The sequence below is a fragment of the Halichoerus grypus genome, unplaced genomic scaffold (genome assembly GCF_964656455.1).
Source record: "Halichoerus grypus unplaced genomic scaffold, mHalGry1.hap1.1 HAP1_SCAFFOLD_132, whole genome shotgun sequence".
Taxonomy (NCBI): Eukaryota; Metazoa; Chordata; class Mammalia; order Carnivora; family Phocidae; genus Halichoerus; species Halichoerus grypus.
The window spans coordinates 1,811-73,090 of NW_027555059.1; the positions used below are offsets into that span (position 1 = coordinate 1,811).

At 41.8% G+C, this 71,280-nt stretch overlaps 1 long non-coding RNA gene across 1 annotated transcript; it reads right to left on the reverse strand.

Moving 5' to 3' along the window:
• Positions 1 to 33,463: 33,463 nt before the first annotated feature.
• LOC118546511 (uncharacterized) lies at positions 33,464 to 48,843 on the reverse strand. The gene is made up of 3 exons (XR_013444945.1): positions 48,746 to 48,843; positions 36,684 to 36,830; positions 33,464 to 33,534 (listed from the first exon to the last, which is right to left on the reverse strand). It is a non-coding gene; the product is annotated as an uncharacterized LOC118546511 (long non-coding RNA).
• Between the last annotated feature and the right edge of the window lie 22,437 nt (positions 48,844 to 71,280).

The window sequence follows — 71,280 nt, forward strand, 5'->3', positions numbered from 1 at the left end:
AAGCAGGAATTCCCTACAGAGTTGTTCCTTTGAGTTAGGTGGTTGGCTTATGGCCTGCAGGCACACCCGGGGCAAGGGTACGAGCCTCATAAACAAGAGGTGATTTCAGAGCTGCCCTCCGCACTGGCCTGTTTCTCACTCCATTTCACGTATGGGACCCTTTCCCCGGTCTCTCAGACACGAGCACTATACAACTCCTGCGGCTTCAGGAACGGCAATGTTAGCTAAAGCGCAGTAACGCTACAGCATTGATTCTTGGTGTTAGTAGCCTGGTAGGCGAATGAGCTGCAGCTGGGATTCTTTACAGGCTTGTTTCTTCCCAGTCAGTGTTGAGCACATAGCATTCCAAGCACACATGGAGCAGTAGTGTTAGCTTCAGGTAGCAAGAGCTGAGTCCAGAGGTGCCTTCTGCCCGGACCTATTTCTCCCTTGGTTTCACGTATGGAACCCGTTTCCCAGGCTCTCAGCCACGGTACTCCGTGGAATGCTTCCTCCGTCTAGAGGTCGACGGTAGCTAAAGCACTGTTTCTCTACTGTGTAGTTTCTTCGAGTTAGAACGCTAGCTATTAGACTTCCATGCAAAAGTGGGGCTGCCGTGCTAGCTTGGTCAAACACATAGGGAGTCGTGTTCTGCCTTTCACTGCGGCTGAGTCTCACTCGCAAAAAGCTTTGGACTCCCTTGCAGTGCTCTCACGCACGCACACAACAAAATGCTGCCACCCTCAGGAGCAGCTGTTTTACCTGAAGCACAGGCTCTCAACCGAGTTTTTCCTTCGAGTTAGGTGGCTGTGTTTAAGCCTACACACACACCCTGGGCAACGGTACTAGCCCCATAACCATGATGTGCGTTGAGAGCTGCCTTCTGTACCGGCCTGTCTCTCCACCGATATTACGATATGGAAACCGTCCCCAGGCTCTCAGCCACAGTACACCCTAAACTGCTTCGCCCACAGAGAGGTCGACGGTAGCTAAAGCACGGTTTCTCTACAGTGTTGTTTCTTCGAGCTAGAAAGCTAGCTATTAGACTTCCATTCAAAAGTGGGGCCGCAGTACTAGTTTCATGGAGCAAGTCGGGAGTCGTGTTCTGGCTTCTTCCGTGGCCTGGGTCTCACAAGGAAAATGGTTTTGGACTCACTTCCTGTGCACTCACGCATGCACACCACACAATGCGTCCACCCTGAGGCATGGCTCTTTTAGCCGAAGCAGGAATTCCCTACAGAGTTGTTCCTTTGAGTTAGGTGGTTGGCTTATGGCCTGCAGGCACACCCGGGGCAAGGGTACTAGCCTCATAAACAAGAGGTGAGTTGAGAGCTGCCTTGTGCACCGGCCTGTTTCTCACTCCATTTCACGTATGGCACCCTTTTCCCGGTCTCTCATACACTAGCACTATACAACTCCTGCGGCTTCAGGAATGGCAATGTTAGCTAAAGCGCAGTAACGCTACAACATTGATTCTTTTTTTTTTTTTTTTTAACAGGAGAGAAAAAACAAGGTTTAATTATGTGAACACACAGGCCTAATCATGAAATTGGGACCCCCCCCAACCCAAGCAGTTTTTTTTTATTTTTTTTTATTGTTCTGTTACTCCCCATACATTACATCATTAGTTTTAGATATAGTGTTCCATGATTCATTGTTTGTGCATAACACCCAATGCTCCATGCGGAACGTGCCCTCCTCAATACCCATCACCAGGCTAACCCATCCTCCCAACCCCCTCCCCTCTAGAACCGTCAGTTTGTTTTTCAGAGTCCATTGTCTTTCATGGTTCTTCTCCCCCTTCGATTTCCTCCGCTTCATTCTTCCCCTCCTGCTACATTCTTCTTCTTCTTTTTTTCTCTCTTAACCTATATTGCATTATTTGTTTCAGAGGTACAGATCTGAGATTCAACAGTCTTGCACAATTCACAGCACTTACCAGAACACATACCCTCCCCAGTGTCCATCACCCAGTCACCCCATCCCTCCCACCCCACCCCCCACTCCATCAACCCTCAGTTTGTTTCCTGAGATTAAGAATTCCTCGTATCAGTGAGGTCATATGATACATGTCTTTCTCTGTTTGACTTATTTCGCTCAGCATAATACCCTCCCCTTCCATCCACGTCGTTGCAAATGGCAAGATCTTATTCCTTTTGATGGCTGCCTAATATTCCTTTGTATATATATACCACATCTTCTTTATCCATTCATCTGTTGATGGAAATCTTGGCTCTTTCCACAGTTTGGCTATTGTGGACATTTACAGCATTGATTGTTGGTGTTAGTAGCCTGGTAGGCGAATGAGCTGCAGCTCGGATTCTTGACAGGCTTGTTTCTTCCCAGTCAGTGTCGAGCACATAGCATTCCAAGCACACATGGAGCAGTAGTGTTAGCTTCAGGTAGCAAGAGCTGAGTCCAGAGGTGCCTTCTGCCCGGACCTCTTTCTCCCTTGGTTTCACGTATGGAACCCGTTCCCCAGGCTCTCAGCCACGGTACTCCGTGGAATGCTTCCTCCATCTAGAGGTCGATGGTAGCTAAAGCACGGTTTCTCTACAGTGTTGTTTCTTCGAGTTAGAACACTAGCTGTTAGACTTCCATGCAAAAGTGGGGCTGCCGTGCTAGCGTGATGAAACACATGGGGAGTCGTGTTCTGCCTTTCGCTGGGGCCTGAGTCTCACTCGCAAAAAGCTATGGACTCCCTTGCAGTGCTCTCACGCACGCACACAACAAAATGCTGAAACCCTCAGGAGCAGCTCTTTTACCTGCAGCACAGGCTCTCAACCGAGTTTTTCCTTCGAGTTAGGTGGCTGTGTTTAAGCCTGCACACACACCCTGGGTAATGGTACTAGCCCCATAACCATGATGTGGGTGGAGAGCTGCCTTATGTACCGGCCTGTCTCTCCCCCGATAGTACGATATTGAAACCATCCCCAGGCTCTCAGCCACAGTACACCCTAAACTGCTTCACCCACAGAGAGGTCGACGGTAGCCAAAGCACGGTTTCTCTACAGTGTTGTTTCTTCGAGTTAGAACGCTAGCTCTTAGACTTCCATGCAAAAGTAGGGCCGCAGTGCTAGCTAAAGGAACACACGGGGAGTCGTGTTCTACCTTTTGCTGGGGCCTGAGTCTCACTCGCAGAAACTTTGGACTCCCTTGCAGTCCTCTCACGCACGCACACAACCAAATGCTTCCACCCTCAGGAGCGGCTGTTTTAGCTGAAGCAGGGATCCTCTACCGTGTTTTTCCTTCGAGTTAGGTGGCTGTATTTAAGCCTGCACACACACCCAGGGCAACGGTACTAGCCCCATAACCATGATGTGAGTTGAGAGCTGCCTTCTGTACCGGCCTGTCTCCCCGATATTACGATATTGAAACCGTCCCCAGGCTCTCAGCGACAGTACACCATAAACTGCTTCACCCACAGAGAGGACGACGGTAGCCAAAGCACGGTTTCTCTACAGTGTTGTTTCTTCGAGTTAGAACGCTAGCTATTAGACTTCCATGCAAAAGTGGAGCTGCCGTGCTAGCGTGATGAAACACATGGGGAGTCGTGTTTTGCCTTTCACTGGGGCCGGAGTCTCACTCGCAAAAAGCTTTGGACTCCCTTGCAGTGCTCTCAGGCACGCACACAACAAAATGCTGCCACCCTCAGGAGCAGCTGTTTTACCTGAAGCACAGGCTCTCAACCGAGTTTTTCCTTCGAGGTAGGTGGCTGTGTTTAAGCCTGCACACACACCCTGGGCAACGGTACTAGCCCCATAACCATGATGTGGGTTGAGAGCTGCCTTCTGTACCGGCCTGTCTCTCCACCGATATTACGATATTGAAACCGTCCCCAGGCTCTCAGCCACAGTACACCCTAAACTGCTTCGCCCACAGAGAGGTCGACGGTAGCTAAAGCACGGTTTCTCTACAGTGTTGTTTCTTCGAGCTAGAAAGCTAGCTATTAGACTTCCATTCAAAACTGGGACCGCAGTACTAGTTTCATGGAGCAAGTCGGGAGTCGTGTTCTGGCTTCTTCCGTGGCCTGGGTCTCACAAGGAAAATGGTTTTGGACTCACTTGCTGTGCACTCACGCATGCACACCACACAATGCGTCCACCCTGAGGCATGGCTCTTTTAGCCGAAGCAGGAATTCCCTACAGAGTTGTTCCTTTGAGTTAGGTGGTTGGCTTATGGCCTGCAGGCACACCCGGGGCAAGGGTACTAGCCTCATAAACAAGAGGTGAGTTGAGAGCTGCCTTGTGCACCGGCCTGTTTCTCACTCTATTTCACGTATGGGACCCTTTTCCCGGTCTCTCATACACTAGCACTATACAACTCCTGCGGCTTCAGGAATGGCAATGTTAGCTAAAGCGCAGTAACGCTACAACATTGATTCTTTTTTTTTTTTTTTTTTAACAGGAGAGAAAAAACAAGGTTTAATTATGTGAACACACAGGCCTAATCATGAAATTGGGACCCCCCCCCACCCCATGCAGGTTTTTTTTAATTTTTTTATTGTTATGTTACTCCCCATACATTACATCATTAGTTTTAGATATAGTGTTCCATGATTCATTGTTTGTGCATAACACCCAGTGTTCCATGCGGAACGTGCCCTCCTCAATACCCATCACCAGGCTAACCCATCCTCCCAACCCCCTCCCCTCTAGAACCGTCAGTTTGTTTTGCAGAGTCCATTGTCTTTCATGGTTCTTCTCCCCCTTCGATTTCCTCCCCTTCATTCTTCCCCTCCTGCTACATTCTTCTTCTTCTTTTTTCTCTCTTAACCTATATTGCATTATTTGTTTCAGAGGTACAGATCTGAGATTCAACAGTCTTGCACAATTCACAGCACTTACCAGAACACATACCCTCCCCAGTGTCCATCACCCAGTCACCCCATCCCTCCCACCCCACCCCCCACTCCATCAACCCTCAGTTTGTTTCCTGAGATTAAGAATTCCTCGTATCAGTGAGGTCATATGATACATGTCTTTCTCTGTTTGACTTATTTCGCTCAGCATAATACCCTCCACTTCCATCCACGTCGTTGCAAATGGCAAGATCTTATTCCTTTTGATGGCTGCCTAATATTCCTTTGTATATATATACCACATCTTCTTTATCCATTCATCTGTTGATGGACATCTTGGCTCTTTCCACAGTTTGGCTGTTGTGGACATTTACAGCATTGATTGTTGGTGTTAGTAGCCTGGTAGGCGAATGAGCGGCAGCTCGGATTCTTGACAGGCTTGTTTCTTCCCAGTCAGTGTCGAGCACATAGCATTCCAAGCACACATGGAGCAGTAGTGTTAGCTTCAGGTAGCAAGAGCTGAGTCCAGAGGTGCCTTCTGCCCGGACCTCTTTCTCCCTTGGTTTCACGTATGGAACCCGTTCCCCAGGCTCTCAGCCACGGTACTCCGTGGAATGCTTCCTCCATCTAGAGGTCGATGGTAGCTAAAGCACGGTTTCTCTACAGTGTTGTTTCTTCGAGTTAGAACACTAGCTGTTAGACTTCCATGCAAAAGTGGGGCTGCCGTGCTAGCGTGATGAAACACATGGGGAGTCGTGTTCTGCCTTTCGCTGGGGCCTGAGTCTCACTCGCAAAAAGCTATGGACTCCCTTGCAGTGCTCTCACGCACGCACACAACAAAATGCTGCCACCCTCAGGAGCAGCTGTTTTACCTGCAGCACAGGCTCTCAACCGAATTTTTCCTTCGAGTTAGGTGGCTGTGTTTAAGCCTGCACACACACCCTGGGCAACGGTACTAGCCCCATAACCATGATGTGGGTTGAGAGCTGCCTTCTGTACCGGCCTGTCTCTCCACCGATATTACGATATGGAAACCGTCCCCAGGCTCTCAGCCACAGTACACCCTAAACTGCTTCGCCCACAGAGAGGTCGACGGTAGCTAAAGCACGGTTTCTCTACAGTGTTGTTTCTTCGAGCTAGAAAGCTAGCTATTAGACTTCCATTCAAAAGGGGGGCCGCAGTACTAGTTTCATGGAGCAAGTCGGGAGTCGTGTTCTGGCTTCTTCCAGGGCCTGGGTCTCACAAGGAAAATGGTTTTGGACTCACTCCCTGTGCACTCACGCATTCACACCACACAATGCGTCCACCCTGAGGCATGGCTATTTTAGCCGAAGCAGGAATTCCCTACAGAGTTGTTCCTTTGAGTTAGGTGGTTGGCTTATGGCCTGCAGGCACACCCGGGGCAAGGGTACTAGCCTCATAAACAAGAGGTGAGTTGAGAGCTGCCTTCTGCACCGGCCTGTTTCTCACTCCATTTCACGTATGGGACCCTTTTCCCGGTCTCTCATACACTAGCACTATACAACTCCTGCGGCTTCAGGAATGGCAATGTTAGCTAAAGCGCAGTAACGCTACAACATTGATTCTTTTTTTTTTTTTTAACAGGAGAGAAAAAACAAGGTTTAATTATGTGAACACACAGGCCTAATCATGAAATTGGGACCCCCCACCCCATGCAGTTTTTTTTTAATTTTTTTATTGTTATGTTACTCCCCATACATTACATCATTAGTTTTAGATATAGTGTTCCATGATTCATTGTTTGTGCATAACACCCAGTGCTCCATGCGGAACGTGCCCTCCTCAATACCCATCACCAGGCTAACCCATCCTCCCAAACCCCTCCCCTCTAGAACCGTCAGTTTGTTTTTCAGAGTCCATTGTCTTTCATGGTTCTTCTCCCCCTGCGATTTCCTCCGCTTCATTCTTCCCCTCCTGCTACATTCTTCTTCTTTTTTTCTCTCTTAACCTATATTGCATTATTTGTTTCAGAGGTACAGATCTGAGATTCAACAGTCTTGCACAATTCACAGCACTTACCAGAACACATACCCTCCCCAGTGTCCATCACCCAGTCACCCCATCCCTCCCACCCCACCCCCCACTCCATCAACCCTCAGTTTGTTTCCTGAGATTAAGAATTCCTCGTATCAGTGAGGTCATATGATACATGTCTTTCTCTGTTTGACTTATTTCGCTCAGCATAATACCCTCCACTTCCATCCACGTCGTTGCAAATGGCAAGATCTTATTCCTTTTGATGGCTGCCTAATATTCCTTTGAATATATATACCACATCTTCTTTATCCATTCATCTGTTGATGGACATCTTGGCTCTTTCCACAGTTTGGCTATTGTGGACATTTACAGCATTGATTGTTGGTGTTAGTAGCCTGGTAGGTGAATGAGCTGCAGCTCGGATTCTTGACAGGCTTGTTTCTTCCCAGTCAGTGTCGAGCACATAGCATTCCAAGCACACATGGAGCAGTAGTGTTAGCTTCAGGTAGCAAGAGCTGAGTCCAGAAGTGCCTTCTGCCCGGACCTCTTTCTCCCTTGGTTTCACGTATGGAACCCGTTCCCCAGGCTCTCAGCCACGGTACTCCGTGGAATGCTTCCTCCATCTAGAGGTCGATGGTAGCTAAAGCACGGTTTCTCTACAGTGTTGTTTCTTCGAGTTAGAACACTAGCTGTTAGACTTCCATGCAAAAGTGGGGCTGCCGTGCTAGCGTGATGAAACACATGGGGAGTCGTGTTCTGCCTTTCGCTGGGGCCTGAGTCTCACTCGAAAAAAGCTATGGACTCCCTTGCAGTGCTCTCACGCACGCACACAACAAAATGCTGCCACCCTCAGGAGCAGCTGTTTTACCTGCAGCACAGGCTCTCAACCGAGTTTTTCCTTCGAGTTACGTGGCTGTGTTTAAGCCTGCACACACACCCTGGGCAACGGTACTAGCCCCATAACCATGATGTGGGTGGAGAGCTGCCTTCTGTACCGGCCTGTCTCTCCCCCGATAGTACGATATTGAAACCATCCCCAGGCTCTCAGCCACAGTACACCCTAAACTGCTTCACCCACAGAGAGGTCGACGGTAGCCAAAGCACGGTTTCTCTACAGTGTTGTTTCTTCGAGTTAGAACGCTAGCTCTTAGACTTCCATGCAAAAGTAGGGCCCCAGTGCTAGCTAAATGAACACACGGGGAGTCGTGTTCTACCTTTTGCTGGGGCCTGAGTCTCACTCGCAGAAACTTTGGACTCCCTTGCAGTCCTCTCACGCACGCACACAACCAAATGCTTCCACCCTCAGGAGCGGCTGTTTTAGCTGAAGCAGGGATCCTCTACCGTGTTTTTCCTTCGAGTTAGGTGGCTGTATTTAAGCCTGCACACAGACCCAGGGCAACGGTACTAGCCCCATAACCATGATGTGAGTTGAGAGCTGCCTTCTGTACCGGCCTGTCTCCCCGATATTACGATATTGAAACCGTCCCCAGGCTCTCAGCGAGAGTACACCATAAACTGCTTCACCCACAGAGAGGTCGACGGTAGCCAAAGCACGGTTTCTCTACAGTGTTGTTTCTTCGAGTTAGAACGCTAGCTATTAGACTTCCATGCAAAAGTGGAGCTGCCGTGCTAGCGTGATGAAACACATGGGGAGTCGTGTTTTGCCTTTCGCTGGGGACTGAGTCTCACTCGCAAAAAGCTTTGGACTCCCTTGCAGTGCTCTCACGCACGCACACAACAAAAGGCTGCCACCCTCAGGAGCAGCTGTTTTACCTGAAGCACAGGCTCTCAACCGAGTTTTTCCTTCGAGTTAGGTGGCTGTGTTTAAGCCTGCACACACACCCTGGGCAACGGTACTAGCCCCATAACCATGATGTGGGTTGAGAGCTGCCTTCTGTACCGGCCTGTCTCTCCCCCGATATTACGATATGGAAACCGTCCCCAGGCTCTCAGCCACAGTACACCCTAAACTGCTTCGCCCACAGAGAGGTCGACGGTAGCTAAAGCACGGTTTCTCTACAGTGTTGTTTCTTCGAGCTAGAAACCTAGCTATTAGACTTCCATTCAAAAGTGGGGCCGCAGTACTAGTTTCATGGAACAAGTCGGGAGTCGTGTTCTGGCTTCTTCCGTGGCCTGGGTCTCACAAGGAAAATGGTTTTGGACTCACTTCCTGTGCACTCACGCATGCACACCACACAATGCGTCCACCCTGGGGCATGGCTATTTTAGCCGAAGCAGGAATTCCCTACAGAGTTGTTCCTTTGAGTTAGGTGGTTGGCTTATGGCCTGCAGGCACACCCGGGGCAAGGGTACTAGCCTCATAAACAAGAGGTGAGTTGAGAGCTGCCTTGTGCACCGGCCTGTTTCTCACTCCATTTCACGTATGGGACCCTTTTCCCGGTCTCTCATACACTAGCACTATACAACTCCTGCGGCTTCAGGAATGGCAATGTTAGCTAAAGCGCAGTAACGCTACAACATTGATTCTTTTTTTTTTTTTTTTTAACAGGAGAGAAAAAACAAGGTTTAATTATGTGAACACACAGGCCTAATCATGAAATTGGGACCCCCCCACCCCATGCAGTTTTTTTTTAATTTTTTTATTGTTATGTTACTCCCCATACATTACATCATTAGTTTTAGATATAGTGTTCCATGATTCATTGTTTGTGCATAACACCCAGTGCTCCATGCGGAACGTGCCCTCCTCAATACCCATCACCAGGCAAACCCATCCTCCCAACCCCCTCCCCTCTAGAACCGTCAGTTTGTTTTTCAGAGTCCATTGTCTTTCATGGTTCTTCTCCCCCTTCGATTTCCTCCCCTTCATTCTTCCCCTCCTGCTACATTCTTCTTCTTCTTTTTTTCTCTCTTAACCTATATTGCATTATTTGTTTCGGAGGTACAAATCTGAGATTCAACAGTCTTGCACAATTCACAGCACTTACCAGAACACATACCCTCCCCAGTGTCCATCACCCAGTCACCCCATCCCTCCCACCCCACCCCCCACTCCATCAACCCTCAGTTTGTTTCCTGAGATTAAGAATTCCTCGTATCAGTGAGGTCATATGATACATGTCTTTCTCTGTTTGACTTATTTCGCTCAGCATAATACCCTCCACTTCCATCCACGTCGTTGCAAATGGCAAGACCTTATTCCTTTTGATGGCTGCCTAATATTCCTTTGTATATATATACCACATCTTCTTTATCCATTCATCTGTTGATGGACATCTTGGCTCTTTCCACAGTTTGGCTATTGTGGACATTTACAGCATTGATTGTTGGTGTTAGTAGCCTGGTAGGCGAATGAGCTGCAGCTCGGATTCTTGACAGGCTTGTTTCTTCCCAGTCAGTGTCGAGCACATAGCATTCCAAGCACACATGGAGCAGTAGTGTTAGCTTCAGGTAGCAAGAGCTGAGTCCAGAGGTGCCTTCTGCCCGGACCTCTTTCTCCCTTGGTTTCACGTATGGAACCCGTTCCCCAGGCTCTCAGCCACGGTACTCCGTGTAATGCTTCCTCCGTCTAGAGGTCGACGGTAGCTAAAGCACTGTTTCTCTACTGTGTAGTTTCTTCGAGTTAGAACGCTAGCTATTAGACTTCCATGCAAATGTGGGGCTGCCGTGCTAGCTTGGTCAAACACATAGGGAGTCGTGTTCTGCCTTTCACTGGGGCCTGAGTCTCACTCGCAAAAAGCTTTGGACTCCCTTGCAGTGCTCTCACGCACGCACACAACAAAATGCTGCCACCCTCAGGAGCAGCTGTTTTACCTGAAGCACAGGCTCTCAACCGAGTTTTTCCTTCGAGTTAGGTGGCTGTGTTTAAGCCTGCACACACACCCTGGGCAACGGTACTAGCCCCATAACCATGATGTGGGTTGAGAGCTGCCTTCTGTACCGGCCTGTCTCTCCACCGATATTACGATATGGAAACCGTCCCCAGGCTCTCAGCCACAGTACACCCTAAACTGCTTCGCCCACAGAGAGGTCGACGGTAGCTAAAGCACGGTTTCTCTACAGTGTTGTTTCTTCGAGCTAGAAAGCTAGCTATTAGACTTCCATTCAAAAGTGGGGCCGCAGTACTAGTTTCATGGAGCAAGTGGGGAGTCGTGTTCTGGCTTCTTCCGGGGCCTGGGTCTCACAAGGAAAATGGTTTTGGACTCACTTGCTGTGCACTCACGCATGCACACCACACAATGCGTCCACCCTGAGGCATGGCTATTTTAGCCGAAGCAGGAATTCCCTACAGAGTTGTTCCTTTGAGTTAGGTGGTTGGCTTATGGACTGCAGGCACACCCGGGGCAAGGGTACTAGCCTCATAAACAAGAGGTGAGTTGAGAGCTGCCTTCTGCACCGGCCTGTTTCTCACTCCATTTCACGTATGGGACCCTTTTCCCGGTCTCTCACACACTAGCACTATACAACTCCTGCGGCTTCAGGAATGGCAATGTTAGCTAAAGCGCAGTAACGCTACAACATTGATTCTTTTTTTTTTTTTTAACAGGAGAGAAAAAACAAGGTTTAATTATGTGAACACACCTGCCTAATCATGAAATTGGGACCCCCCACCCCATGCAGTTTTTTTTTAATTTTTTTATTGTTATGTTACTCCCCATACATTACATCATTAGTTTTAGATATAGTGTTCCATGATTCATTGTTTGTGCATAACACCCAGTGCTCCATGCGGAACGTGCCCTCCTCAATACCCATCACCAGGCTAACCCATCCTCCCAACCCCCTCCCCTATAGAACCGTCAGTTTGTTTTTCAGAGTCCATTGTCTTTCATGGTTCTTCTCCCCCTTCGATTTCCTCCCCTTCATTCTTCCCCTCCTGCTACATTCTTCTTCTTCTTTTTTTCTCTCTTAACTTATATTGCATTATTTGTTTCGGAGGTACAGATCTGAGATTCAACAGTCTTGCACAATTCACAGCACTTACCAGAACACATACCCTCCCCAGTGTCCATCACCCAGTCACCCCATCCCTCCCACCCCACCCCGCACTCCATCAACCCTCAGTTTGTTTCCTGAGATTAAGAATTCCTCGTATCAGTGAGGTCATATGATACATGTCTTTCTCTGTTTGACTTATTTCGCTCAGCATAATACCCTCCACTTCCATCCACGTCGTTGCAAATGGCAAGATCTTATTCCTTTTGATGGCTGCCTAATATTCCTTTGTATATATATACCACATCTTCTTTATCCATTCATCTGTTGATGGACATCTTGGCTCTTTCCACAGTTTGGCTATTGTGGACATTTACAGCATTGATTGTTGGTGTTAGTAGCCTGGTAGGCGAATGAGCTGCAGCTCGGATTCTTGACAGGCTTGTTTCTTCCCAGTCAGTGTCGAGCACATAGCATTCCAAGCACACATGGAGCAGTAGTGTTAGCTTCAGGTAGCAAGAGCTGAGTCCAGAGGTGCCTTCTGCCCGGACCTCTTTCTCCCTTGGTTTCACGTATGGAATCCGTTCCCCAGGCTCTCAGCCACGGTACTCCGTGGAATGCTTCCTCCATCTAGAGGTCGATGGTAGCTAAAGCACGGTTTCTCTACAGTGTTGTTTCTTCGAGTTAGAACACTAGCTGTTAGACTTCCATGCAAAAGTGGGGCTGCCGTGCTAGCGTGATGAAACACATGGTGAGTCGTGTTCTGCCTTTCGCTGGGGCCTGAGTCTCACTCGCAAAAAGCTTTGGACTCCCTTGCAGTGCTCTCACGCACGCACACAACAAAATGCTGCCACCCTCAGGAGCAGCTGTTTTACCTGCAGCACAGGCTCTCAACCGAGTTTTTCCTTCGAGTTAGGTGGCTGTGTTTAAGCCTGCACACACACCCTGGGCAACGGTACTAGCCCCATAACCATGATGTGGGTGGAGAGCTGCCTTATGTACCGGCCTGTCTCTCCCCCGATAGTACGATATTGAAACCGTCCCCAGGCTCTCAGCCACAGTACACCCTAAACTGCTTCACCCACAGAGAGGTCGACGGTAGCCAAAGCACGGTTTCTCTACAGTGTTGTTTCTTCGAGTTAGAACGCTTGCTCTTAGACTTCCATGCAAAAGTAGGGCCGCAGTGCTAGCTAAATGAACACACGGGGAGTCGTGTTCTACCTTTTGCTGGGGCCTGAGTCTCACTCGCCGAAACTTTGGACTCCCTTGCAGTCCTCTCACGCACGCACACAACCAAATGCTTCCACCCTCAGGAGCGGCTGTTTTAGCTGAAGCAGGGATCCTCTACCGTGTTTTTCCTTCGAGTTAGGTGGCTGTATTTAAGCCTGCACACACACCCAGGGCAACGGTACTAGCCCCATAACCATGATGTGAGTTGAGAGCTGCCTTCTGTACCGGCCTGTCTCCCCGATATTACGATATTGAAACCGTCCCCAGGCTCTCAGCGACAGTACACCATAAACTGCTTCACGCACAGAGAGGTTGACGGTAGCCAAAGCACGGTTTCTCTACAGTGTTGTTTCTTCGAGTTAGAACGCTAGCTATTAGACTTCCATGCAAAAGTGGAGCTGCCGTGCTAGCGTGATGAAACACATGGGGAGTCGTGTTTTGCCTTTCGCTGGGGACTGAGTCTCACTCGCAAAAAGCTTTGGACTCCCTTGCAGTGCTCTCACGCACGCACACAACAAAAGGCTGCCACCCTCAGGAGCAGCTGTTTTACCTGAAGCACAGGCTCTCAACCGAGTTTTTCCTTCGAGTTAGGTGGCTGTGTTTAAGCCTGCACACACACCCGGGGCAAGGGTACGAGCCTCATAAACAAGAGGTGATTTCAGAGCTGCCCTCCGCACTGGCCTGTTTCTCACTCCATTTCACGTATGGGACCCTTTCCCCGGTCTCTCATACACGAGCACTATACAACTCCTGCGGCTTCAGGAACGGCAATGTTACCTAAAGCGCAGTAACGCTACAGCATTGATTCTTGGTGTTAGTAGCCTGGTAGGCGAATGAGCTGCAGCTGGGATTCTTTACAGGCTTGTTTCTTCCCAGTCAGTGTCGAGCACATAGCATTCCAAGCACACATGGAGCAGTAGTGTTAGCTTCAGGTAGCAAGAGCTGAGTCCAGAGGTGCCTTCTGCCCGGACCTATTTCTCCCTTGGTTTCACGTATGGAACCCGTTTCCCAGGCTCTCAGCCACGGTACTCCGTGTAATGCTTACTCCGTCTAGAGGTCGACGGTAGCTAAAGCACTGTTTCTCTACTGTGTAGTTTCTTCGAGTTAGAACGCTAGCTATTAGACTTCCACGCAAATGTGGGGCTGCCGTGCTAGCTTGGTCAAACACATAGGGAGTCGTGTTCTGTCTTTCACTGGGGCCTGAGTCTCACTCACAAAAAGCTTTGGACTCCCTTGCAGTGCTCTCAGGCACGCACACAACAAAATGCTGCCACCCCCAGGAGCAGCTGTTTTACCTGAAGCACAGGCTCTCAACCGAGTTTTTCCTTCGAGTTAGGTGGCTGTGTTTACGCCTGCACACACACCCTGGGCAACGGTACTAGCCCCATAACCATGATGTGGGTTGAGAGCTGCCTTCTGTACCGGCCTGTCTCTCCACCGATATTACGATATGGAAACCGTCCCCAGGCTCTCAGCCACAGTACACCCTAAACTGCTTCGCCCACAGAGAGGTCGACGGTAGCTAAAGCACGGTTTCTCTACAGTGTTGTTTCTTCGAGCTAGAAAGCTAGCTATTAGACTTCCATTCAAAAGTGGGGCCGCAGTACTAGTTTCATGGATCAAGTCGGGAGTCGTGTTCTGGCTTCTTCCGGGGCCTGGGTCTCACAAGGAAAATGGTTTTGGACTCACTTCCTGTGCACTCACGCATGCACACCACACAATGCGTCCACCCTGAGGCATGGCTATTTTAGCCGAAGCAGGAATTCCCTACAGAGTTGTTCCTTTGAGTTAGATGGTTGGCTTATGGCCTGCAGGCACACCCGGGGCAAGGGTACTAGCCTCATAAACAAGAGGTGAGTTGAGAGCTGCCTTCTGCACCGGCCTGTTTCTCACTCCATTTCACGTATGGGACCCTTTTCCCGGTCTCTCATACACTAGCACTATACAACTCCTGCGGCTTCAGGAATGGTAATGTTAGCTAAAGCGCAGTAACGCTACAACATTGATTCTTTTTTTTTTTTTTTAACAGGAGAGAAAAAACAAGGTTTAATTATGTGAACACACAGGCCTAATCATGAAATTGGGACGCCCCACCCCATGCAGTTTTTTTTTAATTTTTTTATTGTTATGTTACTCCCCATACATTACATCATTAGTTTTAGATATAGTGTTCCATGATTCATTGTTTGTGCATAACACCCAGTGCTCCATGCGGAACGTGCCCTCCTCAATACCCATCACCAGGCTAACCCATCCTCCCAACCCCCTCCCCTCTAGAACCGTCAGTTTGTTTTTCAGAGTCCATTGTCTTTCATGGTTCTTCTCCCCCTGCGATTTCCTCCCCTTCATTCTTCCCCTCCTGCTACATTCTTCTTCTTCTTTTTTTCTCTCTTAACCTATATTGCATTATTTGTTTCAGAGGTACAGATCTGAGATTCAACAGTCTTGCACAATTCACAGCACTTACCAGAACACATACCCTCCCCAGTGTCCATCACCCAGTCACCCCATCCCTCCCACCCCACCCCGCACTCCATCAACCCTCAGTTTGTTTCCTGAGATTAAGAATTCCTCGTATCAGTGAGGTCATATGATACATGTCTTTCTCTGTTTGACTTATTTCGCTCAGCATAATACCCTCCACTTCCATCCACGTCGTTGCAAATGGCAAGATCTTATTCCTTTTGATGGCTGCCTAATATTCCTTTGTATATATATACCACATCTTCTTTATCCATTCATCTGTTGATGGACATCTTGGCTCTTTCCACAGTTTGGCTATTGTGGACATTTACAGCATTGATTGTTGGTGTTAGTAGCCTGGTAGGCGAATGAGCTGCAGCTCGGATTCTTGACAGGCTTGTTTCTTCCCAGTCAGTGTCGAGCACATAGCATTCCAAGCACACATGGAGCAGTAGTGTTAGCTTCAGGTAGCAAGAGCTGAGTCCAGAGGTGCCTTCTGCCCGGACCTCTTTCTCCCTTGGTTTCACGTATGGAACCCGTTCCCCAGGCTCTCAGCCACGGTACTCCGTGGAATGCTTCCTCCATCTAGAGGTCGATGGTAGCTAAAGCACGGTTTCTCTACAGTGTTGTTTCTTCGAGTTAGAACACTAGCTGTTAGACTTCCATGCAAAAGTGGGGCTGCCGTGCTAGCGTGATGAAACACATGGGGAGTCGTGTACTGCCTTTCGCTGGGGCCTGAGTCTCACTCGCAAAAAGCTATGGACTCCCTTGCAGTGCTCTCACGCACGCACACAACAAAATGCTGCCACCCTCAGGAGCAGCTGTTTTACCTGCAGCACAGGCTCTCAACCGAGTTTTTCCTTCGAGTTAGGTGGCTGTGTTTAAGCCTGCACACACACCCTGGGCAACGGTACTAGCCCCATAACCATGATGTGGGTGTAGAGCTGCCTTATGTACCGACCTGTCTCTCCCCCGATAGTACGATATTGAAACCGTCCCCAGGCTCTCAGCCACAGTACACCCTAAACTGCTTCACCCACAGAGAGGTCGACGGTAGCCAAAGCACGGTTTCTCTACAGTGTTGTTTCTTCGAGTTAGAACGCTAGCTATTAGACTTCCATGCAAAAGTGGAGCTGCCGTGCTAGCGTGATGAAACACATGGGGAGTCGTGTTTTGCCTTTCGCTGGGGATTGAGTCTCACTCGCAAAAAGCTTTGGACTCCCTTGCAGTGCTCTCACGCACGCACACAACAAAATTCTGCCACCCTCAGGAGCAGCTGTTTTACCTGAAGCACAGGCTCTCAACCGAGTTTTTCCTTCGAGTTAGGTGGCTGTGTTTAAGCCTGCACACACACCCTGGGCAACGGTACTAGCCCCATAACCATGATGTGGGTTGAGTGCTGCCTTCTGTACCGGCCTGTCTCTCCCCCAATATTACGATAACCAATATTACGATATGGAAACCGTCCCCAGGCTCTCAGCCACAGTACACCCTAAACTGCATCGCCCACAGAGAGGTCGACGGTAGCTAAAGCACGGTTTCTCTACAGTGTTGTTTCTTCGAGTTAGAAAGCTAGCTATTAGACTTCCATTCAAAAGTGGGGCCGCAGTACTAGTTTCATGGAGCAAGTGGGGAGTCGTGTTCTGGCTTCTTCCGGGGCCTGGGTCTCACAAGGAGAATGGTTTTGGACTCACTTGCTGTGCACTCACGCATGCACACCACACAATGCGTCCACCCTGAGGCATGGCTCTTTTAGCCGAAGCAGGAATTCCCTACAGAGTTGTTCCTTTGAGTTAGGTGGTTGGCTTATGGCCTGCAGGCACACCCGGGGCAAGGGTACGAGCCTCATAAACAAGAGGTGATTTCAGAGCTGCCCTCCGCACTGGCCTGTTTCTCACTCCATTTCACGTATGGGACCCTTTCCCCGGTCTCTCAGACACGAGCACTATACAACTCCTGCGGCTTCAGGAACGGCAATGTTAGCTAAAGCGCAGTAACGCTACAGCATTGATTCTTGGTGTTAGTAGCCTGGTAGGCGAATGAGCTGCAGCTGGGATTCTTTACAGGCTTGTTTCTTCCCAGTCAGTGTTGAGCACATAGCATTCCAAGCACACATGGAGCAGTAGTGTTAGCTTCAGGTAGCAAGAGCTGAGTCCAGAGGTGCCTTCTGCCCGGACCTATTTCTCCCTTGGTTTCACGTATGGAACCCGTTTCCCAGGCTCTCAGCCACGGTACTCCGTGGAATGCTTCCTCCGTCTAGAGGTCGACGGTAGCTAAAGCACTGTTTCTCTACTGTGTAGTTTCTTCGAGTTAGAACGCTAGCTATTAGACTTCCACGCAAATGTGGGGCTGCCGTGCTAGCTTGGTCAAACACATAGGGAGTCGTGTTCTGCCTTTCACTGGGGCCTGAGTCTCACTCGCAAAAAGCTTTGGACTCCCTTGCAGTGCTCTCAGGCACGCACACAACAAAATGCTGCCACACTCAGGAGCAGCTGTTTTACCTGAAGCACAGGCTCTCAACCGAGTTTTTCCTTCGAGTTAGGTGGCTGTGTTTAAGCCTGCACACACACCCTGGGCAACGGTACTAGCCCCATAACCATGATGTGGGTTGAGTGCTGCCTTCTGTACCGGCCTGTCTCTCCCCCAATATTACGATATGGAAACCGTCCCCAGGCTCTCAGCCACAGTACACCCTAAACTGCTTCGCCCACAGAGAGGTCGACGGAAGCTGAAGCACGGTTTCTCTACAGTGTTGTTTCTTCGAGCTAGAAAGCTAGCTATTAGACTTCCATTCAAAAGTGGGGCCGCAGTACTAGTTTCATGGAGCAAGTCGGGAGTCGTGTTCTGGCTTCTTCCGGGGCCTGGGTCTCACAAGGAAAATGGTTTTGGACTCACTTCCTGTGCACTCACGCATGCACACCACACAATGCGTCCACCCTGAGGCATGGCTATTTTAGCCGAAGCAGGAATTCCCTACAGAGTTGTTCCTTTGAGTTAGGTGGTTGGCTTATGGCCTGCAGGCACACCCGGGGCAAGGGTACTAGCCTCATAAACAAGAGGTGAGTTGAGAGCTGCCTTGTGCGCCGGCCTGATTCTCACTCCATTTCACGTATGGGACCCTTTTCCCGGTCTCTCACACACTAGCACTATACAACTCCTGCGGCTTCAGGAATGGCAATGTTAGCTAAAGCGCAGTAACGCTACAACATTGATTCTTTTTTTTTTTTTTTTTTAACAGGAGAGAAAAAACAAGGTTTAATTATGTGAACACACAGGCCTAATCATGAAATTGGGACCCCCCCCAACCCAAGCAGTTTTTTTTAATTTTTTTTTATTGTTCTGTTACTCCCCATACATTACATCATTAGTTTTAGATATAGTGTTCCATGATTCATTGTTTGTGCATAACACCCAATGCTCCATGCGGAACGTGCCCTCCTCAATACCAATCACCAGGCTAACCCATCCTCCCAACCCCCTCCCCTCTAGAACCGTCAGTTTGTTTTTCAGAGTCCATTGTCTTTCATGGTTCTTCTCCCCCTGCGATTTCCTCCCCTTCATTCTTCCCCTCCTGCTACATTCTTCTTCTTCTTTTTTTCTCTCTTAACCTATATTGCATTATTTGTTTCAGAGGTACAGATCTGAGATTCAACAGTCTTGCACAATTCACAGCACTTACCAGAACACATACCCTCCCCAGTGTCCATCACCCAGTCACCCCATCCCTCCCACCCCACCCCCCACTCCATCAACCCTCAGTTTGTTTCCTGAGATTAAGAATTCCTCGTATCAGTGAGGTCATATGATACATGTCTTTCTCTGTTTGACTTATTTCGCTCAGCATAATACCCTGCACTTCCATCCACGTCGTTGCAAATGGCAAGATCTTATTCCTTTTGATGGCTGCCTAATATTCCTTCGTATATATATACCACATCTTCTTTATCCATTCATCTGTTGATGGACATCTTGGCTCTTTCCACAGTTTGGCTGTTGTGGACATTTACAGCATTGATTGTTGGTGTTAGTAGCCTGGTAGGCGAATGAGCTGCAGCTCGGATTCTTGACAGGCTTGTTTCTTCCCAGTCAGTGTCGAGCACATAGCATTCCAAGCACACATGGAGCAGTAGTGTTAGCTTCAGGTAGCAAGAGCTGAGTCCAGAGGTGCCTTCTGCCCGGACCTCTTTCTCCCTTGGTTTCACGTATGGAACCCGTTCCCCAGGCTCTCAGCCACGGTACTCCGTGGAATGCTTCCTCCATCTAGAGGTCGATGGTAGCTAAAGCACGGTTTCTCTACAGTGTTGTTTCTTCGAGTTAGAACACTAGCTGTTAGACTTCCATGCAAAAGTGGGGCTGCCGTGCTAGCGTGATGAAACACATGGGGAGTCGTGTTCTGCCTTTCGCTGGGGCCTGAGTCTCACTCGCAAAAAGCTATGGACTCCCTTGCAGTGCTCTCACGCACGCACACAACAAAATGCTGCCACCCTCAGGAGGAGCTGTTTTACCTGCAGCACAGGCTCTCAACCGAGTTTTTCCTTCGAGTTAGGTGGCTGTGTTTAAGCCTGCACACACACCCTGGGCAACGGTACTAGCCCCATAACCATGATGTGGGTGGAGAGCTGCCTTATGTACCGGCCTGTCTCTCCCCCGATAGTACGATATTGAAACCGTCCCCAGGCTCTCAGCCACAGTACACCCTAAACTGCTTCACCCACAGAGAGGTCGACGGTAGCCAAAGCACGGTTTCTCTACAGTGTTGTTTCTTCGAGTTAGAACGCTAGCTATTAGACTTCCATGCAAAAGTGGAGCTGCCGTGCTAGCGTGATGAAACACATGGGGAGTCGTGTTTTGCCTTTCGCTGGGGACTGAGTCTCACTCCCAAAAAGCTTTGGACTCCCTTGCAGTGCTCTCACGCACGCACACAACAAAAGGCTGCCACCCTCAGGAGCAGCTGTTTTACCTGAAGCACAGGCTCTCAACCGAGTTTTTCCTTCGAGTTAGGTGGCTGTGTTTAAGCCTGCAAACACACCCTGGGCAACGGTACTAGCCCCATAACCATGATGTGGGTTGAGAGCTGCCTTCTGTACGGGCCTGTCTCTCCACCGATATTACGATATCGAAACTGTCCCCAGGCTCTCAGCCACAGTACACCCTAAACTGCTTCGCCCACAGAGAGGTCGACGGTAGCTAAAGCACGGTTTCTCTACAGTGTTGTTTCTTCGAGTTAGAAAGCTAGCTATTAGACTTCCATTCAAAAGTGGGGCCGCAGTACTAGTTTCATGGAGCAAGTGGGGAGTCGTGTTCTGGCTTCTTCCGGGGCCTGGGTCTCACAAGGAAATTGGTTTTGGACTCACTTGCTGTGCACTCACGCATGCACACCACACAATGCGTCCACCCTGAGGCATGGCTCTTTTAGCCGAAGCAGGAATTCCCTACAGAGTTGTTCCTTTGAGTTAGGTGGTTGGCTTATGGCCTGCAGGCACACCCGGGGCAAGGGTACGAGCCTCATAAACAAGAGGTGATTTCAGAGCTGCCCTCCGCACTGGCCTGTTTCTCACTCCATTTCACGTATGAGACCCTTTCCCGGGTCTCTCAGACACGAGCACTATACAACTCCTGCGGCTTCAGGAACGGCAATGTTAGCTAAAGCGCAGTAACGCTACAGCATTGATTCTTGGTGTTAGTAGCCTGGTAGGCGAATGAGCTGCAGCTCGGATTCTTGACAGGCTTGTTTCTTCCCAGTCAGTGTCGAGCACATAGCATTCCAAGCACACATGGAGCAGTAGTGTTAGCTTCAGGTAGCAAGAGCTGAGTCCAGAGGTGCCTTCTGCCCGGACCTATTTCTCCCTTGGTTTCACGTATGGAACCCGTTTCCCAGGCTCTCAGCCACGGTACTCCGTGGAATGCTTCCTCCGTCTAGAGGTCGACGGTAGCTAAAGCACTGTTTCTCTACTGTGTAGTTTCTTCGAGTTAGAACGCTAGCTATTAGACTTCCATGCAAATGTGGGGCTGCCGTGCTAGCTTGGTCAAACACATAGGGAGTCGTGTTTGCCTTTCACTGGGGCCTGAGTCTCACTCGCAAAAAGCTTTGGACTCCCTTGCAGTGCTCTCACGCACGCACACAACAAAATGCTGCCACCCTCAGGAGCAGCTGTTTTACCTGAAGCACAGGCTCTCAACCGAGTTTTTCCTTCGAGTTAGGTGGCTGTGTTTAAGCCTGCACACACACCCTGGGCAACGGTACTAGCCCCATAACCATGATGTGGGTTGAGAGCTGCCTTCTGTACCGGCCTGTCTCTCCCCCGATAGTACGATATTGAAACCGTCCCCAGGCTCTCAGCCACAGTACACCCTAAACTGCTTCACCCACAGAGAGGTCGACGGTAGCCAAAGCACGGTTTCTCTACACTGTTGTTTCTTCGAGTTAGAACGCTAGCTCTTAGACTTCCATGCAAAAGTAGGGCCGCAGTGCTAGCTAAATGAACACACGGGGAGTCGTGTTCTACCTTTTGCTGGGGCCTGAGTCTCACTCGCAGAAACTTTGGACTCCCTTGCAGTCCTCTCACGCACGCACACAACCAAATGCTTCCACCCTCAGGAGCGGCTGTTTTAGCTGAAGCAGGGATCCTCTACCGTGTTTTTCCTTCGAGTTAGGTGGATGTATTTAAGGCTGCACACACACCCAGGGCAACGGTACTAGCCCCATAACCATGATGTGAGTTGAGAGCTGCCTTCTGTACCGGCCTGTCTCCCCGATATTACGATATTGAAACCGTCCCCAGGCTCTCAGCGACAGTACACCATAAACTGCTTCACCCACAGAGAGGTCGACGGTAGCCAAAGCACGGTTTCTCTACAGTGTTGTTTCTTCGAGTTAGAACGCTAGCTATTAGACTTCCATGCAAAAGTGGAGCTCCCGTGCTAGCGTGATGAAACACATGGGGAGTCGTGTTTTGCCTTTCGCTGGGGACTGAGTCTCACTCGCAAAAAGCTTTGGACTCCCTTGCAGTGCTCTCACGCACGCACACAACAAAATGCTGCCACCCTCAGGAGCAGCTGTTTTACCTGAAGCACAGGCTCTCAACCGAGTTTTTCCTTCGAGTTAGGTGGCTGTGTTTAAGCCTGCACACACACCCTGGGCAACGGTACTAGCGCCATAACCATGATGTGGGTTGAGTGCTGCCTTCTGTACCGGCCTGTCTCTCCCCCGATATTACGATATGGAAACCGTCCCCAGGCTCTCAGCCACAGTACACCCTAAACTGCTTCGCCCACAGAGAGGTCGACGGTAGCTAAAGCACGGTTTCTCTACAGTGTTGTTTCTTCGAGCTAGAAAGCTAGCTATTAGACTTCCATTCAAAAGTGGGGCCGCAGTACTAGTTTCATGGTGCAAGTGGGGAGTCGTGTTCTGGCTTCTTCCGGGGCCTGGGTCTCACAAGGAAAATGGTTTTGGACTCACTTGCTGTGCACTCACGCATGCACACCACACAATGCGTCCACCCTGAGGCATGGCTCTTTTAGCCGAAGCAGGAATTCCCTACAGAGTTGTTCCTTTGAGTTAGGTGGTTGGCTTATGGCCTGCAGGCACACCCGGGGCAAGGGTACGAGCCTCATAAACAAGAGGTGATTTCAGAGCTGCCCTCCGCACTGGCCTGTTTCTCACTCCATTTCACGTATGGGACCCTTTCCCCGGTCTCTCAGACACGAGCACTATACAACTCCTGCGGCTTCAGGAACAGCAATGTTAGCTAAAGCGCAGTAACGCTACAGCATTGATTCTTGGTGTTAGTAGCCTGGTAGGCGAATGAGCTGCAGCTCGGATTCTTTACAGGCTTGTTTCTTCCCAGTCAGTGTCGAGCACATAGCATTCCAAGCACACATGGAGCAGTAGTGTTAGCTTCAGGTAGCAAGAGCTGAGTCCAGAGGTGCCTTCTGCCCGGACCTATTTCTCCCTTGGTTTCACGTATGGAACCCGTTTCCCAGGCTCTCAGCCACGGTACTCCGTGTAATGCTTCCTCCGTCTAGAGGTCGACGGTAGCTAAAGCACTGTTTCTCTACTGTGTAGTTTCTTCGAGTTAGAACGCTAGCTATTAGACTTCCATGCAAATGTGGGGCTGCCGTGCTAGCTTGGTCAAACACATAGGGAGTCGTGTTCTGCCTTTCACTGGGGCCTGAGTCTCACTCGCAAAAAGCTTTGGACTCCCTTGCAGTGCTCTCAGGCACGCACACAACAAAATGCTGCCACCCTCAGGAGCAGCTGTTTTACCTGAAGCACAGGCTCTCAACCGAGTTTTTCCTTCGAGTTAGGTGGCTGTGTTTAAGCCTGCACACACACCCTGGGCAACGGTACTAGCCCCATAACCATGATGTGGGTTGAGAGCTGCCTTCTGTACCGGCCTGTCTCTCCACCGATATTACGATATTGAAACCGTCGCCAGGCTCTCAGCCACAGTACACCCTAAACTGCTTCGCCCACAGAGAGGTCGACGGTAGCTAAAGCACGGTTTCTCTACAGTGTTGTTTCTTCGAGTTACAAAGCTAGCTATTAGACTTCCATTCAAAAGTGGGGCCGCAGTACTAGTTTCATGGAGCAAGTGGGGAGTCGTGTTCTGGCTTCTTCCGTGGCCTGGGTCTCACAAGGAAAATGGTTTTGGACTCACTTCCTGTGCACTCACGCATGCACACCACACAAGGCGTCCACCCTGAGGCATGGCTATTTTAGCCGAAGCAGGAATTCCCTACAGAGTTGTTCCTTTGAGTTAGGTGGTTGGCTTAGGGCCTGCAGGCACACCCGGGGCAAGGGTACTAGCCTCATAAACAAGAGGTGAGTTGAGAGCTGCCTTCCGCACTGGCCTGTTTCTCACTCCATTACACGTATGGGACCCTTTCCCCGGTCTCTCATACACGAGGACTATACAACTCCTGCGGCTTCAGGAACGGCAATGTTAGCTAAAGCGCAGTAACGCTATAGCATTGATTCTTTACTTTTTTTTAACAGGAGAGAAAAAACAAGGTTTAATTATGTGAACACAGAGGCCTAAACATGAAATTGGGATCCCCCCCACCCCATGCAGTTTTTTTTTCAGAGTCCATTGTCTCTCATGTTTCTTCTCCCCCTCCGATTTCCCCCCCTCATTCTTCCCCTCCTGCTACATTCTTCTTCTTCTTTTTTTCTTTCTTAACATATATTGCATTATTTGTTTCAGAGGTACAGATCTGAGATTCAACAGTCTTGCACAATTCACAGCACTTACCAGAACACTTACCCTCCCCAGTGTCCATCACCCAGTCACCCCATCCCTCCCACCCCACGCCCCACTCCAGCAACCCTCATTTTGTTTACTGAGATTAAGAATTCCTCATATCAGTGAGGTCATATGATACATATGTTTCTCTGTTTGACTTATTTCGCTCAGCATAATACCCTCCAATTCTATCCACATCGTTGCAAATGGCAAGATCATATTCCTTTTGATGGCTGCATAATATTCCATTGTATATATATATACCTCATCTTCTTTATCCATTCATCTGTTGATGGACATCTTGGCTCTTTCCACAGTTTGGCTATTGTGGACATTTACAGCATTGATCGTTGGTGTTAGTAGCCTGGTAGACGAATGAGCTGCAGCTCGGATTCCTTACAGGCTTGTTTCTTCCCAGTCAGTGTCGAGCACATAGCATTCCAAGCACACATGGAGCAGTAGTGTTAGCTTCAGGTAGCAAGAGCTGAGTCCAGAGGTGCCTTCTCCCCGGACCTCTTTCTCCCTTGGTTTCACGTATGGAACCCGTTTCCCAGGCTCTCAGCCACGGTACTCCGTGTAATGCTTCCTCCGTCTAGAGGTCGACGGTAGCTAAAGCACTGTTTCTCTACTGTGTAGTTTCTTCGAGTTAGAACGCTAGCTATTAGACTTCCATGCAAATGTGGGGCTGCCGTGCTAGCTTGGTCAAACACATAGGGAGTCGTGTTCTGCCTTTCACTGGGGCCTGAGTCTCACTCGCAAAAAGCTTTGGACTCCCTTGCAGTGCTCTCAGGCACGCACACAACAAAATGCTGCCACCCTCAGGAGCAGCTGTTTTACCTGAAGCACAGGCTCTCAACCGAGTTTTTCCTTCGAGTTAGGTGGCTGTGTTTAAGCCTGCACACACACCCTGGGCAACGGTACTAGCCCCATAACCATGATGTGGGTTGAGAGCTGCCTTCTGTACCGGCCTGTCTCTCCACCGATATTACGATATTGAAACCGTCGCCAGGCTCTCAGCCACAGTACACCCTAAACTGCTTTGCCCACAGAGAGGTAGACGGTAGCTAAAGCACGGTTTCTCTACAGTGTTGTTTCTTCGAGTTACAAAGCTAGCTATTAGACTTCCATTCAAAAGTGGTGCTGCAGTACTAGTTTCATGGAGCAAGTGGGGAGTCGTGTTCTGGCTTCTTCCGGGGCCTGGGTCTCACAAGGAAAATGGTTTTGGACTCACTTGCTGTGCACTCACGCATGCACACCACACAATGCGTCTACCCTGAGGCATGGCTATTTTAGCCGAAGCAGGAATTCCCTACAGAGTTGTTCCTTTGAGTTAGATGGTTGGCTTAGGGCCTGCAGGCACACCCGGGGCAAGTGTACGAGCCTCATAAACAAGAGGTGAGTTGAGAGCTGCCTTCCGCACCGGCCTGTTTCTCACTCCATTACACGTATGGGACCCTTTCCCCGGTCTCTCATACACGAGCACTATACAACTCCTTTGGCTTCAGGAACGGCAATGTTAGCTAAAGCGCAGTAACGCTATAGCATTGATTCTTTTTTTTTTTTAACAGGAGAGAAAAAACAAGGTTTAATTATGTGAACACCCCGGCCTAATCATGAAATTGGGACTCCCCCACCCCATGCAGTTTTTTTTTAAATTTTTTTATTGTTATGTTAATCCCCATACATTACATCATTAGTTTTAGATATAGTGTTCCATGATTCATTGTTTGTGCATAACACCCAGTGCTCCATGCGGAACGTGCCCTCCTCAATACCCATCACCAGGCTAACCCATCCTCCCAACCCCCTCCCCTCTAGAACCGTCAGTTTGTTTTTCAGAGTGCATTGTCTCTCATGGTTCTTCTCCCCCTCCGATTTCCCCCCCTTCATTCTTCCCCTCCCGCTACATTCTTCTTCTTCTTTTTTTCTTTCTTAACATATATTGCATTATTTGTTTCAGAGGTACAGATCTGAGATTCAACAGTCTTGCACAATTCACAGCACTTACCAGAACACATACCCTCCCCAGTGTCCATCACCCAGTCACCCCATCCGTCCCACCCCACGCCCCACTCCAGCAACCCTCATTTTGTTTACTGAGATTAAGAATTCCTCATATCAGTGAGGTCATATGATACATATCTTTCTCTGTTTGACTTATTTCGCTCAGCATAATACCGTCCAATTCTATCCACATCGTTGCAAATGGCAAGATCATATTCCTTTTGATGGCTGCATAATATTCCATTGTATATATATATATACCACATCTTCTTTATCCATTCATCTGTTAATGGACAACTTGGCTCTTTCCACAGTTTGGCTATTGTGGACATTTACAGCATTGATTGTTGGTGTTAGTAGCCTGGTAGGCGAATGAGCTGCAGCTCGGATTCCTTACAGGCTTGTTTCTTCCCAGTCAGTGTCGAGCACATAGCATTCCAAGCACACATGGAGCAGTAGTGTTAGCTTCAGGTAGCAAGAGCTGAGTCCAGAGGTGCCTTCTGCCCGGACCTCTTTCTCCCTTGGTTTCACGTATGGAACCCGTTCCCCAGGCTCTCAGCCACGGTACTCCGTGTAATGCTTCCTCCGTCTAGAGGTCGACGGTAGCTAAAGCACGGTTTCTCTACAGTGTTGTTTCTTCGAGTTAGAACGCTAGCTATTAGACCTCCATTCAAAATTGGGGCCGCAGTGCTGGCTTCACGAAATAAGTGAGGAGTCGTGTGCTGCCTTCTGTAGCTGCCTGAGGCTCCCTCCAAATTAGGTTTGCCACTCCCTTGCAGTGCTCTCACGCACACACACAAAAGAAGCTTCCACCCTCAGGAGCAGCTGTTTTAGCTGAAGCACAGATTCTGTACTGAGTTTTTCTTTCGAGTTAGGTGGTTGTGTTTAAGCCAGCACACACCCATGGGGCAACGAAACTAGCCCCATAACCATGTAGTGAGTTGAGAGCTGCCCTATGTACCGGCCTCTCTCTCCCCCGATATTACAAAATGGAAACCGTCCCCAGGCTCTCAGCCACAGTACACCCTAAACTGCTTCGCCCACAGAGAGGTCGACGGTAGCTAAAGCACGGTTTCTCTACAGTGTTTTTTCTCCGATTAGAAAGCTAGCTATTAGACTTCCATGCAAAAGTGGGGCCGCAGTACTAGCTTCATGGAGCAAGTGGGGAGTCGTGTTCTGGCCTCTTCCGGGGCCTGGGTCTCACAAGGAAAATGGTTTTGGACTCACTTGCAGTGCGCTCACGCATGCACACAGCAAAATGCGTCCACCCTGAGGCATGGCTCTTTTAGCCGAAGCAGGAATTCCCTACAGAGTTGTTCCTTTGAGTTAGGTGGTTGGCTTTAGGCCTGCAGGCACCCCTGGGACAAGGGTACTAGCCTCATAAACAAGAGGTGAGTTGAGAGCTGCCTTCCGCACCGGCCTGTTTCTCACTCCATTTCACGTATGGGACCCTTTCCCCGGTCTCTCATACACTAGCACTATACAACTCCTGCGGCTTCAGGAACGGCAATGTTAGCTAAAGCGCAGTAACGCTACAGCATTGATTCTTGGTGTTACTAGCCTGGTAGGCGAATGAGCTGCAGCTGGGATTCTTTACAGGGTTGTTTCTTCCCAGTCAGTGTCGAGCACATAGCATTCCAAGCACACATGGAGCAGTAGTGTTAGCTTCAGGTAGCAAGAGCTGAGTCCAGAGGTGCCTTCTGCCCGGACCTATTTCTCCCTTGGTTTCACGTATGGAACCCGTTCCCCAGGCTCTCAGCCACGGTACTCCGTGGAATGCTTCCTCCGTCTAGAGGTCGACGGTAGCTAAAGCACGGTTTCTCTACAGTGTTGTTTCTTCGAGTTAGAACACTAGCTGTTAGACTTCCATGCAAAAGTGGGCCTGCCGTGCTAGCGTGATGAAACACATGGGGAGTCGTGTTCTGCCTTTCGCTGGGGCCTGAGTCTCACTCGCAAAAAGCTTTGGACTCCCTTGCAGTGCTCTCACGCACGCACACAACAAAATGCTGCCACCCTCAGGAGCAGCTGTTTTACCTGCAGCACAGGCTCTCAACCGAGTTTTTCCTTCGTGTTAGGTGGCTTTGTTTAAGCCTGCACACACACCCTGGGCAATGCTACTAGCCCCATAACCATGATGTGGGTTGAGAGCTGCCTTCTGTACCGGCCTGTCTCTCCCCCAATATTACGATATGGAAACCGTCCCCAGGCTCTCAGCCACAGTACACCCTAAACTGCTTCGCCCACAGAGAGGTCGACGGTAGCTAAAGCACGGTTTCTCTACAGTGTTGTTTCTTCCAGTTAGAAAGCTAGCTATTAGACTTCCATTCAAAAGTGGGGCTGCAGTACTAGTTTCATGGAGCAAGTGGGGAGTCGTGTTCTGGCTTCTTCTGGGGCCTGGGTTTCACAAGGAAAATGGTTTTGGACTCACTTGCTCTGTACTCACGCATGCACACCACACAATGCGTCCACCCTGAGGCATGGCTATTTCAGCCGAAGCAGGAATTCCCTACAGAATTGTTCCTTTGAGTTAGGTGGTTGGCTTAGGGCCTGCAGGCACACCTGGGGCAAGGGTACCAGCCTCATCAACAAGAGGTGAGTTGAGAGCTGCCTTCCGCTCCGGCCTGTTTCTCACTCCATTTCCGCGGTCTCTCATAGACGAGCACTATACAACTCCTTTGGCCTCAGGAACGGCAATGTTAACTAAACCGCAGTAACTCTATAGCATTGATTCTTGGTGTTAGTAGCCTGGTAACTAGGCATCCAGGCACACAGGCTACAGCAGTGCTAATCTCCTCAAACAAGAGGTGAGTCCACAGCAGCCTTCCTTACAGGCCTGCTTCTCACTCCGAGTTTCGTTTAGGTTCCATTTCTCATGCTTTCACAAAAACACACAATAGCTGAAGTTCACGCTCAGGAAGGGCGATCTTTGCTGAGGCACGTGTCCTCTGCACTTTTGTTCCCTTGCGTCGGGTGGATGGCACTTAGGACTACACGCACACACGGGAGAGCCCTTCTAGTTTCCCGAAACAAGAGTTGAGTCGATAGCTGCCTCCTGCCCATTCTTCTTTCTCCCTCGGAATTCTGCTGGGACTCATTCCCCAGGTTTGCACTCAAGCAGAGTTGAAAATGCTGCCACCCTGTGGAGAGGTCCGTCAGATATAAATTTTACCGTCACAGAATCAAAACATAATTCCAGATAAATAACCCCAGTTTATATCAAAGTATTTTGAAAATTAAGCCTTAAAGACCTCAATTTTAAAACAATTACCTTAAAATAAGAGTAAAATTTTTCAGTGACTATACTTCATCTTTGATTTTCAAAAACTTGAAAGGCTCACAAGCACTGGCCAAGCTTGTCTATGCACCAAACTTCCATTTCTTGACATTTTGTTAACATTGTTAACATAGGATTTAAAATTCCTAAACCATAACTGAATTTTAGGAACAAAAGCACAGAAATTCCAAAAAAAAAAAAATGCTTTTCAGAAATTTTAACAGAGAACTCTTTTTTTTTTTTTTTTTTTTTTTTATTTATTTATTTGACAGAGAGAGATAGCGAGAGCAGGAACACAAGCAGAGGGAGTGGGAGAGGGAGAAGCAGACTTCCCGGCGAGCAGGAAGCCCGATGCGGGGCTCGATCCCAGGACCCTGGGATCACGACCTGAGCCGAAGGCAGACGCCCAACAACTGAGCCACCCAGGCGCCCCACAGAGAACTCTTCTTAATCATTACTATAAATAGGAATTCTTTTGCCAGAAAAATAATTTTATTTTTAGACCTTTAATATCAATTTTTTAAATGATCAGGTTAAAAGAATTCTCCAGGAAAAAAATATAATTATACCTAGGTTTTTATTTCTATGCTCAACAGTGTCAGGCTAAAACATCTCTAAGAAATGGTAGCTTTAAAGTATACTAAACAAAACTCGAAAAAGCAAATCCACTACAAAGGCATACTTGCTGCCAACATTTTTCCATATTACCTGCAACTATCTATAGGGCAAAAGGGAACAGAGAGGATGACTACTGTTGGTCAATTTCATTTCAGTATTTAGGGTAATGAAGTTTAAATGTCACTTCATACTGAGAGGCTGAAAAATTCCAATTAGCACAAAAGCTAATGTTATATAAAAGAACAGTAGTTCACATGATTCAACCAATACATTGTAATACCAGTCTCCCATCCTCCTCCTCTCTCACCACCAGTGGGATGGAAAAATGTCTACATTCCTGCTAATTTCCAAAGGTCAGGTTTGTATCTTCCAGAGAGCAGCCTTCTTTTTTAGAAAAAAACTGAATTACTATGAAGAAACATTCATTAATTTACCTGAAACTATTTAACACCTGGCTAAAACATGAAAATTAAATTGTCTGACCAATCAGCATAAATTACCATGCATTTGCTTAACTGAAACTGCCCAGTATATGTTTAATGCATGAAGTGTTCACACTTTATCTTGCCATTAATAATCTTAACAATATTAATCTAAAGATTCAAGGATCACACTCCTGTTCAATCTTTCCATGCTATTTTCAAGAGATCCATTCATCCTTCCATCCATTCACCCTTTCACGTATTCAGAAAACATTCACTGAAGGCCTCTCATGTGCCAACCACTACACTAGATGCTGGGGGCAGAGTGGTGAAGAGGACACAAAGTTTTTGCCTTCATGGAGCTTCATGCTCATTAGAGAAAGAGCAAATAAGTAAGTACATAAAATAATTACAGATTACAGTTAAGTGTTGTGCAGGAAATAAGACTCTAGGAGGCAAATAAGAGGCAGCCGATATTAAATTAGGTGGTAAGGGAAAGTGAAAGAGGATGTGACATTTAAACAGAAAAGAGAAGGAGCTAGCATGAGAAAAACATTTCAGATAGCTTGGGCAGAAAGCACAAAGACAAAACAGAGATTGGCACTTACGAGGAACCAACAAAAAGTATGAATGGAGCATAGTGAGCTGCAGGGAAGGCTAATTCATACGAATATTTACTCAGGGATGTGATTTAACATGTGGTATAACTGAGCTGTTAGGATAATGAGGTGCACTGTCAAAGTATTTTACTATATTTGTAGCATAAATTCCTCACCTACAGGTCTCCAAATAATTTTACATTCATGGACAATATTCCAATTTATACATAAATTGCCAAGTTTATAGGACTGGTACACATTTTGATACAATGACTAGATGTTTTCCTTCCTCAGTAATTCTCCTTTCCTCATATAATTTTTTTTTAAATATCACTTGCCCTCTTTCCAAACTTTCTCAAATACCTCCGATTTAATCAGAATAGTTCTCTTAGTTCCCCTCCTGAAGTCTCCCCTTAAATCAGAATTACGTCCATTTGGAGGGCATAACTCCTGCCTGGGAGCTGGCAGATCTTGAGGGCTGCCAGCAACATTGCTGCCCGCCCCCCCGCCATTGTACAAGTGGGGCAGGAAATCAGATTTGGAAGGAGTGTTTCAGAAACCACTGCACAAATGAAAAAATACTGCTTTAACCTCTGCTCATATCTTCAGGGACTCTAAGGTAAGTGTTAGCTTGGGTATATGCCACCATCAATATTAGACCACAGGCATTCACATTCAGAAGCAAAATGTGATACAGTCCCTCTTCCTCAGAGTGACTGCTGGGAGGCTGTCTTTTGGGGGTGCTGTACAACTTCCCATCACCAACTGAGTGGGGATCAGATATTATAAAGGAAGAACATAAACTTTTTAAAGCATCAGGATTGTGACAGACAAAACTAGAGAATTTGTGGCAGGTGGTGCCACCTGCACCAGACTAACTGCAATGAAAATGACTTCCTCCCCAGAGGTGGTGGTGATGGAGGATGGAAGGACGGCAGGCACAGAACGGGGGACGGGTGTGAGCAGAGACATTCTAGTACACAAATATACTAGGGAGGGAGGAATTTCTGCCAGTGGGCACAGCTAACTTCCTTCATGTAGAGTAACTGTTGAACATGCTCCAGTAACCTCCATGCCTTCAAAAATGTAACAGCTTTACAAGTCCAACACCAAATGCCACTGTATCAGATTGCGCACAGGGTATGTGTATGACTGCTGATCCACTAGTAGACAGCATACCCCAGGGACCTTGTTCTAGCACGCATTCTAATGAGAACACATTACAACATATAAATTTTAATAACTTTATTTTTCTGTCTTTTTTGCTGTTGTTGCTTCACCTTCTCTTCTACTTTAAAAGTTTTACACTGATTTTTTTATACAATTTTATTTATTTGAGACAGAAAGAGAGAACATGAGCAGGGGAGGGGGCAGAGGGAGAGGAAGGGCAAGAAGCAGACTCGCCCTGAGCAGGGAGCCTGAAACGGGGCTTGATCCCAGGACCCTGGGATCATGACCTGAGCTGAAGGCAGACACTTAACCGACTGAGTCACACAGGCACCCCTTCACTAACTTTTAAATAAGCGAATTTTAAAATTAATTAACCAAAGATCTGGTAAATGAATACTAAAAGCTAAATTGTTATCTATTTTTCACAAATTTCTCATTCTTCAAGTCAAATGCAAAGAATGATAGCAATTACTGTCTATTTTTCCATTTACTTTGAAATCATGCTTTAATTCAAAAGTTATTTCTATATGGGGCACGCCTGGGTGGCTCAGCCAGTTGAGTGTCTGACTTTGGCTCAGATCATGATCTCAGGTCCTGGATTAAGCCAAGCATCTGGCTCTGTGCTCAGTGGGGAGTCTACTTGTCCCTCTCCCTCTGCCCCTCTCCCCACTCATGTTTTTTCTCTCTCTCAAATAAATACAATCTTTAAAAAGTTATTTCTATATATATTCCCCATGGCTAACAGTGATACTTTTATATACTTACTTTAATGCAATAAGAGATGCAATTATCTTCATAGTGTTTGCAACACCTATGCCTTGGTCCATGCTTACATCTGAAATAAGACAAATATAATAAATGATGTGTATGTGTGTAGATGTGCTTAACACTCTCTAACCAAAAAAGCAGAAAACATTACCTACTTGTTTCTAAATGCATGCATCTTTTGGTTTCTTAGGACATAAAAAAGCAAAGATAACAGATTTTTTTTTTCTTTTCAGTTCACCATTTGACACGGTGCATAAAATATGTGACTGCAATCAAAATACTTAAATGCAGAACAGAAAAAACATTGGTAAATATTTGTGACTAAATATGAAAAATATGTAATATATTATCTCTATACTCTGCCAAATCTTTTGGAAGCTTTAAGTTGCTTACTGTAGAGTATAACGGTCATAAGTCCCCCATGAAGTCAGTACTTGAGCAACAATCATAATGAGAAAGTGCTCAGGTTACAGGAATTTATACTTAATTATATTTGAGAGAAAACATCTGGAAAAGAAACATGATACGGTATTAGAATTCAAAATTCAGTTTTTAAAATAAATAGAGTAATAGATCATGTGGGAATTCAAAAGTAGGTTATTTGTGATTTAAATGCAAACCACTTGGTCCTCTGGTGTTTAGTAAATGTTTCTGCTGGGGGGGCTACTGTTCAAGACACATAGATTTTTAATTATTTGGTATGCTGACTCCAGGACTGTATTGAGGCATAAAAAAGTAAGTAAAATATCTAACAGGGGTCTGGCTCTCCCCCTTTCTCTATGAAGTGTTCATGTTCCAAAATGAGTAGTCTTTGTAATTCTTGCAGACTGCAGTTAATTAATTATCTCATGGTTGGAACACATTAAGCTTCTTGTTTGTAACAATAATGTGTAGAGTGATATTCTGGCTCCACACCTCTTTAATTCCATTTGCAAACTGATTAGCAAAACCCTTTCGGAAATCCAATTCTGCACCACAGCTGGCATATACGTGTAGCCCTTCCCAGACAAGGGGGACGGCAGGGATTCCTGCTGCCCGTAGCCCTTATGTCATCAGGATGATGGGACATATCTGGCCATGTGAAGTTGAGGGATTAAAGCTGGGACCTAAAAGAGGTAAATCAGAGAGGGGTGGCCATGTGTAAACCATCACTCTTCATACTTCTAAGTGTCCTCTTCAAAGGCATTCCTCAGCCAGTGCTACTGGAACTACACAGAAATCGTTAAACTCTCTTTGCTAGTGAAGTTCAATTCTGGTATCAGCTATACTGTCATTTAATCTTCCCTCAGTCTGTTATTAAAACTTCTCAAAACCTGGACTCCCCATCTCCTGTCTTATCTGCTCTGCTTATGTATTACCCTGCATCTGCTTCCACAGCAGTGGACTCACGGAGGCAAGTCTGACAAGTTCTGCCATGACCTGATTAGTTCTGATACCCAAGGCATCATTCACCCACATAATACATTCTCTGCATTCCCGTCTCCGCATTCCCCTCTGATTCATGGTGACATGATTTCCATGAATAGGGATTCCTTGTCTCTTTTCTTCACTCAGGTGATCAGTAACTATTTTGAACTTGCTTAAGAATTAAGAAGTTCATTACCAATCTCACTAGTGGCTATTTACCCAAAAATTACAAAACACTAATTCAAACGGACATATGCATCTCTATGTTTATTGCAACATTATTTACAATAGCCAAATTATGGAAACAGCCCATTTCAATCAATGAATGGATAAAGAAGAGGTGGTATACACACACACACACACACACACACACACACACACACACACACACAAACACAGAGTAATATTCAACCGTATTACTCATATGTGGAATTTAGGAAACAAATGAGCAAAGGGAAAAAAAAAGAGAGAAACTAATCAAGAAACAGACTCTTAACTACAGAGAACAAACTGCTGATTATCAGAGGGGAGGTAGTTAGGGATATGGGTGAAACAGGTGATGGGGATTAAGGAGTGCACTTATCATGATAAAAAAAGGATATACATAAATTTTTAAAAAAAGTTTACTACCACAATTATTCCTGCCATCTGTTATTCCTTCCCTCCCTCTTACCTTCTGTATGTGCTGTATACTAAAATGAAGACAAAGTCTTTAAATACAGTAAAAATTTTGAGCACCTACTCTGTGCTCATGTACGTGAGGCAACTCATGTTATTTCATTTAATGGACGCAACACTCCATAACAGAGATCATTAACCCAAGTTAACAGATGAGGACTTTAGGGTCCAGAGTGGTTAAATCACTTGCCCAAAGTCACAAAGCCAGCAGGGGTGAAATGAGAGTCTAAGGTCTGATTTATTGGCTTCAGCTTCCCATAACTGATCCCTAACTTTCTATATTGGCTATTCATTCAACACTCTCTAAAATATCACTACAAAGATTATTTTTATTGACTGATGTTCTAATTTTAAATCACTAAATTTTCTATTAATTATAGATGTATTTTAATATTATATAGAAGTATAATTCCTATACTTGAAATAGCCCAGTGATGGGTATTAAGGAGGGCACATAATGCATGGAGCTCTGCATGTTATACGAAAACAATGGATCGTGGATCACTACATCAAAAACTAATGATGTATTGTATGGTGACTAACATAACAACAACAACAAAAGGACAAAGTTAAAAAAAAACAAACCAAAAAAAAACAAGTACTATTTGTATGAAATTCAGACTTCTTTGTATAATATACAAATAAAGATGTTTTATTCCATTTCCAAAGCCCTGAAAATTTCTACTCTTACAAAAAACATTTATGTAAGGTTTGCTCCTTATTATTCCTCTATCTTCTTGAATGTGCCCCAGAACTTTTCTTTCTCCTTTCCACATTTGGAATATTTGATTAGCACATATTAACCTGTTTCCTAAAGTTCCCCATTCTAGCCTCCTACAACTGTGTCTAGTTTGACATAGAAAACTATTACAAGTTCATATAAATCTATTCTAAAGGCATATGTTGGTCTATAGTCCAGACAAAAATAATAAATAACACTGACTTGCCATTATGTGCCTTTTATAAAACTCTATGCACTCTTTCTGGTAAAAAAAAAAAAAAAAAAAAAAGATAGATAGATATGATATATATGTATATCATTACTGAAAAGAAAATAAAACACCTTGGCAAAGTACAAATATCATATAAAACAATAACACAGTGTGCTAAATATCAAGATAAAAAACTTACACTGAATCCACAAGTTTCCTGATTAGAGCAATTATATTCAATCTTCTTGGCTTTTCTTCATGTTTCTCTGTCTTTTGTTCCACTTTTGCATATGCTGCTTCTGGTGAATAAGAATGTGTGGGAATTTCTTCCTTCCCTACAATAAACCTAAAGAAAAGAGCACAATGTGAGGCATTTTCACCTTTAAAAAATAAAAGGAAAAAGACAATAAGGAAAAAAAACCCATCCTGATTCTGTTAATATACAAATACATTTTGGAGAGTACCTTATCATTTGAAATGTTTTTCAAAATTTAAATAAAATCTTATCCTTTATAAGAAAATGCTGACAGCCATTTCTTTAATAATGCAATAAATTCTTCTATTAAGTTTTCTATTTTAGTTCCAGCATAGTTAACATACAGTGTTATATTAGTTTCAGGTGCATAATACACTGACTCAACATTATTCAGTGTTTATCAAGATAAGTGTACTATTAATCTCCTTCACCTATTTCACCCACCCCCACCCACCTACCCTCTGGTAACCATCAGTGTGTTCTCTGTAGTTAAGAGTCTATTTCTTCGTTTGTCTCTCTCTCTCATTTTTTTTCCTTTGCTCATTTGTTTTGTTTCCTAAACTCCACATATGAGTAAAATAATATGGTATTTGTCCTTCTCTAGCTGGCTTATTTTGCTTAGCATTATACTCTTTAGCTCATCCATGTTGTTGCAAATGGGAAGATTTTATTCTTTTTTGTGGCTCAATATTCCATTGTGTGTATATGTGTATGTGTGTGTGTGTATAAAACCTCTTCTTTATCCTATTGATGGACACTTGGGCTGCTTCCATAATTTAGCTATTGTAAATAATGCTGCAATAAACAGAGGATACACGTAGTGTCTCTGTGAATTAGTGTTTCTGTATTTTTTGGGTAAATACCCAGTACTGTGAGTACTAGGTTGTAGGGTAGTTCCATTTTCAACTTTCTGGGGAATCCCCATACTGTTTTCCAGCATGGCTGCATCAGTTTGCATTCCCACAAATAGTGCAAGAGGGTTCCTATTTCTCCACATCCTTGCCAACACCTGTTGTTTCCTGTGTTGTTGATTTTAGCCATTCTGCCAGGTGTGAGGTGATAGCTCATTGCAGTTTTGCTTTGCAGTTCCCTGATGATCACTGATGGTGAGTATCTTTTCATGTGTCCGTTGGACTCTGGATGTCTTCTTTGGAGAAATGTTCGTTCATCTTGTCTGCTCATTTTTAAATTGAATTAGTTGTTTTTCAGGCATCGAGTTATAGAAGTTCTTTATAATTCTGGATACTAACCCTTTATCAGATATGTCATTTGCAAATATCTTTTCCCATCCCATAGGCCGTCTTTTAGTTTTGTTGATTATTACCTTTGCTGTGCAGAAGCTTTTTATTTGATGTAGTCCCAATAGTTTTATTTTTGCTTTTGCTTCCCTTGCCTCAGGAGACATATCTAGAAAAAAGTTGCTATGTCCGACATCAGAGAAGTTACTGCCTGTGCTCTCTTCTAGGATTTTTACGGTTTTATGTCTCACATTTAGGTCCTTAATCCATTTGGAATTTAGCTTTGTGTATGGTGTAAGCCAGTGGGCCAGTTTCATTCTTTTGCATGTTGCTGTCCACTTTTCTCAACACCATTTGTTGAAGAGGCTGTCTTTTTCCCACTGGATATTCTTTCCTGCTTTGTCGAAGATTAACTGACCATATAATTGTGAGTTTACCTCTGGTTTTCTATTCTGTTCCATTGATCTATGTGCCTATTTTTGTGCTAGTACCACGCTTGTTTTGATTACTAAAGCTTTGTAGTATAAGTTGAAGTCTGGAATTGTGACATCTCCAACTGTGCTTTTCTTTTTCAAAATTGCTCTGGCTATTCGGGGTCTTTGTGGTTCCATACAAATTTTAGGATTCTTTGTTCCAGTTCTGTGAAAAATGTTGTTGGTATTTTGATAGGGATAACATTAAATCTGTAGATTGTATACATTTGTGTAGTATGGACACTTTTACAATATTTGTTCTTCCAATCCATGAGCACAGATTATCTTTCCACTTGTTTGTGTAGAAACAGCAACATCTTTTATCAATGTTTATAAATATTGTTTATAAATATATAAACTATATATAATATATATATATAAAATATAAACTGTAAAACATTGATAAAAGATAATTTATATATTTTTACACAAGTCTTTCACCTCCTTGGTTAAGTTTATTCCTAGATATTTTATTACCTTTGGTGCAATTGTAAATGGAATTGCTTTCTTAATTTCTCTTTCTGTTGCTTATTAGTATATAAAAATACCATGAATTTCTATATGTTGATTTGGTATCATGCAATCTTACTGAATTCATTTATCAGTTCTAATAGCTTTTTGGTGGAGTCTTTAAGGTTTTCCATATATAGTATCATGTCATCTGCACATAGAAAAAGTTTTACTTCTTCCTTCCTCTTTTCTGATCACTGTGGCTAGGACTTCCAGTACTACGTTAAATATGAGTGGTGAGAGTGGACATCCTTGTCTTGTTCCTGACCTTAGGGGAAATGCTCTCGGTTTTTCACCATTGAATATTATGTTAGCTGTGGGTTTTTCATTTATGGCTTTTATTATGTTGAGGTGTTCCCTCTAATCCCACTTTGCTGAGGGTTTTTATCATGAATGGATGTTTTATATTCTAAAATGCTTTTTCTGCATCCATTAAAATGATCATTTGGTTTTTTTTTTTTTTCCATATAATTTTTTTTTTAATTTTTTTATTGTTATGTTAATCCCCATACATTACATCATTAGTTTTAGATTTAGTGTTCCATGATTCATTGTTTGTGCATAACACCCAGTGCTCCATGCAGAACGTGCCCTCCTCAATACCCATCACCAGGCTAACCCATCCTCCCAACCCCCTCCCCTCTAGAAGATCATTTGGTTTTTATTCCTTCTTTTATTGATGTGATGAATCACATTGATTGACTTGTGAATACTGAACCACCCTTGCACCCCAGGAATAAATTCCACTTGATTCTGGTGAATGAATTTTTAATGTATTGTTGGGTTCAGTTTGCTAGTATTTTGTTGAAAATTTTTGCATCTATGTTCAGAAAGAGATATTGGCCTGTATTTCTCTTTTTTTGTAGTGTCTTTATCTAGCTTTGGTATCAGGGTAATGTTGGCTTCATAGAATAAATTAAGAAGTTTTCCTTTTCTATTTTTTGGAATAGTTTGAGAACAGGTGTTAACTCTTCTTTAAATGTTTGGTAGAATCCCCTTGTGAAACCATCTGGTCCTGGACTTTTGTTTGCTGGGACATAGGTTAACATTCTCCTACAATCTTTTTGATTTCTGTGCTTTGGTTGTTACTTCTCCCCTTTCATTTCTAATTTTATTTACTTGAGTCCTCTTTCTCTTTTTATGAATCTGGCTAAAGGCTTATGATTTTGTTGATTTTTCAAAGAACTGGCTCCTGGTTTCACTGATTTGTTCTATTGTTTTTTTAGTTTCTACTTTATTTCTGCTCTAATCTTTATTATTTCCTACCTTCTACTGGCTTGTGGCTTTGTTTGTTGTTCTTTCTCTAGTTCCTTTAGATGTAAGGTTAGATTGGTTGTTTATTTAGGATTTTTCTTGCTTCTTGAGGTAGGCCTATATTGCTATAAACTTCCCTCTTAGAACAGCTTTTGCTATATCTCAGATTTTGGACTATTGTGTTTGCATTTTCATTTCTCTCCATGTATTTTTTATTTCCTCTTTGATTTCTTGATTTACTCATTCATTGTTTAGTAGTATGTTATTTAACCTCCATGTATTTATGTGCTTTTCATGTTTTTTCTTGTGCTTGATTTCTAGTTTCATACCATTGTGGTCAGAAAAGATGTATTTTTATAACTTCAATTTTTCTGAATTTGTTGAGACTTGTTTTGTGGCCTAATATGTGATCTAATCTGGAGAATGCTCCATGTACATTTGAAAAGAATGTGTATTCTGCTGTCTTAGGATGGAATGTTCTGACTATATCTGTTAGATCCATCTGGGCCAATATGTCATTCAAAACCACTGTTTCTTTGTTGATTTTGTTTGAATGATCTGTCTATTGATGTAAGTGAAGTGTTGAAGTACCCTACTATTACTGTATTACTATTGATCATTTTCTTTATGTTTGTTATTAACTGCTTTATGTATTTATTTGGGTGCTCCCAAGTTGGATTCATAAATATTTACAATTTTTATATCTTCTTGTTGGATTGTATTGTTTATGTTCATACAGTGTCCTTTGTCCCTTTTTACAGTCCTTGTATGAAAGTCTATTTTGTCGATATAACTTGCTACTCAGGCTACCTTTTCACTTCCATTTGCATGATAGATATTTCTCTATCCCTTCACTTTCAGTCTGCATATGTCCTTAGGTCTGAAATGAGTCTCTGGCAGGCAGCATGTAGATGGGTCTTGCTTTTTTATCCATTCTGTCATCATGTGCCATGATTGGAGCATTTAGTCCATGTACATTCAAAGTAATTATTGATATGTATGTATTTATTGCCATTTTGTTACTTGACTTATGGTTATTTTGATAGTTCCTCTCTGTTCCTTTCTTCTCTTGCTCTCTTCTTTCATGATTTGTTGGCTTTCTTTAGCAAAATATTTGGATTCCTTATTGTTTTTTTTAATTTATTACTGTTTTTTTTTAATTTTTTTATTGTTATGTTAATCCCCATACATTACATCATTAGTTTTAGATATAGTGTTCCATGATTCATTGTTTGTGCATAACACCCAGTGCTCCATGCGGAACGTGCCCTCCTCAATACCCATCACCAGGCTAACCCATCCTCCCACCCCCCTCCCCTCTAGAACCCTCCGTTTGTTTTTCAGAGTCCATCGTCTCTCATGGTTCTTCTCCCCCTCTGATTTCTCCCCCTTCATTCTTCCCCTCCTGCTACATTCTTCTTCTTCTTTTTTTCTTTCTTAACATATATTGCATTATTTGTTTCAGAGGTACAGATCTGAGATTCAACAGTCTTGCACAATTCACAGTGCTTACCAGAGCACATACCCTCCCCAGTGTCCATCACCCAGTCACCCCATCCCTCCCACCCCACCCCCCACTCCAGCAACCCTCAGTTTGTTTCCTGAGATTAAGAATTCCTCATATCAGTGAGGTCATATGATACATGTCTTTCTCTGTTTGACTTATTTCGCTCAGCATAATACCCTCCAGTTCCATCCACGTCGTTGCAAATGGCAAGATCTCATTCAATTTATTACTGTTTTTGACTTGTAGTTACCGTTAGGTTTATATATAACATCTTCCGCATATAGCAGTCTATGTTCAGCTAATGGTTGCTTAATTTTACTCCTCTCCTCTCCACATTTCAGATATTTGGTATCATATTTTACATCCTTTTATTTTGTGCTTCTCTTGACTGATTTTTATAGATATACTTATTTTTTTGTTGTTTTTGTACTTCCTGTTTTTTCTTACTCTTACTTATGATTTTTGTTTTCCTCTTACAAAGCCCCCCTTAGCATTTCTTGTAGGGCTGGTTTAGTGGTCATGAATTCTTTTAACTTTTGTTTGTCTGGGAAATTCCTTCTAATCTGAATGACAGCCTTGCTGGATAGAATATTCTTGGCTTCCAATTTTTCCCTTTGAGCACTTTCAATATATCATACCAGTCCCTTCTGGTCTGCAACGTTTCTGCTGAAAAATCAGCTGATAGCCTATGGGGTTTCCTGTATATGTAACCATCTTTTTTTTTTTTACAATCTTTAAAATTCTTTCCTGGCGCACCTGGGTGGCTCGGTCGTTAAGTGTCAGCCTTTGGCTCAGGTCATGATCCCAGGATCCTGGGATTGAGCCCTGCATCGGGCTCCCTGCCTGGCGGGAAGCCTGCTTCTCCCTCTCCTACTCCCCCTGCTTGTGTTCCTGCTCTCGCTATCTCTCTCTCTGTGTCAAATAAATAAAATCTTTAAATAAAATAAAATAAAATTCTTCGTTTATCACTATTTTTTACCATTTTAATTACTGTGTGTCTTGGTGTGTACCTCCTTAGGTTGAATCCTAACAGGGGGATTTCTGTGCCCCTGAATCAGGATCTCTGTTTCCCTCCCATGATGTGGGAAGTTTTCAGCTATTACTTCTTCAAATACATTTTCTGTCCCCCTTTCTCTCTTATGCTTGATGGAGTCACTGAATTTTCTAAGTCTATTCTCATTATGTAGTATTTATGTGTCTCTCACCTGTTCAGCTTGATTGCTTTCCATTACTCTATCCTCCAGGTCACTTACAGGCTCCTCTGCTTCCTGTAGCCTACTGTTTATTTATTCCATCTATTGTATTTTTAATTTCATTTATCAAGTTCTTCACCTCTGATACGTTATTTTTTATCTCTCTCTTTTTTTTTTTTAAGATTTTATTTATTTATTCGACAGAGAGAGACAGCGAGAGAGGGAACACAAGCAGGGGGAGTGGGAGAGGGAGAAGCAGGCTTCCCGCGGAGCAGGGAGCCCGATGCGGGGCTCGATCCCAGGACCCTGGGATCATGACCTGAGCCGAAGGCAGACGCTTAACGACTGAGCCACCCAGGCGCCCCTATCTCTCTCTTTTTTTTAAAGAGTTTATTTATTTATTTGTTTGACAGAGAGAGACACAGCAAGAGAGGGAACACAAGCAGGGGGAGTGGGAGAGGGAGAAGCAGGCTTCCTGCCAAGCAGGGAGCCCGATGCAGGGCTCGATCCCAGGACCCTGGGATCATGACCTGAGCTGAAGGCAGGCACTTAATGACTGAGCCATCCAGGCACCCATTTTTTATCTCTTTGTCAAGAGTTTCACTGATGTCCTCCACCCTTTTCTGAAGTCCACTATCTTTATGAGCATTACTTTAAATTCTTTATCAAACATCTTACTTTTTTCTGTTTCACTTAATCTCCTGCTGTGATTTTGTCCTGTTTTTTCATTTGGGACATATTCCTCTGTTTCCTCATTTTGTCTATCTGTGTCAGTTTCTCTTTGTTAGGAAAGTCAGCTACACCTTCTGCTCTTGAAAGTAATGGCTTCATGAAGAAGAGGTCCTGTACTGCTCTGCAGTATAGTGTCCCCTGTTCACCAGAACCTGGCACTTCAGGGGAACCTCCTGTTTGTGTTGCTTGTGTTGTGTCTGAGTCACTTTTTCTTTCAGTCCAGACATCTTCATTGACTCTGTATCTGTTGTGGGCTTTGCTTGCTTTCTGTGGTGTTAGTGAGACACAGGCTGCGAGCTCTGAGAAGACATCAGGTGAGCTAAGGGCTGAGGTCAGCATGCTTGGAGTGTGCCAGTCCTCAGGAGAACACATGGGCAAGGCACACTGCTAGCAGGTTAGGTAGCAAGTGTCTGCGCAGTGCTGCCCACAGGTGGCCCTGTGTTTATGCTGGGCAGCAGGGGAGGAAAATGGTGCCTGCCACCTCCTTTGTTCCCAGAGAAGTCCCCTAACACACTCAAAATCAGTATAAACATATCTTCCTCTTGTTTGTCCCAGGCACTATGCAAACTGTCATTTCTATGTTGCCTCTCTATGGGCTGCTGTATCTTTAAAGGCAGGATCCAGCTATCACTCACTCTCCCATCTTGCCCGGTGCTGAGTCAGCTGACTTTTTAAGCTCCAGACTCCAAATCCTGTGATTTATACAAACTCATGGAATTCAGCCCCTCTGGTTTTCAAAGCCAGATGTTATGGTTTGGGATCCCTAGTGTGAGAGACTGTTTTCTTTCCCCTCTCTACACCCGTAGCTCCCTCCCTCCTGTGGGCAGCTCCCAACCACTGTTTCTACCCTTGGGAACCTCTCAGATGCAGCTTTTTTTTTTCTTTAAAGAGTTCATTTATTTATTTGAGAGAGAAAAAGAGAGAGGGAAAGCACAGAGGGAGAATGAGAGGGAGAAGCAAACTCCCCACTGAGCAGAGAGCCCGACATGGCACTTGATCCCAGGACCCTGAGATCATGACCTGAGCTGAAGGCAGACACTTAACTGACTGAGCCACCCAGGCACCCCCTCAGATGCAGCTTCTTTACATTTAGTTGTGGAGTTTGTTCTGCCCATCTTTGGATTGCCCTCTAGCGTATTTACATCGATGTGAGTAATATCTAGTTGTCAACATGGGATGGGGTGAACTTAGGGTCCTGCTACTCCACCATCTTCCCAAGCTTCCCAACAATGCACGTATTTTAAAATCAAATTAACCAAGTAAAATACAGCATAACACTTTTATGATGCACCCTTTTAACTTAAGTTACCACTTTTTAAAGATATTACACACCTTGAAGTTTTTTCAAACAAAAAAGCAGGTGAAATATTTACTTGGGTCTACTAGTTGATCAAAAAATTCTATTTTTTTGTCTAAATTCTACTAATAGTTACAATTGAATGAGGTTCTCATTTTTCAGTATAAAGTTATATCTCATGTCACTTTGAGTCATAAAATAGCTGCAATGCACTATTAGGTCATATAAAGATATTCAGGGAAATGGAGGAAACTAAAGACTGAGAATCATAAAATGGTCAAGATTCCATGCATTCTCACATAATTTCATTAGAAAACCTTAAACTCAATATTATTCTAATCTAGTTATTTCTCTTCTGAAAAACCTAATATCTGGGAGAAGACACTATTCTTATCTCATCAAAACTGGAGTATTTTTTTCCCAGACAATGCGAAAGAAAAGAAAGAAAAGAAAAAAGAAAAGAAAAAAAGAATTGCTACCATTAGATATCATTCAATCAGTATCCTTTACTAGTTTTCCATTTTTGCTGTTTGTACCTTCACTATGAGTCATTGCTCTTCTAAAGAATAACTAAGCTTTCTTAAGAGAACTCTACCTGCTGAACTTTCAGAAAATACCATAAAATGCAGACAAAAACAAGGGATCAGTAATACTACACTAAGGTTCTGGAACATGGGACCTATGACAAATAGAATAAGAAAATGTAAACACTCAGAAAAGAGAGGTGAAACAAGCTATTACTATCAACAACTGTATCCCATCTCATTCGGACAAACTTGGTAAAATATCTAGCTTATTAAATCATAAAGGGCATGTAATGAGATTGTCACAAGGTGGCAGCCGTGCAGTCTCAGTAGCTGTTATTCCAAAAGAATTTGGTTCTTAATCATGGGTGTGCATGGAGAGTTCAAGGTCTGTACTACTGTTCTTTATAAACAAGACAAAAACTATGTTAGAACAGATAAAATCATCTCTCTCACACTGTTCATAATACTGTTTCTCTTTTGGCCAGGACTGACCATCTCAGATTAGAGGTCACTTCCTTGGAGAAACTGTCCCCGCCCAAGCTGCAGTGAGTTAGCAATCCTTCTCTGTGCTATCAAAGCCCAATGAGTCCCCAATAGCAGAAGCACCTTATTAGTAGTTTGCATCCCCCATTAAACTGTGGGTCTGTGAGACTCTATACATCTTTTGCTATTACACCCCAGGGACTGGCACATAGTAAAAATTTAATTAATACATACTGAATGATCAAATATAGTAATAATGAGCATTTTCTGAACATTTACTATATGACAGGACAGTACAGAGGATTAAATCATTTAATCCTCATAGCAACACTACGAAGTAAGTAGGTGCCATCATTTCCGTGAGAGTTAGCATGAAAAAGCATTTGACCACATCCAAAAACAATTACTTGGACCCAAAAAACTGTCTGACTCTAAAGCCTGGGCTCTTAATCACTAAGCTGCCTATACACTTCTAAGTATTAAACTATGTTGATGCAGGTTTGGTATACCATAAGGCTCCTGAACTGGTTCCCAGCCTTTGACTCTATCCTTGACTCTATCTGTTCTCATAACTTCTACTAACTTAGCGAGAATTAATAACCATTTTTTCCCAGAATATTTTCCTATAATACAGAGTAAATTCTAAGTGCAAATAGTTATCCAGCCCCTTATTTTGAGTGGATTTGACGAAGAGACACAAAAATATCGGATACATTTTGAGTTTCTGTAAGGATTCTGGGAGCCTATGGAGAGACACGGGAAAAGGCAAAGTTTTCTCTTTAGGAAAACCAACTTTTGGTTTTGTTATAAACTTTTGACATAACATAGAATCTTCACATTCAATGCAACAACAACAAAAAGTTATTTTCTGAAATGTTTCATGATCTTTCAATGAAAAATATAATATGAAAAAATTACCGCTGTGTATTATGACTTAGTTACTGTTACCACAGAGTTTCCACAACCAAAGATACTCTTATTCACACAGGGGACTCAATTTGTCCCCTCCCAAACTAGCTTCCTTGCACACCATCTGATTTTCTGTTAATAGCACCTTTTTTCATGTACTTAGGTTTTCAAAACTTGGCTCGTAGCAAGGATTGGAGGGAAAGAGGAAGAAGGAAAATATCAATCAGTAGGTCTTCATTTCCTTCGACACCAGTCTCAACTTTGCCTCTTTCTCTTTAATCCTCCACTGTCGCCAAATCCCAGTCCTTATCACTTCATCTTTCTTCCTTCTGATTCTCTCTTTCACAATGTCTGTCCCAAATACTGTGGCCAGACTAATCTTTCTGAAACAATGTCAACTACCCTGCTCAAAACCCTTTAGTGGCTCTCTACTGCCCATCTTATCAAATTCAAATTTGTCTTCCTTTTTTTCTGTTTAGGTCTTCCAAAATCTGGCCCTGCTCTGACCATCATTTAAAAAATCAAAAAACCCCACAAAACCTTATGATCCCTAAAATAAGCTTTTCATACCAATTAAGTTGATTTTCCCACTCTTACCTCATATTTCATGTTTATAATTTTCATACTTTTGCTAACATTATTCACTTCTACCCAGAAGGTTCCTCCTCTTCCCTTCTAGTTCTCTAAAGCTATCCTTCAAGTGCAGGTTAAGGCTTATCCCCATAAGAATAATAATAACAGTAATAGCCAACATTTCTTGAGCACTATGTGCCATGCACAGTTCTAAACACTTTTCATGCATTAACTCATTTGATCCTCAAAATAACCTAAAAAAGACAGTCATATGAAATCTTCTAGCATACCGAAGGCTACCCTAATTTTTCCCTCCTATATTTATAATAAATACTCCACACCTAATCTTCACTAAGCATCTACTATATGTACTTAGGAGAATAAAAGAGGCAACATTTATAATACAAACTGGAAGAGCATTAGGTTTCAAGTAAGTATATGCAGTCACTGTGTGACATTAAATTAGTTAAGTATTCTAAGCCTCACGTCACATGGGCATAAAAATACCCATCTCACAGAACTGCTGTGAAAATTTTCTAATCTATGTGAAAATGCTTGGTGAACTGTAAAATACAATGGAAGTGCTGCCAACCAACTTTTCTACACTATCTACTACTATCGGCCAATAACTATGGCAAGAGATGGCATACAGGGTGAAAAGCAGATTCTAGTGACTCTAGTGAAGCTTATGATTCAAAATGTGTCTGACATGAGCCCTGTCCTAATGAAGCCCATAATGTGGTACCACACAATTCAGTATTTAATTTTGCAGTAATTATTCACATGTAGCTTTGTTTTTCCAATGCTCCTTGAAGAGAGAGTTCTTCTAATTCTTTCCTAACACCCAGTGATATGAGGCACACAATAGGTCCCAAAAGCAGTTGTTGATTTTTTTTTTTTCAAAGATTTCACTTATTCATTTGACAGAGAGAGACACAGTGAGAGAGGGAACACAAGCAGGGGGAGTGGGAGAGGGAGAAGCAGGCTTCCCGCTGAGCAGGGAGCCCGATGTGGGGCTTGATCCCAGAACCCTGGGATCACGACCTGAGCCGAAGGCAGACGCTTAACGACTGAGCCACCCAGGCACCTCCAAAAACAGTTGTTGATTGACTGATTTTTAGGGGGAAAGAAATCCAATAAATTAGACTCTTTTAATAAAATATCGTAAAAGTGACTGTGACTCCTGCAATTATTTTGGGCTAGAAAACTGAGTCGATAAACATCTATTGTAATTATGCGCAATAATATTACTTTTTGAAAAAGTTAACTTGCAAATTCTCTCTTAACATAAGGTAAATAAACTACTTACCTAAGAGCAGAGAATGTAAATCCTTTCAAACCATCTTTGCACCTAAAACAATAAAAATTATGATAAAGTAACAATTTTTGAGATATAAAGTAGTATATTAAGTAGCTATTAAAATTTATTCTGAAACAGATGACTTTTATTTTTAAAATTTTTTTATTTTTTTAAAGATTTTATTTATTTATTTGACAGAGAGAGAGAGAGACAGCGAGAGAGGGAACACAAGCAGGGGGAGAGGGAGAGGGAGAAGCAGGCTTCCCGCCGAGCAGGGAGCCCGATGTGGGGCTCAATCCCAGGACCCTGGGATCGACCTGAGCCAAAGGCAGATGCTTAACGACTGAGCCACCCAGGCGCCCCTGAAACAGATTACTTTTAAAAGGTGAAACTTTTAGGACAGTGATCTGAGCAGTACAAATGCAACAAACAAGCAAGCCATCTTACACAGGATGATTAAAATTTCCTATGTCAAATTAACATAATTTAAGGCTCAACTCTCCTATTTGCAGGTGGAAGAGAGATTTAAGTATATCTTCTAAGGGCTCCATGTGGACTTAAAATGAAGGCTCAGAGTGGAATATTCATTTTACCCAATCCCTGGGGGAGCAAATTGTTGAGAAGAAAAGGCCACATACACCTGCTGGGTATTATGAATAGATCAATTCAAGGTCCTGACTTCTCCCTACTTATTAATTCAGTGAATGCAGAGCAATGTAGAGCTGGCAGGCACAAAAAGGCTTCAAGTTTAGTTCAACAGTTTTAACTTTTGAGTAAGCCCAATCAGAATGGATAACATAGCAACGGGAACAGAGTGGGGGTAAGGGGAGGGCACAGAGGCAGGAGTTCAAATAATATTTATTGAGTATTTACTATTGCTGGGCATTGTTTTGGGCACTTTATATGTGTTGTCTCATTTAATTATATCACACCTCTATGAATAAGTATTTCTCTATTCTATAGCTGGGCAGAGGCCCCCTCCCCCAAAACGGGCAACTTCCAAGAGGTCACAAAATAAATAATAGTCGGAATTCAGGAAAAAAAAGTTCCTCTGACTTAAAAACTGTGGTTTTCTCTTATACCTCCTTCTGAAATAGTGTATTCCTTTTAACTGGGGGAAGGTTCAAACTGCATGACAATTAAAAAAAGATTCTCAGATCTGCAAAAAATATTTAAACAAGATTTTAAAATGGGGACATTACTATACTAGTCTTAATGGCCTGCTTTATAAGTATGATCAAGTTACTAAAGAATTGTTGTATATCTAGTATCAGAATCCTTTGGAGAAACTATAGAGATTGGTGATACAATGATGCTCAAATGTATGTTAATTTTAGACACTGGATATTCTTGGATAAAAAGTACAGCCTCAAATCTAATTGGGCAACTCTCTCAGTATACTTTTATATGAAAGGTCACAAAGGAAATGCATAAAAATATAAGAAGTCCTTCTGAACAAGTCTAAATGTAGATATTTTTACTGGGGGACACACAGAATCTCAGAAAAGAATTTAATTCGTGTGCATAGATCTTTTAAAACACTTAAGAATTCATTTTAATTAAGAAACATGATCTACTTTGCGATATTGTTAACAGTGAGAAATGTAATCACAGAATTTAGCTAACATACTACATAATTACTCACCCCACACAGAATGAGGGTAAAGGCAAAAGAATTCATATGTTAAGCTAAAAATATGCATGAGAAAATTATAGCATTAACATTCTTAAACTTATCTTTTTTCCATCTGAAGTGTTTCTCAGTAATTTAAAACCCATAATTGGGCAATTTCTAGATAGGTGGGGTGGTGAGCGGGTTAGGCCAGGCGTCTACTGACTGGAAAACAGAAAGCAGCAGATTGATTAAGATTATATACAAGTGGGAACAAATTTTGGCTTTGGTATGCTATTGTTAAGAGATAGCCATTTATCTTTGTGCAATGCTGAATAGATAAAGGATTCTGACAACTTGGTCTAGTCAGGATTGCATATTTGTGACCTTAAACAATAAATCTAATTGCAGACCAAACATCAAAAAGTAGCTTTCAAATAAAAAAGGGCATGTACAAATGAATTTGCAATTTCATTATGATGGAAGTTTGGTTCTTTCAGCAGAACCCTGTGGGAAGCACTTCATATTGATAAAGTCTTAGCCTGAATTCAAAAGGGGCTATTCTTCTTTCCATTCATGTGTATAAGGTCTGTTAATGTAATTGAGGGTCAGATGTCTATGTCAAAAGAACAAAAAAGTAATTATTCCCCTAAAAAGAATCTTTTTTTTTTTTTTTTTTTTTTTTTAAAGATTTTATTTATTTATTTGAGAGAGAGAGAATGAGAGACAGAGAGCATGAGAGGGAGGAGGGTCAGAGGGAGAAGCAGACTCCCTGCCGAGCAGGGAGCCTGATGCGGGACTCGATCCCGGGACTCCAGGATCATGACCTGAGCCGAAGGCAGTCGCTTAACCAACTGAGCCACCCAGGCGTCCCTCCCCTAAAAAGAATCTTTAAAATAATAATATCGCCCTGCATTTTGATACCAAGAGTATTGTCTGAGCCTTAGCCTAACTATGAAACACTATCGTAATCTGAGTTAAATGTAAAAAGTATGGTATGCACAGAAAGATTTATACAGAACAGACCCCATTAGAAGGGGCCTCACTATTTAACAGATCCAGTTATTATAATGCAAATCAAATTACTTTCTACATTCACGTCTTAAGGCTCACTGATTTCCTCAACAAATACTGACTGAATGCCTACTATGTGTAAGCACTAGTTTCAGATCTAAGGAGGTAACAGCGGACAATACAGAATCTCTGTTTCCATACAGGTGACATTCTGGGCCAGGGAAAGGTACGAGGAAAACAAGTAAATATATCTGGTGGTGATAAGTGCTATGGCAAAACACGACGCAGGGGAAGAGGAGAAACAGATGTGGTCGGGCCTTCTTATCTTAGGTAGTGTAATCCAGAAGGGCCTCTCCAAGAAGGTGAAATTTGATGATGTGATCAGAAGCCTTACAGGATGGAGGGAAGAGTATCTGATTGAAGGAAGAGCAAGCACAAAGCTCCTGACTAGGAGTTTTCGTGGCACTGAAGGAGAAGAGCAAAGTAGATTACTGTAGCTGGAACAAAAGAGGGGAGGGAAGCCGTGGTAGGAAAGGAGGTCACAGTCACAGTGGAGGAGGGAAGGAGTGGTCCAAAGTTCTTGGTAGGGCCCTTTAAGCATGGTAAAAAAAAAACCAAAACAAAACCTCAGCAGAAGAGTGACAAAGACCTGTCTTAAATTTTAAGAAATCTTTGGTTGCTCATTGGAAAACAAACCACAGGAAGGCAAGGTTAACAGCAAAGAGGCGAGGGGTGCCTGGGTGGCTCAGGCGGTTAAGCGTCTGCCTTCAGCTCAGGTCATGATCTCAGGTCCTGGGATGGAGCCCCAGCTCCCAGCTCAGCGGGGAGTCTGCTTCTCCCTCTCCCTCTGCCTCTCCCTCTGTTTGTGCTCTGTCTCTCTCTGTCTCTCAAATGAATAAAATCTTTAAAAAAAAAAAAAAACCAGCAAAGAGGTGAATTAGGAGGGGAAAGACGATTGTGGTTTGACTAGGTCATTAAGTGGTAGAGGTAGAGAAAAGTGGTAAGACTCCAAAGGTATTTCAAAAATAGAGTTGGTGGAATTCCTTGATGGTACAAGAGAAAGAGAAAATTTACAAATTATTAAAATATTTTTGATTTGAGCAAGCAAAAGGATAAAACGTCCGTTTACTGAAGTGAGGAAGACTACGGGAAGAAGAGGTTTGAGGAGAAAATCAGTTTTATTTCGGACATGGTAAGTTTGAGATGACTGTTACCTACAAATGGAAATGTTAATGAAACAAGTGGCTGCTGTACAGGTTTGGGGGTCAAGGAAGAGGGGTGATTCATCTATAAGTAGAACTTAAATCCACAGTACAATCATCTAGGAAATAAGTGCCAATAGAGAAAATACCCAGGGACTGAGTGTATTTTATTTCTCTATTATTTTATAGTGCAGAAAATCTGTTCCATAGGAAAAAAACAAAAAACAAAGTCATTTCTCTTCCTAAAGAAATTGTTCTCTAATACAAAGTCTCATTTTTATTTTTGAGCGTGCATAAATATAATGCCTATAACTCATGTACACACAGACTTTTCTATTAGTTAGCCTATAAATGGCATAAATATCTAGTAAGAGTCAATCGTAGTTACTGAATCTCTACATTTGCAAGGTTATGTGCAAGGTTCAGGAAAGAGGAGGAGGAAATAGTGCAGCACCATATCAAACAACTTAGGTGATACACAACTTATTAGAGAGGTTCAGGCTGGAATTATACACTGTGGAGAAGAAAGTATAAAGTTTAATACTGTTATTAGAATAATATACTTGGTCAAATGCCAATGAGAGGGGGAACCCACAAACACAATTTTTTTTTTAAATTGTAAGTGTAAATGATAGTTAAAAAAAAAACAAAACAATTTGCCCACAAAGATTCTTTGTCTCACGCTTAATTTCCATGAAATTATTTCCAGGAGATACTTTTATTTTTATTACCAAATTACACCAGCAGATGTCACTAGTAAACCATTTTTTGAAGAGTTTGTAGCTCTGTGAGGTGATTTATCATTTTTTGCATGTTTTCCCTTAAAAACACATTTACTGACATTTGAAATGTTGTTAATCTTAGCTACATTGCATTAAATTCCCACAAGTAAATATCGTCATATTAGACTTTTAATTACAGCTGATGTTCATTCCTATCATTCTATACAGTTATGAAATCTTTAAGAACACCCCACCATTTGACACCAACATAAAATCTGATATGTACATGTGCTATATCATTATGGTCTCTATTAAGCTGAAAACAATGAAAACTATTTTGTTTCCCACTTTTTTTATTTGGTAAACATAATGGAATATAAAAGATGTAGTACTCAATAAATCTTTAAAATATTTCTTGAAGGCAGTGCATGCTACAGTGGAAAAGACTCTTGATTTGAATGATTCACAGTCATAACTTCACTACCAACCTGGAGTAAATCATTTAACTTTAGGGTTCAATTTTGTTGTCTGTTAAACAAGAGCCTGGAAGTAAATTACCTTCATAATTGACTGACTGAATGTCTTCTAATTCTGAAATTCTACCAATTATTTTATCATTTTATTTACTGCTAGTGTTATTAGAAATCACAATAGAAAAATAGAATGAATTATTCTGTCACTAGTAACATAAACAAAAAATTGATCTCACCATCGAGAATAAAAAATTTTTTTAAAAACCATACAAAAAAACCCCCTGAATTTGCCTTGAGATTACTGGCCTGCTACTAATATTATTATATTTGCTTATTGTTTTGTAATACTTACTGATGTGGAACTTATTCCTGCAAAGGTTCAAAGGGAACCTTTTCTTTTTTAACTTTAAGATTACAAGACCAACTATTGGATTAGTCTGCTATAGAAAGACCTGATAAGAAACACCATCAAATAAAAGAAGGAATTCTATAGATATAATCTCAAAAATGATTAAATGTTACATTATTATCTATATTAAATATCAATGCTGAAATATAATTAATGAGAAAACGTAAAAATGTTGTTTATATACATATGAAAAAGTGGTCAAAAAGAAATATCTGAAACCCTTGATAGTAGGCTACCTAATGAAGTCGAATGGGTTAAGATGCATGAAAAGAACTTTTACTCTCTATTTATATATTACTAAAAAAATTTTTACAAGTATATATTTATATATTGTGTAGTTTCATTTAAAACATCAATACTTGAGTACTTAGGAACAGATTAAACAGTGCAAATTATTCATCTCTATTTCACCCCCACAATGGCAGAGAATGTAAACTCAAAGTAGTCAACTTCACTGTTGTAAAAGTTTTGTAAAATTACTAACTAAAGTAGATAGTTTAGATTAAAATTTTCAGAAACTATATCCCCAATCAACATGGATAATTAGGTGACTACAAGGATTAAAAAAAGAAAGAAAGAAAGAAACATGCATTAAGTATCAATTTCAGAGTTCTGTCCATTTTTAATCACTGAATTGATTAAAAGGAAACTCAAATATTGATTAAATATTACATCATCTATCTTTATTCGCTCAACAGTCATTTCTTTATTGGGCAGCTAATACACAGAAAACACTGTATTGCTTATTTCTTGAGGAAGGGAAAGATAAATTATATGCCATCTCTGACCATTAAAAAAAAGGTATATGCAAAGCTCTGTGTTTGTTTCTCATAAGAATAAAAATAACCTTGACTAAAAGTTATAACCTTGACTACAAGTTATGACACAAAATTTCTTGTATCAGTAGTGCTTCTCAAGAGTTTAATTACTCTACCGTGCTTTATATTTATAATTCAGCTTCAAATTTCTTTGTCCAGTCTTTTTCTTCATTTATCTTCTTAAATTATTTGATTTGAGAAAAGCAGTACATGCAAAACCATAATTAACGATGCTAAAAGACTGGCAATAAATAGAGATGAATTAGATTTAAAATAGTTGAGTACATTGATAAGCCTTAAAATATTCTATTCTGTTGATTATATTGTAATCACCTAAGTCACTCAGTATCAAAAACAAGTTACATTATTATATGTGAACAAAATTATTTAAAACAGAAAATGCTTAAAGTTCAGGCATATAGAAGGTATAAAAAGAATGACATATAAAGTTAATTATAAATAATAGTTACAGATAATAGCTGAATCAAAATCAAAGTTTTGATTTGTCTAATTATCACTGGTATTAAAAACATAAATATATTTGGAGTGCATATGACTGAAAAGTTTAATGTGAAAGTTAAAAAAGGAACCAGAATGCCTATTTAAATGCTTCAAATTTGTGACTCATTGTTGTATTTATTATAAAGAAAACTCATGCAATTTTATATAGTTTTTTTTTTTAAATGAAAGAAAAAGTCCATGATTTTACTGAAATGTTTTAATACACTTGGGCACCCTGGGTGGCTCAGTGGGTTAAGCATCCAACTCTTGATTTCAGCTTGGGTCATCAGGGTTGTGAGATCGAGGCCTGCGGGCAGGCTCCTCGCTGGGCATGGAGCCTGCTTAAAATTCTCTCTGGCCCTCTGCCCCTCCCAGCCACCCCACCCCCGCCCCCGCTCATGCACACTCGCATGCGTTCTCTCTCTCTCTCTCAAAAAAAAAAAAGTTTTAGTACAGCATTGGAAGATCTTAAAATCATATATCCTAAACCAATACAGCATTGAAAATGACATATTCCTGAATCTAGTTGACTTCTAAAAAAGGAAGGTTATAGTATATCCATAAGTTGATTAATATATTTATGTTAGAGACTGAGCAGCCCTGGTATATTCTTATTTCTCTGGCTCCCTTTTCTGGCTAGATATATGCCAAGTCTAGCCCATTCAGCAGAGTTGGACAGGATTAATGTATTTGGTGGTTTCCTAATGTTAATGAAAATGTCAATGTTTCCACAAGGGATGTGCAAGTTCTGGGATTAGGCTGCTCTTGAGGCCATCTGCATCATCTTTGTTGAACTCAACTTAAAGTTAAATTTTTCTTATTTTGTTTTGAAAACTCACATAAAAGAATAAACCACTTTTTCTAATTAATTTTCCTAATCCATTTTCAAGTGTAGAAACTCATCTAAGTACTCAGTTATAAATTAGTAACTGAAACTTGATCAACAACTATAGAATTTTGGTTGACACCTGTTTATCATAAGAATAACAAAAAAAGATCGACATGGAATTAATTCCAGCCTTTTGTTTTCGTTTTGTTTAAAAAAACAAACAAACAAAAAAAACACTTCACTGTCTTAATCACATAGCATGCTCCAATAGCTTAAATCAACAATTTCAATTTACTACTCAGAACTTGGGGTGCTCAATTAAAATACATTCATTGCTTACATACACACAAGAGACTTTTTCTCTTAGATCTAATATTATTTGACTAATAGACTGAGAGAGCTCAGTTTCAGTCTGCATATGGCACTGTATATGAGAAAGCAAAATAACTAATGTTATGTTCCTATCTTAAGAACCTCATACAAAAATCTGAAGTCGGAATAGCAACAAATCAAGAAATTTGAGGACGATTATTTTCTTTGCTTCATGAACACATTATATATCTTCAAACTAATTTTCAATTGGATTTCTTTAAATATAAGTGAATTCTCCAAGAGCATCAAAAATGTTATTTTTGATTCTGGCAAATATTTTACAGTACTTTATTTCATATGGAATGGAACATTGGTGTTTAGCTTTCTTCTCAAGAACCTAAGGGACGTTACTGAAGCAGGCAGCAGTTACGGGTAATCAAGTGTGTTTGTAAGTCCCCAGATGATTATTGTGCACTTTTTCTGGTGTGTCCTAAATATGAACCAAGAATCACCTACAGAATGTTTCTAAAAGAAATGCTAATTAGGATGAATTTCCCTCCCAAAATGAAACAGTAATAGCAATACTAGTCAAGCTTTAAAATACTTGTAAAAGGAGTAGATTTGAGTTGTATTGGACCTAACATGAAAGGCCTGTTTGCAGTTGCTGAGGAAATGGCATGTGTTTAGACCTGACAAATTAACTAGAGGCAAAAGCCAAATTTAAGATCAAAATGGTGTTTTATGTAAATCCAAGGAAAAACTTTGCAAGTTCCTTAAGATCATGGCATTGCAATAGCCACAAATTATTTACATTAAACAGAATTATAACCACAATTCTGAACCAATCCATTTTTTAAAGACTTCAAGACTGGCAAGTATTTTCATTTTTTCTCCCTCCCATAATGGTTGTAAAAGATTAAAACAAATGTTTTCAATTATACAGAATCTTTGAATCAACATTAATTTGTTTTCAAATGCATGTTGGTATCTATGTCATTAAAATAATAATGGCAATTGGTTTTCATACTGAACAAAATAAGCAGCTATTTGAAACTATAACATTAGGCCATGCTTTTTCCTAAGTTTATGCTTATTCAGTATCAAAGTTCAAATCTAAAAATAAAATACGCCATCTATAGGTAATGGAGTAAAAACAAAATTTTGGAAGCTTTTAGAAAACTATTTTCTGATTGAGCACTACAGAGTATCCTAACTCTAAAAGAAATACATTTATTTCAAATACTGCAGCGTACTTCATGCATCTCAAAGATTATGAACTTAATTTGTGGTATGTATAATAGAAATTGGGCAAGTTAACACATACCGGAATTTTGTTGGCCGAAAGTATTAGAAAAATGGAATACTGGAACCTGAGAGAATTATATTTTACAAATTAAGAAACCAAGGCCCAAAGAGGTTAAGTGATGTCCCTGAAAACAGTTTGTTCCTAGACACCCTCACACAACACTAAAATCATTCTACATCCCAGTCAACTCCCTTTCTGCCTGCTGAGGTCTCCCTGTGGAGGAGAAATACCACAGAGAAGCAGTGGGACCTTGGGCCATAGAAAAGAAACCACAAAACATGTGAACACAGAGAGCAATGCTCTTCCAACTAGTTCTATGCAAAGACTTTACACAGGACTGAAGCGCATGGAACCAATTTCCATTTCCTCACTTCCACATGTCTCCTAGCTAAACCTGACGTACTGGGGAGTGTCCTTTGGTCAAGACTCCATGCTGGCCTCTCTCACCCACTTCCTCTTCGACAATAGCTATTATTCACAGCAGTCTCTCCAGGACTTCCTGGACAATCATAAGGCCTACCCTTGGTATTAATTTGCCACCTTTAGCAACAAAAACTCCCAAAGCACCTCAATGTAAACATGAATACAAAAAACAGTACTGAACTGAAGCTTCACTGTGTTTCATTACAGACCAAGTTAGAAACTGGACTTCTGAAAGAGACTCTCCTTTATCTGTCTCTCAGTAGCGAACTCTATTAGTGTTATGTTCAGATGCATTTCACACTTTCTCACCTCTCTCATTTTGGTCATCCGTGGTCCTTCCATATGCAATGACCTCTTTAACTACCCTCCTTTTTTGAGAGAATTCCTACTAAGTCCATCAGGATGGCATTTTCTCCCACAATCAGATGTGACTGTTTCTTTCTCAAATTCCCTTTGCTCTTTGTATATTTTTAGCACCTTTTATTTGAATCTGACTAATATGATAGTCATTTCCATGGTTATCTAATCCACTCTACCAAATTTAGGGTTTCTTACGACATTTTGTGTGTCCATATTCCACAAATCAAAGGAGCATTTTACAGAGTTTACTTCTTTATTAATGAAGTTGGGAAATATTCCGCATTTTGTTGCTGTAATATTTATTAAGTAATTAGAGTATCCAGGAATATGAATTCACGGGCTGTATCAGGAAAGGTGAGTTCTCAAAGTGCGGGCTCTGAAGCACCTCAGCATCTGATGGTAACTTGTTAGAAATGCAAATTCTTGGTCCCCACCCCAGACCTACTGAATTCAGAAACTCTAAGGGGCCCAACAGTGTAAAACCTGTACAATCGCCTTTTAACAGAATCTTCACGTGATTCTAATGCATGCTCAAGTTGGACAACCACTGGGTGAGGTTATGTTGCCGTAATAAAATTTCAATGGCTTTCAACATTTTTTTTTCTTGCTCATGTTACATGTCAAACAAGGGTTGGCAATGGCTCGTCTTATAGGTCATTTTTATTTCAGACGTTAGGGTGAGGAAGAAGCATCTATCAGATCTGCTGGTTGTCAGAGCAGAGAAGAAAAGAGAATATAGGACACTATGTTCTGACTCAAAACTTCTGCTCATAAGTAAACATAAATCATTTCCACTCTTATTTTATTAGTTAAGGCAAAGCTAAGGCCTGGCATGAGGCCAATAGGATAGGGAGGAGCAGCAAAGGTTTCTGAACAATAACACAGTCTACCATACGGGCCAGGTATATTATTCTTGAAGATCAATTGTATTTGTTTATTACATTTAAGGAAATTCAAAGCACAATTCCCCCTTTCCTCCCAAATCCTACCATCATTTAGTTTTTTTCACAGTAACTTTAATATCTCACTTTAAATAATCCTAAAATCTTTTGGTATTGGTTTCAGAAATAGGCTTATCTAAAACATACTAATTAGTATTTTACATATATGCATAAACGTGTGTGTATGTGTTCTAGGCTCCATTTTTTCCTATTTATTAAAGCATTCAGGAAGTTAACATTGTTCAATTATGTATCCCAAGTGCCTACAGCAATGCATAACATATTAGTCACTCAAAAGATATATGTTGAAAGAGAGAAATTTTTATCTGTGTAGTAACTGATAACATCATACTTCATATATTTCTAATTGGGTACCAACTTTTTTGGATTCTTTTTTTTAACAGCAATTCTAGAGTTTGGGGGTTTTTCACATTCAGTTTCTAAAGAAATTTGTGTATATTTTTTGAGAAACTTTTTAAAAAAGATTTTATTTATTTTGAGAGAAAGAGAGAGAGAGAGCACGAGCAATGGAGAGGGGCAGAGGGGGAGGGAGAAGCAGACTCCCCGCTGAGGAGGGAGCCTGACCTGGGGCTCGATTCCACGACTCCGGGATCAACACCTGAGCCAAAGGCAGATGCATAGCTGACTGAGCCACCCAGGTGCCCAGAAATTTGTATATGTTTAAATTAGCTACCCTGACACTTATTAACAACTTCCAATGATTGTCCTTAATATCAATTTGTATTAATTTTTTATACTGATAATTTGGCATGAATTTATATAGACATAAATATGCATAAGTAAGTCTAAAATATGAGTCGCTCATCTTTCTTTAATGTTTTTTTTTTTTTTTAAGTAGGCTCAATACCCAACATGGGGTTTGAAATCATGACCCTGAGATCAAGAGTTGCATGCTCTATAGATTGAACCAGCCAGGTGCCCCTAGAGCTATTTTAAATACCTCAAATGCAATGTAAGTGACTGTAATGTAAAACTATCAAGTCTAAAAGGCAGGACTGGGACGCTGATATAGTTAGCTTGTTAATTGACTAGGATCTGTACCTGAGTAAAAAAAGTAAGACCGTAAAGTTTGTAGATTGGGGCATTATTCACATTCATTCATCATTCATTCACTTATTCACACATTCAATATTTCACAAATATTTACTCTGAGTTGACTATGTACCAGGCAGGTTGCCAAGTGCTGGGAATAGCTATTTTCCCTGTTTTCCAGAAGTTCACCATCCAGTGGGGTATACCTATAAGTGAAAAGTGCTACAATATTACAGAAAGTGTATCAATATAAGGGACACAGTGTTTATAGGAGCACAAAGGAAGGGTGCCTGACCTTGGCTTTGTCATGGAAGGCTAGCCAGAAAAATGCCATATTTAAGGTGGTATGTAAAGGAAGAAGGGGAAGAAGAAAGCAGGGAGAGACAGTATCTATAAGATTTAGAGAAAAGAGAACATTGAGTATTTTGGGCACTGAGGAAGTTTAATGTAACTGGAGCCTGGAGACAAGGAAGCAGAGTGGAGGGAGACTGGCACAGGCCAGACCACCCCAAATTGAGTTTGAAATTTACCTATAAGGCAAAAGGCCCTATGCTCCACAAGAATGACATGACCAGATTTGTGTTTAACAATGATATTCCAAGTGGAGTTTTCAGGACCTACTACTGAATCTCATCTCATTGTTTACTTCTAAATTAATCTAATTTAGTAATATTTGTTTAAACTTTGTAACATGTCAACTTACAAACTGAATTCTGTTGAAAGCAACAGATATTAAAGCCATCTAAAAACTTATATTGTTCTTTAAGATAATAGATTAAACCACACATCAACTTTAAGACAGATTTTTAATATCTTTTGATAGATTAACAAATTAGTTTAAAAATAATAACTCCTTTCAAAACCACAACTAAATACAGACATAAAGTATGAAACTTAATGACACTATAAAATCAAGGTCATGGGGCGCCTGGGTGGCTCAGTCAGTTGGGCGTCTGCCTTCGGCTCAGGTCATGATCCCAGAGTCCTGGGATCGAGCCTCGCATCGGGCTCTGTGCTCAGCAGGGAGCCTGCTTCTCCCTCTCCCTCTGCCTGCCTGTCTGCCTGCTTGTGATCTCTTTCTCTCTCTCTCTGTCAAATAAATAAATAAAATCTTTAAAAAAAATAAATAAATAAAATCAAGGTCATTAACACTAGCTGTTGCAGTAAACAAGCCAAAAAATCTCAGTGCTTTAACATAATGAAGACCGATTACTTGCTTGTCACCATCCAAGTAGGAATTCATCTAGACTGTCTCTGCCTCAGAGAGTAACCTCATTTCTGGCAACCATAATGGAGTTCTAGATATTGCTCTGTGTGTATATGATTAATAAAGTCACATCATTTATTGTGGGAACAGGGAAGGATGATGAAAACTAAGACTACCAATGAGTCATTTCAGACAAAGTTATATACTTTTGTGTAACTAACACCATATCCGGAGAACTATGAAGCAATCCTTATTCTTCTACACATTCATTTGTTTGTCCCACAATTATTAAGCACTGAGGCAGCAGAGTTAAAAGGGGAGGGCTACAGAATCAGACAAGCAAGTTGTATAAATCCTGTGTCTGTTTACAGGTAAAATGCAAAAAATAGCACCAACTTCATATAATTATTATACTAAGTGCTCAATATCACCTATTACTACTCCTTCTGTTATTACTGTGACGTTACAAACTACAAAGGTGAGTGTATGGTAGTTCCTGTCCTCAGTAGTGGGAGGACTATAAAGAAAATGTAATAATCCCTACCCATGTCAAACTCATCAGCTTAAACCCTAAGTTGAAAGATCGAGCCACGAATAGCAAGAGGAAATTGGACAGCATCTGCCAGGACATTAACACCATTATCTAAAAGGTCCAACATTACAGCCCTCCCTCCAAAGATACAAAGATATAATCACGTTATAACCTAATTATTTACAAATCTGGGACAATACCTATGACATAAACTGTCAAATGAAAAGTTGACTGGACCTGGAAAGGATTCCACAGACATATGAATGCGTAAACTGTGGCATATAAGGGAACATTACTCAGCAGTGAAAAAAAACGAACTGGTGATATACTCAACAGAACAGATGAATCTCAAAAAAATGTGGAGGAGAAGCCAGACCCAACACTGTATACTGTGTGATTCTACTTATATGAAATTCTAGGGAAAGAATCTCATTTATAGTGACAGGAAGCAGATCGGCATTTCCCTGGTACCAGGGATGGGGTAAGGGTAGGAAGTGACTGCAAAACTGAATGCACAAGAGAACTTGTAGAGACTAATGATTAAATCACTTGACCTCAGAGGGCTTCCGTTTCCTCAAATGTAAAATCACATAGTATGACTTCCCGTAAGAGCACTGCTGTAGGACATAGAGTTAGGTCTGAAACAGAGAAGGTGCTCAATACATTGTTACTGCCTGGGGTTTTGTTGGTGGTCTTTTGGGGAGGAGACGGGGAAAGCGCCAGAGGGTTTGAGCATCGTAACACATAGCTTTCTAAACACAGGATTAAATGCCTGCAATTAAAGAGTTATAAAAATCTCAAAACTACTCACTGAACACAGAATTTATCATCCTTTAGGCATTATAATTTTAAGATGACAAAACCAGCAAATCAACCTCAGGGAGGGAAATGAGTGACAAAAGACAGAAAAGATGGAGCACTAGGGGAGGGTGTGGAGGAGAAGGGGCTCCTGAAGTCTTCTTAATCCCTTCTAAGAGGATCTCATGGGAAATCCTAAGTTTGATGGCTCTTACCAGCCTTAGAACTCCACTTCTGCAAATATTTTGGGGGGATTGAGTTGAGTAATGGAGGGAAGAAAAAGGGACTGTTTGCAGGGATACCCTGATATTTTTTGAGAAACTTTAGAAAAGGATGTTTTACTTTCCCCCAAGTTTTATTAAAAGTAAAATTCTACACAGATAAAAAACTAAAATAAAAAGGTTTTAATTCATCAAACTACTTGGAAAAATAAAGTTTTTTTTTAACACACACACAAAACACAATGAATTTATATGCAAACAGTCTTCTTTACCTCAAAAACAAAAACCAACCCTATCTGACCAGCCTGAATAAGGAACAAGCAGTTTTGCAACACAGTTCAGTAAACAAACAGTAAAGCCATCTGGAAGGTATTTCTGAGATATCAATCATGTGGCATTGATAATTTAGAAATGCAAGAGAAAGGAAAGACAGCTATTCTTACTTGAGCAGTGTTTCACTTACTGGAGCCAACAACATTAATGACTTAGAATGGTCTTAAGGTTATCATGAATTTCGACAGAAATGACTGGTTCATCTACAAATAGGTCGAGAGATATATATGTTCTGCTATAGTGAGAGGTTAACTCTTTTCTTTCTAGTGAACATTCTTCTCCCAGTTTAGACTCCATAATTAATTTATGATAAGCCAGAGTCTGAGATTCTCATTTTTAGTTCTGGCTCTTTGACTAAACAGTTACAAAACCTTAAACAGAAACATACTGAGATTCTCAGCCTTAGTTTCTCCAAGTGTAAAATGAAAGGACTGAATTGAACGGTCCTTCAGATTCTGCAAAACTTAAAAATTCTGATGCAAATTATCCACAAATTTTTATGATTTGCTCAAACCTGATACAGTCCCAGTTTGATTCTAGGTTTCGAAGTAAAACCAAAGTAAAAAACCAAATCAATACCAAATTTGTATGAGGTGCACTGGAACATATTCTAGAGACCACTGAAGATACCTTCTTTGTTCTAAGTAGAAAAAATATTGTAAAATTAACACTCTACCCAAAGTAAAAAAACTTCTAATACCAACTAAATAGTCAAATGGTCAAAATCATATTTTACCTTCAAGGGCTTATCTATTTCTGTATTAGTCCATCATATTTCCGTATGTGGAAATTATCTGAGCTCTGTTGAATTAAGTACTATAGCAAATAACCAGGGTATACCGCTTACAGTACCATCTACATTTTTTATAAGCTGATTTTCTGCAACATACTCTTGCTTTTACCAGTTTTGAAAGGTGAAACATTCATGTGCAACATTTTACAGGAAAATATTGTAGAGTATTTAATGTGTATATAATCTAATATTTAGCAAGAAAATATCTCAGAACATTTAACAAACCTCCACTGGGAAATGTTTAAGAATATATTAAAAAGCTGACAAGATTTATATACACACACAGTTTTAGGATTACCTATGTTCTGCTTTAAAGATGGCAAAACTGATGTATGGGCACACCTAAGTAATTCTAATTACATCTTAATTCCCTCCTAAATACCATCCTAGCTAATGTCTGTTCCTTATAGTTTTTTTATTTTCCTTCGCATATGTAAACTGAGAGGCTGGGGAGTCAAAAGCAGTAACAGTATTTAAAAATGCAGAAAGTACTTTCTTTTCAGTGCTACATGATTAGGGGGCCCTGTGGAGCTTGGTAGTAGGGGAAAATGGGAGGAAAACTTTAAAATCCAAACTAGCTTGGCTTTTCTCACTATGAGACTCTAACTTGGTGAAAAATGTATTTTGTCTTCCAACAAGTTTGTATGTGTGGGCTATATTTTAGGTTTTCAGTATCCTGCCAGACAAATACTTAATACACAGAGTGTTTTTTTTTTTTTTTAATTTTTGGTAACAGTATATCAACACTCCACATTCTTAGAGTTAGTCCAGTACCCTTTCCTAGAACATATAGTCACCCAACAGCCAAGTGGCTAATAGGCAGGCTTTGGCCTTAAGGAGCCTGTATCGGTTGCTAGAACTTAAAGATGGGAATTTACTTTGACTTCAAGCCATGCCTTGTTCTGCATCTCATTTTTGTAGAAGAAAGGGAAGGAAATTCAAGCTTCAGAGGCAAAATTCCAAGAGGCTAAAGAGGAGGGAGAATTAAGTGAAAGTACCATCTACATTTTTTATAAGCTGACCTACACAGTAGGATAAAAGAATTATAATATTCTGGTATTTAGTTTGAAATAAAATTACCCAATGTAATAATAACACTTCACATAACTTTCTTTTTTAAGTAGAAAAATTGTAGAGGTCTGAACGTGGAGATAAGAGCTTCTCAAATATTCATTCATGTAAATGAAAGAGAAAATGAAGAAGAAAGAGGTTAAGGGTTATTTGTTCTAGAAATACAACAGATGCCTCTTTTCTCCTTAAGGGAAAAAAGATTTCTTTAGAAACCTGTGCACTTAGAAATCATATTTTATAAATGTCTTGTCCGGCCTTCTTTAGTATGAGAACATGGACTTGAAAATACGGTATTTCTTTCTCAAGAGTCCATTCATTCCTGCCACAAATTCTACACTGGAGTCCATAGAGCACATTTGCCATAAGACTTCGAAAGCACAAAGTATCCGGCATCTTTTGGCCATTCCAAAAACGAAGTCAGCAAGTCAGGAGGGAAGAATGGACTGGTGGAACCTAAGAGACATGTATGGGGTAGAACACGAGGGAGCTAATAAGCAGAAAAGCATGGACAGAGAGGAAAGCTTTGAGGGAAGCACGCAGATTGTTATAAGCCACATTTGTGAAGACATTTCAAGTGAGTCTGGAGTTAGCCCTGAAAGGCACAGCATAATTCACAAATTTACAATTACCATTTTAGCTTTGCCTACCCGTAACGGAAGTAGCTGGCTGAAGAGTGAGAGCCAGGTCCTAAGGGAATGTGGGAAAGAAAACCAGACACTGAGAGGGTTTCACTTTGAGTGTTGAGCAGCTTTCAGACCTGAAAGTTCTGTTGGCATTTTTAGCTCGGGAAAGGAAGGCCTTCTGAATTACCACCACCCTCCTTCCACCCACTCTAAAGACCGGTCTAGAGATCTATGTTTCCCAAAACAGTACAAAATTCATTTCATAAATATCGTATCTGGTATCCTTGTTTAAAAACACTCAAATTTCATTTAGTTTCACTAGTACACTGGAGACCAACTCTATCTACATGGTTAGCATAGAACTCAAGCACCCAAAGTAAATAGTGTTTACCAAACAATGGTCTGGGGTGGGGGGGAATGCAGATAAACAATAAGGAGAGACTTGAATTACTTGAAAGCAAGTTACTTAATGGCCTGGCCCGAAGTTCCTTTCTCTATAAGATAGGAGGAAAAAACAAAACTCCCTTAAAAAATTGTAGTGAACATGAAATAAAATGAGGTAACATAAAATCATCTATCAAGAGCAGTGCCTGGCACATGATAAGTATTCAGTATGTGTTGGGTTCTCCCTTCACCTAGGGTCTTGTATTCTTCAATATGTGGTGCTCTCCCTTCCCCCACTCTTGGTATTTGGAACTTTTCTCTCAATCTATGATCTCGGCTATTAAAAATCTACATGCAAATCCCAAGTGATGCTTTCATTTTGTGAGCAATAAGATATTTGCTCTATTTTTCCTTTATAACCATAGTTTCTTAGAAGGACTAAAGATCGTGGAAACACAAATATCAATGGATGAGAGAAAGAGAAGACCTAAAATAATAATAGGAGTAAATAGCAAGGAATAAAGGACACTAGGAAAGGACAGTACCCTTGAAGTCGAATGCTGTCAAGAAGGTTAAAAGGAAAATATTTCTGAATAAGAACATGGGTAAGTGGTAACAATATTTACATAATGTTTTATTTGAGCCTCATAATATCCATTTTACAGATAAAAAGATTGAGGTTTAGGAAGACAATTGTCTTGTCTAGGATTGTTAAGTTAGTAAGTTATTAGATGAGGAACCAGAATTAGAATCTAAGACTTTTCACTCTAAATCCTATATTCATTCATTCTATTATCCATTCTAGACCTAATGAAGACAGAACTCAAACTCTGAGAAGTCAAAAGTTTTGGATGGAAAAATGCGATCACTAGATAAAATCAATAAATGTGAGGTTTTTAACAATAAAATGATGAAGAAAGGCATGATAACAGCTTACCAGGTAGAAAGATCCAACTTCAGAAATGAGAAAATTTAGGCATAATAAAAAGTTTAAAGGTGAAATTCTCCAAAGCGAAGAAGTTTGGTTTATGCCCTGAGAAACAGAAAGGATTTTCCAAGAGCTCTACATTCCAAAGTAACATACTGTAAAAGTCCTCAATAGAGACAGCAATATCATAACAATCAAAAATAAAATGACGGCTCCATAGTCAATCAGGACATCAATCAGAATCACCACAATGCTGGGAACAGAAGGATCCATAGAGATCATCTCTAGTCTTATATCTGCTAAAGTATCACTGTCCAACAGAAATATAATGCAAGCTATGTGTATATAATTTTAAATCTGCTAATGGCCATATATTAAAAAGAAAAGTGAAAGATGAGAAATTAATTTCAATAATATATTTTACATAACCCAATATATCTAAGATATATCATATCAACAAATAATCAACATAAAAGAATTATTAGTGAGATATTTACACCTTTTTCTGCACTAAGTCTTCAAAATCTAGTGTGTGCTTTATACTTATAGCACACTAAATTTGGACTAGCCCCATTTCAAGTGCTCGAGAGCTGTATGTGGCTGGTGGCTACCATACAGAACAATGAACTTCTACATAATCACAAAAGTAACGACAGCCTGCGTATGTTAAGTGACTTTCTAAAGATTAAAATTAATATTGTGATAATTGAATGTGAGATACAACTTTCTTCTCTTCATTGATATTAGAACCATGAAAACCTCATAGAAATCCATACTAAGTTAATGTGACCATACGGTAGTTCAGGGGGTGGTTATTGATCAATTGAACCCAGTAAGATTATGATTACAGACATATATTTTTAGTGCTGGTATATAATTTTCAAGGGGGGCTTTTCTTCTAAGGATTATAGTCAACAAGGAAACAATCACAAATGGCCTTTCTAAAAAGTAAGCTGATAAGTAACCTGATATAGTGTCATGAGAAGTATATTATAACTGGGACTTCACATAAAAACAGAATTGAGATTTTTACAGATGCTCTCTCAGGTATGTATGATCTGAATATGATAAAACTGAAAGCTTATCTAAAAAAAACCAACAACTTTTGAAAGTCAACAGAAATCTGTAGTCTTAAGAATAATGATGGCCAATACCTTTCCAGAAAATGTTATTGTGTAGAACTTTTAACATTTGTAGCATTATGAAGGAAGATATGCAACTCTGCTTTAATAATAAACAGAAGAGTCTGACAAGTCATGTAAGTCAAAACTATATGTTTGAAACTGCTTACATTTTGGTGAAAAAAATAAGAAGGCAAGAATTCATGCAAAAAATTATGTATGATAAATCATATGGTAAATATGAATAGAAGTTTGTCTCTTCACATTATTAGAGGTTATAATTTCTGAATCAGAAGCACTAAGGAAATGTTCTTTTGATATATACTGTGGCACTTTTCTTGGAGTGAATTCTGATTTGATTAATTGAAATTAGAAAAGCACAAGTAATTAAAAAAAACCCTTCCTTCCTTAAAACTAGCCATTTTTTGGCTGGGTGATAGACATTGGGGAGGGTATGTGCTATGGTGAGTGCTGTGAATTGTGTAAGACTGTTGAATCACAGACCTGTACCTCTGAAACAAATAATACATTACATGTTAAAAAAAAGAAGAAGATAGTAGGAAGGGAAAAATGAAGGGGGGAAAATCAGAGGGGGAGACGAACCATGAGAGACTATGGACTCTGAGAAACAAACTGAGGGTTCAAGAGGGGAGGGGGGTGGAGGGATGGGTTAGCCTGGTGATGGGTATTAAAGAGGGCACGTACTGAATGGAGCACTGGGTGTTATATGCAAACAATGAATCATGGAACACTACATCAAAAACTAATGACATAATGGTGATTAACATAACATAACAAAATAAAAAACTAGCCATTTTTACAAGCAAATTTTGGAATCTATAATTCTATCAGTGTAACAAATTGAAGCTTAAATACCGATCTTTAACATGAAAATCTAAGTAAAATTCTTCGAAACTTAGAAAAACAAAGAATTTAAACTGCTTAAGAAAGACTAGGAAAGGGGGGCCTGGGTGGCTCTGTTGTTAAGCATCTGCCTTTGGCTCAGGTCATGGTCCCAGGGTCCTGGGATCGAGCCCCACATCGGGCTCCCTGCTCGGCGGGAAGCCTGTTTCTCCCTCTCCCACTCCCCTTCCTTGTGTTCCCTCTCTCGCTGTGTCTCTCTCTCTGTCAAATAAATAAAATCTTAAAAAAAAAAAAAAGAAAGACTAGGAGAGGCATCTAACCAGAACTGCCTTTTCAATCTAGATGCTCTATGAAACCTAGACTTCTAAGAGAAAAACCTCAAACAGCTGGAATCCAGCTTAGATACACAAAATAAATCATTTCTGACTGAAAATTCACTCTCAAAAGCTCTAATCAGGTTTCCACAAGCAACAAAACAAAACAAAGAACATCAATAACACTAGTAAACTGGGTTTACTAATTGTGCAGCAACAAAAAAAACACAATAGAAAAGAGGAGACAGAAAAGAATTCCTTGTTAAATCCATGATCATCCATCCAGTACCTTTGACCCTTAAGGTCAGAATTTGTTCCTAATACACTCTTGAAATAAAGATGTAGAAGGTTTTCTCATTCTAATTCAAATCCTCAGGTCACTTATTGAAAACTTAAGTCATCTAAAATGTGATAGTTGATAGAATGTGTATAAATGACAAAGTCATATAAATATTCATACTTAGGCCATCTTTAGAAAAAAGTAGGTGTACTTAATCTCCCCTGAAAATAAATAAGACTTTACTATAGCTACCCTGTATTCCAAAGCACACTTACAGGGAAATAAGAATATGGATCATGACATTTAGTTTCATATATTGTTTTTTTAAATGTATATCATGCAAAATATTCTCTACTTTCATGAAAACTTTTTATGTATTACCAAAAGCAATAAAGAGATCCAAGCTGTAAATAAAACAAGAAATAAACTTAAGTAACGATCAGAAGCTTACTACTACCTTCAGTTGGGGGGGGGGGGGAAACAAAACTTTTCCAATGAAATGTTTTTCCTCCAAAATACTTTGTTTTTCTTTTTCTGTATAATAAAACTCCCATAACTCCATGTGAAATCAGACATAGCATGTCTTCCACTCTTTAAAGGGGGGTGGACAAGAGAGAGGGAGAATTAGAAAGGAACTTCCCTCTGATCATTTAGAACTCTCTCAGTTCAACAATCAATCTTCTCTTACATACCTAAATAAATGACACAAAGTGATAATTTTTTCATCCACTCCCTTCCCATGTAGGGACAAGAAGCCCAATTAAAAAACACTGCTTAGCAATGTCCACAATAGCCAAACTATGGAAAGAGCCAAGATGTCCATCAACAGATGAATGGATAAAGAAGATGTGGTATATATATATATATATATATATATATATATATATATATATATACAATGGAATATTATGCAGCCATCAAAAGGAATGAAATCTTGCCATTTGCAACAACGTGGATGGAACTGGAAGGTATTATGCTGAGTGAAACAAGTCAATCAGAGAAAGACATGTATCGTATGACCTCACTGATATGAGGAATTCTTAATCTCAGGAAACAAACTGAGGGTTGCTGGAGTGGTGGGGGGTGGGAGGGATGGGGCG